The sequence below is a fragment of the Salmo salar genome, chromosome ssa14 (genome assembly GCF_905237065.1).
Source record: "Salmo salar chromosome ssa14, Ssal_v3.1, whole genome shotgun sequence".
In the NCBI taxonomy this organism is placed as follows: Eukaryota; Metazoa; Chordata; class Actinopteri; order Salmoniformes; family Salmonidae; genus Salmo; species Salmo salar.
In genome coordinates, this window is record NC_059455.1 from 345,989 (window position 1) to 418,077 (window position 72,089).

Genomic DNA, 72,089 nt, shown 5'->3' on the forward strand with positions numbered 1-72,089 from the left:
TTTTTTGTGAAAATGGTTTTACATTTTTTTTTAGGCCTGTCCAGAATGTCGCTAGTTCGGCATGACCGGTGTCACTGTTTTTGTGTCACGAAAATGTAAAAAAAAAAGTGCAATTTTTGGTGAAAATGGTTATAAAATGTTTTTTTAGGCCTGTCCAGAATGTCGCTAGTTTGGCATGACCTGGGTCACTGTTTTTGTCTCACGAAAATTAAGCAAAAAAAATCTGAGCTTTTTTTTGTGAAAATGGTTCTAAAAAAATTTTTTAGGCCTGTCCAGAATGTCGCTTTTTCGGCATGATCGGAGTCATCGTTTTTAGGGACAAAATAGATATCTGCAATTTTTTGTGAAAATGGTTTTAAATTTTTTTTTAGGTTGTCCAGAATGTCGATAGTTCGGCATGACCGGGGTGACTGTTTTTGTGTCACGAAAATGAAAAAAAAATATCTGCAATTTTTTGGGAAAATGGTTCTAAAATGTTTTTTAGGCCTGTCCAGAATGTCGCTAGTTCGGCATGATCGGAGTCATCGTTTTTGGTGACACAAATAGAAATCTGCAATTTTTTGTGAAAATGGTTTTAAAATGTTTTTTTTAGGCCTGTCCAGAATGTCGCTTTTTCGGCATGATCGGAGTCATCGTTTTTAGGGACAAAATAGAAATCTTCAATTTTTTGTGAAAATGGTTTTACTTTTTTTTTAGGCCTGTCCGATCATGCCGAACTAGCGACATTCTGTCTAGAATGCCTGTCCAGAATGTCGCTTTTTCGGCATGATCGAAGTCATCGTTTTTAGGGACAAAATAGAAATCTGCAATTTTTTGTGAAAATGGTTTTCCTTTTTTTATTTAGGCCTGTCCAGAATGTCGCTAGTTCGGCATGACCTGGGTCACTGTTTTTGTGTCACGAAAATGAAGGAAAAAAAATTGGAGCTTTTTTGTGAAATTGGTTTTAAAATGTTTTTTTAGGCCTGTCCAGAATGTCGATAGTTCGGCATGACGGGGGTCACTGATTTTGTGTCAAAAAATGAACAAAAAAAAAATCTGAGCTTTTTTGGTGAAAATGGTTCTAAAATGTTTTTTTTTAGGCCTGTCCAAAATGTCGCTAGTTCGGCATGATCGGAGTCATCGTTTTTGGTGACAAAAATAGAAATCTGCATTTTCTTGTGAAAATGGTTTTAAAATGTTTTTTTTAGGTCTGTCCAGAATGTCGCTAGTTCGGCATGATCGGAGTCATCGTTTTTAGGGACAAAATAGAAATCTGCATTTTTTTGTGAAAATGGTTTTACATTTTTTTTTTTGGCCTGTCCAGAATGTCGCTTTTTCGGCATGATCGGAGTCGTCGTTTTTAGGGACAAAATAGAAATCTGCGATTTTTTGTGAAAATGGTTTTAAAATGTTTTTTTAGGCCTGTCCAGAATGTCGCTAGTTCGGCATGACCTGGCTCACTGTTTTTGTGTCACGAAAATGAAGAAAAAAAAATCTGAGCTTTTTTTGTGAAAATGGTTCTAAACAATTTTTTTAGGCCTGTCCAGAATGTCGCTTTTTTGGCATGATCGGAGTCATCGTTTTTAGGGACAAAATAGAAATCTGCAATTTTTTGTGAAAATGGTTTTAAAATGTTTTTTTTAGGCCTGTCCAGAATGTCGCTAGTTGGGCATGACCGGGGTCACTATTTTTGTGTCACGAAAATGAAAAAAAAATATCTGCAATTTTTTGTGAAAATGGTTTTAAAATGTTTTTTTAGGCCTGTCCAGAATGTCGATAGTTCGGCATGACCGGGGTGACTGTTTTTGTGTCACGAAAATGAAAAAAAAATATCTGCAATTTTTTGTGAAAATGGTTTTAAAATGGTTTTTTTAGGCCTGTCCAGAATGTCGCTAGTTGGGCATGACCGGGGTCACTGTTTTTGTGTCACGAAAATGAAAAAAAAATATCTGCAATTTTTTGTGAAAATGGTTTTAAAATGTTTTTTTAGGCCTGTCAAGAATGTCGCTAGTTCGGCATGATCGGAGTCATCGTTTTTGGTGACAAAAATAGAAATCTGCAATTTTTTGTGAAAATGGTTTTAAAATGTTTTTTTTAGGCCTGTCCAGAATGTCGCTAGTTGGGCATGACTGGGGTCACTGTTTTTCTGTCACGAAAATGAAGAAAAAAAAATCTGAGCTTTTTTTGTGAAAATGGTTCTAAAAATAATTTTTTAGGCCTGTCCAGAATGTCGCTTTTTCGGCATGATCGGAGTCATCGTTTTTAGGGACAAAATAGAAATCTGCAATTTTTTGTGAAAATGGTTTTAAAATGTTTTTTTAGGCCTGTCCAGAATGTCGATAGTTCAGGATGACCGGGGTGACTGTTTTTGTGTCACGAAAATGAAAAAAAAATATCTGCAATTTTTTGTGAAAATGGTTTTAAAATGTTGTTTTAGGCCTGTCCAGAATGTCGATAGTTCGGCATGACCGGGGTCACTGTTTTTGTGTCAAAAAATGAAAAACAAAATCTGCAATTTTTTGTGAAAATGGTTCTAAAATGTTTTTTTAGGCCTGTCCAGAATGTCGATAGTTCGGCATGACCGGGGTCACTGTTTTTGTGTCAAAAAATGAAAAACAAAATCTGCAATTTTTTGTGAAAATGGTCCTAAAATGTTTTTTTTTTAGGCCTGTCCAAAATGTCGCTAGTTCGGCATGATCGGAGTCATCGTTTTTAGGGACAAAATAGAAATCTGCAATTTTTTGTGAAAATGGTTTTAAAATGTTTTTTTAGGCCTGTCCAGAATGTCGATAGTTCGGCATGACCTGGTCACGGTTTTTGTTTCAAAAAATGAAAAAAAAGGAACTTTTTTTGTAAAAATGGTTCTTTAAATATTTTTTTTAGGCCTGTCCAGAATGTCGCTAGTTCGGCATGACCGGGGTCACTGTTTTTGTGTCACGAAAATGTGACAACAGTGTCAACAGTGTTCCTATCATCTGGATTAAGCAGTACAGCAAAAATGGTACTTACAGAGTGCATGAAACATGATTTAGACCTTGTTTATGAAAAACTGTTTATTTCTGTATTTCATGATTGCAACTTGCTGAAAAGTGACAACCGTGTTCCTATCATCGCGATTTAACAGTACAGCTAATTTGGTACTTACAAAGTGACTCAAACCTGATTTAGATCTTGTTTATGAAAATCTGTTTATTTCTGTATTTCATGATTGTAACTTGCTGAAAAGTGTCAACAGTGTTCCTTTCATCAAGTTTAAACAGTACAGCAAAATGGTACTTACAGAGTGACTCAAAGATGATTTAGATCTTGTTTATGAAAATCTGTTTATTTCTGTATTTCATGATTGCAACTTGCTGAAAAGTGTCAACAGTGTTCTTTTCATCAAGTTTAAACAGTACGCAATATGGTACTTACAGAGTGCATCAAACATAATTTAGACCTTGTTTATAAAAAACTGCTAATTTCTGTATTTCATCATTTCAACTTGCTAAAAAGTGTCAACAGTGTTCCTATCATCTGGATGAAGCAGTACTGCAAAAATGGGACTTACAGAGTGACTCAAACATGTTTTAGACCTTGTTTATTAAAAACTGTTTATTTCTGTATTTCATGATTGCAACTTGCTGAAAATTGTCAACATTGTTCCTATCATCGAGTTTAAACAGTACAGCAAAATGGAACTTACAGAGTGACTCAAACATGTGTTAGTCCTTGTTTATAAAAAACTGATAATTTCTGTATTTCATCATTTAAACTTGCTGAAAAGTGTCAACAGTGTTCCTTTCAACGCATTTTAACAGTACAGCAAAATCGTACTTACAGAGTGACTCAAACATGATTTTGATCTTGTTTATGAAAATCTTTTTATTTCTGTATTTCATGATGGCAACTTGCTGAAAAGTGTCAACAGTGTTCCTTTCATCAAGTTTAAACAGTGCAGCAATATGGTACTTACACAGTGCATCAAACATGATTTAGACCTTGTTCATGAAAATCTATTTATTTCTGTATTTCATGAATGCAACTTGCTGAAAAGTGTCAACAATGTTCATTTCATCTGGATAAAGCAGTACTACAAAAATGGGACTTACAGAGTGACTCAAACATGTTTTAGACCTTGTTTATAAAAAACGGTTTATTTCTGTATTTCATGATTGCAACTTGCTGAAAATTGTCAACAGAGTTCCTTTCATCGAGTTTAAACAGTACAGCAAAATGGTACTTACAAAGTGACTCAAACATGATTTAGACCTTGTTTTTAAAAAACTGCTAATTTCTGTATTTCATGATTTCAACTTGCTAAAAAGTGTCAACAGTGTTCCTATCATCTGGATTAAGCAGTACAGCAAAAATGGTACTTACAGAGTGCATGAAACATGATTCAGACCTTGTTTATGAAAAACTGTTTATTTCTGTATTTCATGATTGCAACTTGCTGAAAAGTGTCAACAGTGTTCCTTTCAATGCGTTTTAACAGTACAGCAAAATCGTACTTACAGAGTGACTCAAACATGATTTTGATCTTGTTTATGAAAATCTGTTTATTTCTGTATTTCATGATTGCAACTTGCTGAAAAGTGTCAACAGTGTTCCTTTCATCAAGTTTAAAGAGTACAGCAATATGGTACTTACACAGTGCATCAAACATGATTTAGACCTTGTTCATGAAAATCTATTTATTTCTGTATTTCATGAATGCTACTTGCTGAAAAGTGTCAACAATGTTCATTTCATCTGGATGAAGCAGTACTGCTAAAATGGGACTTACAGAGTGACTCAAACATGTTTTAGACCTTGTTTATAAAAAAACAGCTATTTTCTGTACTTCATGATTGCAACTTGCTGAAAATTGTCAACAGAGTTCCTTTCATCGAGTTTAAACAGTACAGCAAAATGGAACGTACAGAGTGACTCAAACATGTTTTTGTCCTTGTTTATAAAAAACTGCTAATTTCTGTATTTCATCATTTCAACTTGCTAAATAGTGTCAACAGCGTTCCTATCATCTGGATTAAGCAGTACAGCAAAAATGGTACTTACAGAGTGCATGAAACATGATTTAGACCTTGTTTATGAAAAACTGTTTATTTCTGTATTTCATGATTGCAACTTGCTGAAAAGTGTCAACAGTGTTCCTTTCATCGCGTTTAAACAGTACAGCAAAATGGTACTTACAGAGTGACTCAAACATGATTTAGATCTTGTTTATGAAAATCTGTTTATTTCTGTATTTCATGATTGCAACTTGCTGAAAAGTGTCAACAGTGTTCCTTTCATCAAGTTTAAACAGTACAGCAATATGGTACTTACAGAGTGGATCAAACATAATTTAGACCTTGTTTATAAAAAACTGCTAATTTCTGTATTTCATCATTTCAACTTGCTAAAAAGTGTCAACAGTGTTCCTATCATCTGGATTAAGCAGTACAGCAAAAATGGTACTTACAGAGTGCATGAAACATGATTTAGACCTTTTTTATGAAAAACGGTTTATTTCTGTATTTCATAACTGCAACTTGCTGAAAAGTGTCAACAGTGTTCCTTTCATCGCGTTTAAACAGTACAGCAAAATGGTACATGATTTAGATCTTGTTTATGAAAATCTGTTTATTTCTGTATTTCATGATTGCAACTTGCTGAAAAGTGTCAACAGTGTTCCTTTCATCAAGTTTAAACAGTACAGCAATATGGTACTTACACAGTGCATCAAACATGATTTAGACCTTGTTTATGAAAATCTATTTATTTCTGTATTTCATGAATGCAACTTGCTGAAAAGTGTCAACAATGTTCATTTCATCTGGATGAAGCAGTACTGCAAAAATGGGACTTACAGAGTGACTCAAACATGTTTTAGACCTTGTTTATAAAAAACTGTTTATTTCTGTATTTCATGATTGCAACTTGCTGAAAATTGTCAACATTGTTCCTATCATCGAGTTTAAACAGTATAGCAAAATGGAACTTACAGAGTGACTCAAACATGTGTTAGTCCTTGTTTATAAAAAACTGATAATTTCTGTATTTCATCATTTAAACTTGCTGAAAAGTGTCAACAGTGTTCCTTTCATCAAGTTTAAACAGTGCAGCAATATGGTACTTACACAGTGCATGAAACATGATTTAGACCTTGTTTATGAAAAACTGTTTATTTCTGTATTTCATGATTGCAACTTGCTGAAAAGTGTCAACAGTGTTCCTTTCATCGCGTTTAAACAGTACAGCAAAATGGTACTTACAGAGTGACTCAAACATGATTTAGATCTTGTTTATGAAAATCTGTTTATTTCTGTATTTCATGATTGCAACTTGCTAAAAAGTGTCAACAGTGTTCCTATCATCTGGATTAAGCAGTACAGCAAAAATGGTACTTACAGAGTGCATGAAACATGATTTAGACCTTTTTTATGAAAAACTGTTTATTTCTGTATTTCATAACTGCAACTTGCTGAAAAGTGTCAACAGTGTTCCTTTCATCGCGTTTAAACAGTACAGCAAAATGGTACTTACAGAGTGACTCAAACATGATTTAGATCTTGTTTATGAAAATCTGTTTATTTCTGTATTTCATGATTGCAACTTGCTGAAAAGTGTCAACAGTGTTCCTTTCATCAAGTTTAAAGAGTACAGCAATATGGTACTTACACAGTGCATCAAACATGATTTAGACCTTGTTTATGAAAATCTATTTATTTCTGTATTTCATGAATGCAACTTGCTGAAAAGTGTCAACAATGTTCATTTCATCTGAATGAAGCAGTACTGCAAAAATGGGACTTACAGAGTGACTCAAACATGTTTTAGACCTTGTTTATAAAAAACTGTTTATTTCTGTATTTCATGATTGCAACTTGCTGAAAATTGTCAACATTGTTCCTATCATCGAGTTTAAACAGTACAGCAAAATGGAACTTACAGAGTGACTCAAACATGTGTTAGTCCTTGTTTATAAAAAACTGATAATTTCTGTATTTCATCATTTAAACTTGCTGAAAAGTGTCAACAGTGTTCCTTTCAACGCATTTTAACAGTACAGCAAAATCGTACTTACAGAGTGACTCAAACATGATTTTAATCTTGTTTATGAAAATCTTTTTATTTCTGTATTTCATGATGGCAACTTGCTGAAAAGTGTCAACAGTGTTCCTTTCATCAAGTTTAAACAGTGCAGCAATATGGTACTTACACAGTGCATCAAACATGATTTAGACCTTGTTCATGAAAATCTATTTATTTCTGTATTTCATGAATGCAACTTGCTGAAAAGTGTCAACAATGTTCATTTCATCTGGATGAAGCAGTACTACAAAAATGGGACTTACAGAGTGACTCAAACATGTTTTAGACCTTGTTTATAAAAAACGGTTTATTTCTGTATTTCATGATTGCAACTTGCTGAAAATTGTCAACAGAGTTCCTTTCATCGAGTTTAAACAGTACAGCAAAATGGTACTTACAAAGTGACTCAAACATGATTTAGACCTTGTTTTTAAAAAACTGCTAATTTCTGTATTTCATGATTTCAACTTGCTAAAAAGTGTCAACAGTGTTCCTATCATCTGGATTAAGCAGTACAGCAAAAATGGTACTTACAGAGTGCATGAAACATGATTCAGACCTTGTTTATGAAAAACTGTTTATTTCTGTATTTCATGATTGCAACTTGCTGAAAAGTGTCAACAGTGTTCCTTTCAATGCGTTTTAACAGTACAGCAAAATCGTACTTACAGAGTGACTCAAACATGATTTTGATCTTGTTTATGAAAATCTGTTTATTTCTGTATTTCATGATTGCAACTTGCTGAAAAGTGTCAACAGTGTTCCTTTCATCAAGTTTAAACAGTACAGCAATATGGTACTTACACAGTGCATCAAACATGATTTAGACCTTGTTCATGAAAATCTATTTATTTCTGTATTTCATGAATGCAACTTGCTGAAAAGTGTCAACAATGTTCATTTCATCTGGATGAAGCAGTACTGCAAAAATGGGACTTACAGAGTGACTCAAACATGTTTTAGACCTTGTTTATAAAAAAACAGCTATTTTCTGTACTTCATGATTGCAACTTGCTGAAAATTGTCAACAGAGTTCCTTTCATCGAGTTTAAACAGTACAGCAAAATGGAACGTACAGAGTGACTCAAACATGTTTTTGTCCTTGTTTATATAAAACTGCTAATTTCTGTATTTCATCATTTCAACTTGCTAAATAGTGTCAACAGCGTTCCTATCATCTGGATTAAGCAGTACAGCAAAAATGGTACTTACAGAGTGCATGAAACATGATTTAGACCTTGTTTATGAAAAACTGTTTATTTCTGTATTTCATGATTGCAACTTGCTGAAAAGTGTCAACAGTGTTCCTTTCATCGCGTTTAAACAGTACAGCAAAATGGAACTTACAGAGTGCATGAAACATGATTTAGACCTTTTTTATGAAAAACTGTTTATTTCTGTATTTCATGATTGCAACTTGCTGAAAAGTGTCAATAGTGTTCCTTTCATCGAGTTTAAACAGTACAGCAAAATGGTACTTACAGAGTGACTCAAACATGATTTAGACCTTGTTTTTAAAAAACTGCTAATTTCTGTATTTCATGATTGCAACTTGCTAAAAAGTGTCAACAGTGTTCCTATCACCTGGATTAAGCAGTACAGCAAAAATGGTACTTACAGAGTGCATGAAACATGATTCAGACCTTGTTTATGAAAAACTGTTTATTTCTGTATTTCATGATTGCAACTTGCTGAAAAGTGTCAACAGTGTTCCTTTCAATGCGTTTTAACAGTACAGCAAAATCGTACTTACAGAGTGACTCAAACATGATTTTGATCTTGTTTATGAAAATCTGTTTATTTCTGTATTTCATGATTGCAACTTGCTGAAAAGTGTCAACAGTGTTCCTTTCATCAAGTTTAAACAGTACAGCAATATGGTACTTACACAGTGCATCAAACATGATTTAGACCTTGTTCATGAAAATCTATTTATTTCTGTATTTCATGAATGCAACTTGCTGAAAAGTGTCAACAATGTTCATTTCATCTGGATGAAGCAGTACTGCAAAAATGGGACTTACAGAGTGACTCAAACATGTTTTAGACCTTGTTTATAAAAAAACAGCTATTTTCTGTACTTCATGATTGCAACTTGCTGAAAATTGTCAACAGAGTTCATTTCATCGAGTTTAAACAGTACAGCAAAATGGAACGTACAGAGTGACTCAAACATGTTTTTGTCCTTGTTTATAAAAAACTGCTAATTTCTGTATTTCATCATTTCAACTTGCTAAATAGTGTCAACAGCGTTCCTATCATCTGGATTAAGCAGTACAGCAAAAATGGTACTTACAGAGTGCATGAAACATGATTTAGACCTTGTTTATGAAAAACTGTTTATTTCTGTATTTCATGATTGCAACTTGCTGAAAAGTGTCAACAGTGTTCCTTTCATCGCGTTTAAACAGTACAGCAAAATGGTACTTACAGAGTGACTCAAACATGTTTTTGTCCTTGTTTATATAAAACTGCTAATTTCTGTATTTCATCATTTCAACTTGCTAAATAGTGTCAACAGCGTTCCTATCATCTGGATTAAGCAGTACAGCAAAAATGGTACTTACAGAGTGCATGAAACATGATTTAGACCTTGTTTATGAAAAACGGTTTATTTCTGTATTTCATGATTGCAACTTGCTGAAAAGTGTCAACAGTGTTCCTTTCATCGCGTTTAAACAGTACAGCAAAATGGAACTTACAGAGTGCATGAAACATGATTTAGACCTTTTTTATGAAAAACTGTTTATTTCTGTATTTCATGATTGCAACTTGCTGAAAAGTGTCAATAGTGTTCCTTTCATCGAGTTTAAACAGTACAGCAAAATGGTACTTACAAAGTGACTCAAACATGATTTAGACCTTGTTTTTAAAAAACTGCTAATTTCTGTATTTCATGATTTCAACTTGCTAAAAAGTGTCAACAGTGTTCCTATCACCTGGATTAAGCAGTACAGCAAAAATGGTACTTACAGAGTGCATGAAACATGATTCAGACCTTGTTTATGAAAAACTGTTTATTTCTGTATTTCATGATTGCAACTTGCTGAAAAGTGTCAACAGTGTTCCTTTCAATGCGTTTTAACAGTACAGCAAAATCGTACTTACAGAGTGACTCAAACATGATTTTGATCTTGTTTATGAAAATCTGTTTATTTCTGTATTTCATGATTGCAACTTGCTGAAAAGTGTCAACAGTGTTCCTTTCATCAAGTTTAAACAGTACAGCAATATGGTACTTACACAGTGCATCAAACATGATTTAGACCTTGTTCATGAAAATCTATTTATTTCTGTATTTCATGAATGCAACTTGCTGAAAAGTGTCAACAATGTTCATTTCATCTGGATGAAGCAGTACTGCAAAAATGGGACTTACAGAGTGACTCAAACATGTTTTAGACCTTGTTTATAAAAAAACAGCTATTTTCTGTACTTCATGATTGCAACTTGCTGAAAATTGTCAACAGAGTTCATTTCATCGAGTTTAAACAGTACAGCAAAATGGAACGTACAGAGTGACTCAAACATGTTTTTGTCCTTGTTTATAAAAAACTGCTAATTTCTGTATTTCATCATTTCAACTTGCTAAATAGTGTCAACAGCGTTCCTATCATCTGGATTAAGCAGTACAGCAAAAATGGTACTTACAGAGTGCATGAAACATGATTTAGACCTTGTTTATGAAAAACTGTTTATTTCTGTATTTCATGATTGCAACTTGCTGAAAAGTGTCAACAGTGTTCCTTTCATCGCGTTTAAACAGTACAGCAAAATGGTACTTACAGAGTGACTCAAACATGATTTAGATCTTGTTTATGAAAATCTGTTTATTTCTGTATTTCATGATTGCAACTTGCTGAAAAGTGTCAACAGTGTTCCTTTCATCAAGTTTAAACAGTACAGCAATATGGTACTTACAGAGTGGATCAAACATAATTTAGACCTTGTTTATAAAAAACTGCTAATTTCTGTATTTCATCATTTCAACTTGCTAAAAAGTGTCAACAGTGTTCCTATCATCTGGATTAAGCAGTACAGCAAAAATGGTACTTACAGAGTGCATGAAACATGATTTAGACCTTTTTTATGAAAAACTGTTTATTTCTGTATTTCATAACTGCAACTTGCTGAAAAGTGTCAACAGTGTTCCTTTCATCGCGTTTAAACAGTACAGCAAAATGGTACTTACAGAGTGACTCAAACATGATTTAGATCTTGTTTATGAAAATCTGTTTATTTCTGTATTTCATGATTGCAACTTGCTGAAAAGTGTCAACAGTGTTCCTTTCATCAAGTTTAAAGAGTACAGCAATATGGTACTTACACAGTGCATCAAACATGATTTAGACCTTGTTTATGAAATTCTATTTATTTCTGTATTTCATGAATGCAACTTGCTGAAAAGTGTCAACAATGTTCATTTCATCTGAATGAAGCAGTACTGCAAAAATGGGACTTACAGAGTGACTCAAACATGTTTTAGACCTTGTTTATAAAAAACGGTTTATTTCTGTATTTCATGATTGCAACTTGCTGAAAATTGTCAACATTGTTCCTATCATCGAGTTTAAACAGTACAGCAAAATCGTACTTACAGAGTGACTCAAACATGATTTTGATCTTGTTTATGAAAATCTTTTTATTTCTGTATTTCATGATGGCAACTTGCTGAAAAGTGTCAACAGTGTTCCTTTCATCAAGTTTAAACAGTGCAGCAATATGGTACTTACACAGTGCATGAAACATGATTTAGACCTTGTTTATGAAAAACTGTTTATTTCTGTATTTCATGATTGCAACTTGCTGAAAAGTGTCAACAGTGTTCCTTTCATCGCGTTTAAACAGTACAGCAAAATGGTACTTACAGAGTGACTCAAACATGATTTAGATCTTGTTTATGAAAATCTGTTTATTTCTGTATTTCATGATTGCAACTTGCTGAAAAGTGTCAACAGTGTTCCTTTCATCAAGTTTAAACAGTACAGCAATATGGTACTTACACAGTGCATGAAACATGATTTAGACCTTGTTTATGAAAATCTATTTATTTCTGTATTTCATGAATGCAACTTGCTGAAAAGTGTCAACAATGTTCATTTCATCTGAATGAAGCAGTACTGCAAAAATGGGACTTACAGAGTGACTCAAACATGTTTTAGACCTTGTTTATAAAAAACTGTTTATTTCTGTATTTCATGATTGCAACTTGCTGAAAATTGTCAACATTGTTCCTATCATCGAGTTTAAACAGTACAGCAAAATGGAACTTACAGAGTGACTCAAACATGTGTTAGTCCTTGTTTATAAAAAACTGATAATTTCTGTATTTCATCATTTAAACTTGCTGAAAAGTGTCAACAGTGTTCCTTTCAACGCATTTTAACAGTACAGCAAAATCGTACTTACAGAGTGACTCAAACATGATTTTGATCTTGTTTATGAAAATCTTTTTATTTCTGTATTTCATGATGGCAACTTGCTGAAAAGTGTCAACAGTGTTCCTTTCATCAAGTTTAAACAGTGCAGCAATATGGTACTTACACAGTGCATCAAACATGATTTAGACCTTGTTCATGAAAATCTATTTATTTCTGTATTTCATGAATGCAACTTGCTGAAAAGTGTCAACAATGTTCATTTCATCTGGATGAAGCAGTACTGCAAAAATGGGACTTACAGAGTGACTCAAACATGTTTTAGACCTTGTTTATAAAAAAACAGCTATTTTCTGTACTTCATGATTGCAACTTGCTGAAAATTGTCAACAGAGTTCCTTTCATCGAGTTTAAACAGTACAGCAAAATGGAACGTACAGAGTGACTCAAACATGTTTTTGTCCTTGTTTATAAAAAACTGCTAATTTCTGTATTTCATCATTTCAACTTGCTAAAAAGTGTCAACAGTGTTCCTATCATCTGGATTAAGCAGTACAGCAAAAATGGTACTTACAGAGTGCATGAAACATGATTTAGACCTTTTTTATGAAAAACTGTTTATTTCTGTATTTCATAACTGCAACTTGCTGAAAAGTGTCAACAGTGTTCCTTTCATCGCGTTTAAACAGTACAGCAAAATGGTACTTACAGAGTGACTCAAACATGATTTAGATCTTGTTTATGAAAATCTGTTTATTTCTGTATTTCATGATTGCAACTTGCTGAAAAGTGTCAACAGTGTTCCTTTCATCAAGTTTAAAGAGTACAGCAATATGGTACTTACACAGTGCATCAAACATGATTTAGACCTTGTTTATGAAAATCTATTTATTTCTGTATTTCATGAATGCAACTTGCTGAAAAGTGTCAACAATGTTCATTTCATCTGGATGAAGCAGTACTGCAAAAATGGGACTTACAGAGTGACTCAAACATGTTTTAGACCTTGTTTATAAAAAACTGTTTATTTCTGTATTTCATGATTGCAACTTGCTGAAAATTGTCAACATTGTTCCTATCATCGAGTTTAAACAGTACAGCAAAATGGAACTTACAGAGTGACTCAAACATGTGTTAGTCCTTGTTTATAAAAAACTGCTAATTTCTGTATTTCATCATTTAAACTTGCTGAAAAGTGTCAACAGTGTTCCTTTCAACGCATTTTAACAGTACAGCAAAATCGTACTTACAGAGTGACTCAAACATGATTTTGATCTTGTTTATGAAAATCTTTTTATTTCTGTATTTCATGATGGCAACTTGCTGAAAAGTGTCAACAGTGTTCCTTTCATCAAGTTTAAACAGTGCAGCAATATGGTACTTACACAGTGCATCAAACATGATTTAGACCTTGTTCATGAAAATCTATTTATTTCTGTATTTCATGAATGCAACTTGCTGAAAAGTGTCAACAATGTTCATTTCATCTGGATGAAGCAGTACTACAAAAATGGGACTTACAGAGTGACTCAAACATGTTTTAGACCTTGTTTATAAAAAACGGTTTATTTCTGTATTTCATGATTGCAACTTGCTGAAAATTGTCAACAGAGTTCCTTTCATCGAGTTTAAACAGTACAGCAAAATGGAACTTACAGAGTGACTCAAACATGTGTTAGTCCTTGTTTATAAAAAACTGCTAATTTCTGTATTTCATCATTTCAACTTGCTAAAAAGTGTCAACAGTGTTCCTATCATCTGGATTAAGCAGTACAGCAAAAATGGTACTTACAGAGTGCATGAAACATGATTTAGACCTTGTTTATGAAAAACTGTTTATTTCTGTATTTCATGATTGCAACTTGCTGAAAAGTGTCAACAATGTTCCTATCATCTGGATGAAGCAGTACTGCAAAAATGGGACTTACAGAGTGACTCAAACATGTTTTAGACCTTGTTTATTAAAAACCTGCTATTTTCTGTACTTCATGATTGCAACTTGCTGAAAAGTGTCAACAGAGTTCCTTTCATCGAGTTTAAACAGTACAGCAAAATGGAACTTACAGAGTGCATGAAACATGATTTAGACCTTTTTTATGAAAAACTGTTTATTTCTGTATTTCATGATTGCAACTTGCTGAAAAGTGTCAATAGTGTTCCTTTCATCGAGTTTAACCTGTTGGGTCTAGGGGGCAGCATTTGCACGTCTGGATAAAAAAAATGTACCCGATTTAATCTGGTTACTAATCCTACCCAGTAACTAGAATATGCATATACTTATTATATATGGATAGAAAACACTCTAAAGTTTCCAAAACTGTTTGAATGGTGTCTGTGAGTATAACAGAACTCATTTGGCAGGCAAAACCCTGAGACATTTTCTGACAGGAAGTGGATACCTGATGTGTTGTATTGACTTTAAACCTCTCCCATTGAAAAACACAGGGGTTTAGGAATATTTTGGCACTTCCTATTGCTTCCACTAGATGTCACCAGCCTTTACAAAGTGTTTTGAGTCTTCTGGAGGGAGATCTGACCGAACAAGAGCCATGGAACGGTGATGTCCCATTAGACACCTGGCGCGCTACTTCATGTTGGGTACCCTCGTTCCAATACGTTATAAAAGGCTATGCATTCGTCCACCTTGAATATTATTCATGTTCTGGTTAAAAAAGGCCCTAATGATTTATGCTATACAACGTTTGACATGTTTGAACGAACGGAAATATATTTTTTCCCCTCGTTCATGACGAGAAGTCCGGCTGGCTTACATCATGTGCTAACGAGACGGAGATTTTTGGACATAAATGATGAGCTTTTTTGAACAAAACTACATTCGTTATGGACCTGTGATACCTGGAAGTGACATCTGATGAAGAGAATCAAAGGTAATGGATTATTTACATAGTATTTTCGATTTTAGATCTCCCCAACATGACGTCTAGTCTGTATCGCAACGCGTATTTTTCTGGGCACAGTGCTCAGATTATTGCAAAGTGTGATTTCCCAGTAAGGTTATTTTTAAATCTGGCAAGTTGATTGCGTTCAAAAGATGTAAATCTATAATTCTTTAAATGACAATATAATATTTTACCAATGTTTTCTAATTTTAATTATTTAATTTGTGACGCTGACTTGACTGCCGGTTATTGGAGGGAAACGATTTCCTCAACATCAATGCCATAGTAAAACGCTGTTTTTGTATATAAATATGAACTTGATAGAACTAAAAATGCATGCATTGTCTAACATAATGTCCTAGGAGTGTCATCTGATGGAGATTGTAAAAGGTTAGTGTATCATTTTAGCTGGTTTTATGGTTTTGGTGACCCTGTCTTTGACTTGACAAAACATTACACACAACTCTTGTAAATGTACTGTCCTAACATACTCTAAATTTATGCTTTCGCCGTAAAACCTTTTTGAAATCGTAAAACGTGGTTAGATTAAGGAGATGTTTATCTTTCAAATGGTGTAACATAGTTGTATTTTTGAAAAATTTGAATTTTGACATTTATTTGGATTCAAATTTGCCGCTCTTGAAATGCACCTGCTGTTGATGGAGTGCACCACAGGTGGCACGCTAGCGTCCCACCTAGCCCCAAGAGGTTTTAAACAGTACAGCAAAATGGTACTTACAAAGTGACTCAAACATGATTTAGACCTTGTTTTTAAAAAACTGCTAATTTCTGTATTTCATGATTTCAACTTGCTAAAAAGTGTGAACAGTGTTCCTATCATCTGGATTAAGCAGTACAGCAAAAATGGTACTTACAGAGTGCATGAAACATGATTCAGACCTTGTTTATGAAAAACTGTTTATTTCTGTATTTCATGATTGCAACTTGCTGAAAAGTGTCAACCGTGTTCCTATCATCGCGATTTAACAGTACAGCTAATTTGGTACTTACAAAGTGACTCAAACCTGATTTAGACCTTGTTTATGAAAATCTGTTTATTTCTGTATTTCATGATTGCAATTTGCTGAAAAGTGTCAACAGTGTTCCTTTCAACGCGTTTTAACAGTACAGCAAAATCGTACTTACAGAGTGACTCAAACATGATTTTGATCTTGTTTATGAAAATCTGTTTATTTCTGTATTTCATGATTGCAACTTGCTGAAAAGTGTCAACAGTGTTCCTTTCATCAAGTTTAAACAGTACAGCAATATGGTACTTACACAGTGCATCAAACATGATTTAGACCTTGTTTATAAAAAACTGCTAATTTCTGTATTTCATCATTTCAACTTGCTAAAAAGTGTCAACAGTGTTCCTATCATCTGGATTAAGCAGTACAGCAAAAATGGTACTTGCAGAGTGCATGAAACATGATTTAGACCTTTTTTATAAAAAACTGTTTATTTCTGTATTTCATAACTGCAACTTGCTGAAAAGTGTCAACAGTGTTCCTTTCATCGCGTTTAAACAGTACAGCAAAATGGTACTTACAGAGTGACTCAAACATGATTTAGATCTTGTTTATGAAAATCTGTTTATTTCTGTATTTCATGATTGCAACTTGCTGAAAAGTGTCAACAGTGTTCCTTTCATCAAGTTTAAACAGTACAGCAAAATGGTACTTACAGAGTGACTCAAACATGATTTAGATCTTGTTTATGAAAATCTGTTTATTTCTGTATTTCATGATTGCAACTTGCTGAAAAGTGTCAACAGTGTTCCTTTCATCAAGTTTAAAGAGTACAGCAATATGGTACTTACACAGTGCATCAAACATGATTTAGACCTTGTTTATGAAAATCTATTTATTTCTGTATTTCATGAATGCAACTTGCTGAAAAGTGTCAACAATGTTCATTTCATCTGGATGAAGCAGTACTGCAAAAATGGGACTTACAGAGTGACTCAAACATGTTTTAGACCTTGTTTATAAAAAACTGTTTATTTCTGTATTTCATGATTGCAACTTGCTGAAAATTGTCAACATTGTTCCTATCATCGAGTTTAAACAGTACAGCAAAATGGAACTTACAGAGTAACTCAAACATGTGTTAGTCCTTGTTTATAAAAAACTGCTAATTTCTGTATTTCATCATTTAAACTTGCTGAAAAGTGTCAAAAGTGTTCCTTTCAACGCGTTTTAACAGTACAGCAAAATCGTACTTACAGAGTGACTCAAACATGATTTTGATCTTGTTTATGAAAATCTTTTTATTTCTGTATTTCATGATGGCAACTTGCTGAAAAGTGTCAACAGTGTTCCTTTCATCAAGTTTAAACAGTGCAGCAATATGGTACTTACACAGTGCATCAAACATGATTTAGACCTTGTTCATGAAAATCTATTTATTTCTGTATTTCATGAATGCAACTTGCTGAAAAGTGTCAACAATGTTCATTTCATCTGGATGAAGCAGTACTACAAAAATGGGACTTACAGAGTGACTCAAACATGTTTTAGACCTTGTTTATAAAAAACGGTTTATTTCTGTATTTCATGATTGCAACTTGCTGAAAATTTTCAACAGAGTTCCTTTCATCGAGTTTAAACAGTACAGCAAAATGGAACTTACAGAGTGACTCAAACATGTGTTAGTCCTTGTTTATAAAAAACTGCTAATTTCTGTATTTCATCATTTCAACTTGCTAAAAAGTGTCAACAGTGTTCCTATCATCTGGATTAAGCAGTACAGCAAAAATGGTACTTACAGAGTGCATGAAACATGATTTAGACCTTGTTTATGAAAAACTGTTTATTTCTGTATTTCATGATTGCAACTTGCTGAAAAGTGTCAACCGTGTTCCTATCATCGCGATTTAACAGTACAGCTAATTTGGTACTTACAAAGTGACTCAAACCTGATTTAGCCTCTCTAGGCTAGGCGGGACGAATTCGTCCCACCTACGTAACAGCCACTGCTATCCTGTGGCGCGATTTTCAAAACCTTAAAAATCCTATTACTTCAATTTCTCAAACATATGACTATTTTACAGCCATTTAAAGACAAGACTCTCGTTAATCTAACCACACTGTCCGATTTCAAAAAGGCTTTACAACGAAAGCAAAACATTAGATTATGTCAGCAGAGTACCAAGCCAGAAATAATCAGACACCCATTTTTCAAGCCAGCAAAAAATGTCACCAAAACCCAGAAGACAGCTAAATGCAGCACTCACCTTTGATGATCTTCATCAGATGACAACCCTAGGACATTATGTTATACAATACATGCATGTTTTGTTCAATCAAGTTCATATTTATATCAAAAACCAGCTTTTTACATTAGCATGTGACGTTCAGAACTAGCATACCCCCCGCAAACCTCCGGGGAATTCGCTAACATTTTACTAAATTACTCACGATAAACGTTCACAAAAAGCATAACAATTATTTTAAGAATTATAGATACAGACCTCCTCTATGCACTCGATATGTCCGATTTTAAAATAGCTTTTGGTGAAAGCACATTTTGCAATATTCTAAGTACATAGCCCAGGCATCACGGGCTCGCTATTTAGACACCCGGCAAGTTTAGCACTCACCATAATCATATTTACTATTATAAAAGTTTGATTACCTTTTGTTGTCTTCGTCAGAATACACACCCAGGACTGCTACTTCAATAACAAATGTTGGTTTGGTCCAAAATAATCCATCGTTATATCCGAATAGCGGCGTTTTGTTCGTGCGTTCCAGACACTATCCGAAATAGTAAAGAAGTGTCGCGCGCATGGCGCAATTCGTGACAATAAAATTCTAAGTATTCCATTACCGTACTTCGAAGCATGTCAACCGCTGTTTAAAATCAATTTTTATGACATTTTTCTCGTAGAAAAGCGATAATATTCCGACAGAGAATCTCCTTTTCGTCAAACAGAGGAAAAAATCCCAAAGGCGGGGGCGGTCGGGGTCACGCGCATAAGCCTGTGTCCCTTGATCGGCCACTTGAGAAAGGCGATAATGTGTTTCAGCCTGGGGCTGGAATGACGACATTCTGTTTTTTCCCGGGCTCTGAGCGCCTATTGACGACGTGGGAAGTGTCACGTTAGAGCAGAGATCCTTAGTAAATGATAGAGATGGAAAAGAAGTTCAACAAATGGTCAGACAGGCCACTTCCTGTAAAGGAATCTCTCAGGTTTTGACCTGCCATTTGAGTTCTGTTATACTCACAGACACCATTCAAACAGTTTTAGAAAATTTAGGGTGTTTTCTATCCATATGTAATAAGTATATGCATATTCTAGTTACTGGGTAGGAGTGGTAACCAGATTAAATCGGGTATGTTTTTTATCCAGCCGTGTCAATACTGCCCCCTAGCCCTAACAGGTTAGACCTTGTTTATGAAAATCTGTTTATTTCTGTATTTCATGATTGCAACTTGCTGAAAAGTGTCAACAGTGTTCCTTTCATCGCGTTTAAACAGTACAGCAAAATGGTACTTACAGAGTGACTCAAACATGATTTAGATCTTGTTTATGAAAATCTGTTTATTTCTGTATTTCATGATTGCAACTTGCTGAAAAGTGTCAACAGTGTTCCTTTCATCAAGTTTAAAGAGTACAGCAATATGGTACTTACACAGTGCATCAAACATGATTTAGACCTTGTTTATGAAAATCTATTTATTTCTGTATTTCATGATTGCAACTTGCTGAAAAGTGTCAACAATGTTCATTTCATCTGGATGAAGCAGTACTGCAAAAATGGGACTTACAGAGTGACTCAAACATGTTTTAGACCTTGTTTATAAAAAACTGTTTATTTCTGTATTTCATGATTGCAACTTGCTGAAAATTGACAACATTGTTCCTATCATCGAGTTTAAACAGTACAGCAAAATGGAACTTACAGAGTGACTCAAACGTGTTAGTTCTTTTTTATAAAAAACTGATAATTTCTGTATTTCATCATTTCAACTTGCTGAAAAGTGTCAACAGTGTTCCTTTCAACGCGTTTTAACAGTACAGCAAAATCGTACTTACAGAGTGACTCAAACATGATTTAGATCTTGTTTATGAAAATCTGTTTATTTCTGTATTTCATGATTGCAACTTGCTGAAAAGTGTCAACAGTGTTCCTTTCATCAAGTTTAAACAGTATAGCAATATGGTACTTACACAGTGCATCAAACATGATTTAGACCTCGTTTATGAAAATCTATTTATTTCTGTATTTCATGAATGCAACTTGCTGAAAAGTGTCAACAATGTTCATTTCATCTGGATGAAGCAGTACTGCAAAAATGGTACTTACAGAGTGACTCAAACATGTTTTAGACCTTGTTTATAAAAAACTGTTTATTTCTGTATTTCATGATTGCAACTTGCTGAAAAGTGTCAACAGTGTTCCTTTCATCGCATTTAAACAGTACAGCAAAATGGTACTTACAGAGTGACTCAAACATGATTTAGATCTTGTTTATGAAAATCTGTTTATTTCTGTATTTCATGATTGCAACTTGCTGAAAAGTGTCAATAGTGTTCCTTTCATCGAGTTTAAACAGTACAGCAATATGGTACTTACAGAGTGCATCAAACATAATTTAGACCTTGTTTATAAAAAACTGCTAATTTCTGTATTTCATCATTTCAACTTGCTAAAAAGTGTCAACAGTGTTCCTATCATCTGGATTAAGCAGTTCAGCAAAAATGGTACTTACAGAGTGCATTAAACATGATTTAGACCTTGTTTATGAAAAACGGATAATTTCTGTATTTCATGATTGCAACTTGCTGAAAAGTGTCAACAGTGTTCCTATCATCGCGATTTAACAGTACAGCTAATTTGGTACTTACAAAGTGACTCAAACCTGATTTAGACCTTGTTTATGAAAATCTGTTTATTTCTGTATTTCATGATTGCAACTTGCTGAAAAGTGTCAACAGTGTTCCTTTCATCAAGTTTAAACAGTACAGCAAAATGGTACTTACAGAGTGACTCAAACATGATTTAGATCTTGTTTATGAAAATCTGTTTATTTCTGTATTTCATGATTGCAACTTGCTGAAAAGTGTCAACAGTGTTCCTTTCAACGCGTTTTAACAGTACAGCAAAATCGTACTTACAGAGTGACGCAAACATGATTTTGATCTTGTTTATGAAAATGTGTTTATTTCTGTATTTCATGATTGCAACTTGCTGAAAAGTGTCAACAGTGTTCCTTTCATCAAGTTTAAACAGTACAGCAAAATGGTACTTACAGAGTGACTCAAACATGATTTAGATCTTGTTCATGAAAATCTGTTTATTTCTGTATTTCATGATTGCAACTTGCTGAAAAGTGTCAACAGTGTTCCTTTCAACGTGTTTTAACAGTACAGCAAAATCGTACATACAGAGTGACTCAAACATGATTTTGATCTTGTTTATGAAAATCTGTTTATTTCTGTATTTCATGATTACAACTTGCTGAAAAGTGTCAACAGTGTTCCTTTCATCAAGTTTAAACAGTACAGCAAAATGGTACTTACAGACTGACTCAAACATGATTTAGATCTTGTTCATGAAAATCTGTTTATTTCTGTATTTCATGAATGCAACTTGCTGAAAAGTGTCAACAGTGTTCCTTTCATCAAGTTTAAACAGTACAGCAAAATGGTACTTACACAGTGCATCAAACATGTTTTAGACCTTGTTTATGAAAAACTGTTTATTTCTGTATTTCATGATTGCAACTTGCTGAAAATTGTCAACCGTGTTCCTATCATCGCGATTTAACAGTACAGCTAATTTGGTACTTACAAAGTGACTCAAACCTGATTTAGACTTTGTTTATGAAAATCTGTTTATTTCTGTATTTCATGATTGCAACTTGCTGAAAAGTGTCAACAGTTTTCCTTTCAACGCGTTTGAACAGTACAGCAAAATCGTACTTACAGAGTGACGCAAACATGATTTTGGTCTTGTTTATGAAAATGTGTTTATTTCTGTATTTCATGATAGCAACTTGCTGAAAAGTGTCAACAGTGTTCCTTTCATCAAGTTTAAACAGTACAGCAATATGATACTTACACAGTGCATCAAACATGATTTAGACCTTGTTTATGAAAATCTATTTATTTCTGTATTTCATGAATGCAACTTGCTGAAAAGTGTCAACAATGTTCATTTCATCTGGATGAAGCAGTACTGCAAAAATGGGACTTACAGAGTGACTCAAACATGTTTTAGACCTTGTTTATAAAAAACGGTTTATTTCTGTATTTCGTGATTGCAACTTGCTGAAAATTGTCAACAGAGTTCCTTTCATCGAGTTTAAACAGTACAGCAAAATGGAACTTACAGAGTGACTCAAACATGTGTTAGTCCTTGTTTATAAAAAACTGCTAATTTCTGTATTTCATCATTTCAACTTGCTAAAAAGTGTCAAGTGTTCCTATCATCTGGATTAAGCAGTACAGCAAAAATGGTACTTACAGAGTGCATGAAACATGATTTAGACCTTGTTTATGAAAATCTGTTTATTTCTGTATTTCATAATTGCAACTTGCTGAAAAGTGTCAACAATGTTCCTATCATCTGGATGAAGCAGTACAGCAAAAATGGGACTTACAGACTGACTCAAACATGTTTTAGACCTTGTTTATGAAGAACTGTTTATTTCTGTATTTCATGATTGCAACTTGCTGAAAAGTGTCAACAGTGTTCCTTTCATCGCGTTTAAACAGTACAGCAAAATGGTACTTACAGAGTGACGCAAACATGAATTTGATCTTGTTTATGAAAATGTGTTTATTTCTGTATTTCATGATTGCAACTTGCTGAAAAGTGTCAACAGTGTTCCTTTCATCAAGTTTAAACAGTACAGCAAAATGGTACTTACAGAGTGACTCAAACATGATTTAGATCTTGTTTATGAAAATCTGTTTATTTCTGTATTTCATGATTGCAACTTGCTAAAAAGTGTCAACAGTGTTCCTTTCAACGCGTTTTAACAGTACAGCAAAATCGTACTTACAGAGTGACACAAACATGATTTTGATCTTGTTTATGAAAATCTGTTTATTTCTGTATTTCATGATTGCAACTTGCTGAAAAGTGTCAACAGTGTTCCTTTCATCAAGTTTAACCTGTTAGGGCTAGGGGGCAGTATTGACACGGCTGGATAAAAAAACATACACGATTTAATCTGGTTACCACTCCTACCCAGTAACTAGAATATGCATATACTTATTACATATGGATAGAAAACACCCTAAATTTTCTAAAACTGTTTGAATGGTGTCTGTGAGTATAACATAACTCATTTGGCAGGCAAAACCCTGAGACATTTTCTGACAGGAAGTGGATACCTGATGTGTTGTATTACCTTTAAACCTATCCCATTGAAAAACACAGGGGCTGAGGAATATTTTGGCACTTCCTATTGCTTCCACTAGATGTCACCAGCCTTTACAAAGTGTTTTGAGTCTTCTGGAGGGAGATCTGACCGAACAAGAGCCATGGAACGATGATGGCCCATTAGACACCTGGCGCGCGAGTTCATGTTGGGTACCCTCGTTCCAATACGTTATAAAAGAGTATGCATTCGTCCACCTTGAATATTATTCATGTTCTGGTTAAAAAAGGCCCTAATGATTTATGCGATATAACGTTTGACATGTTTGAACGAACGTAAATATATTTTTTCCCCTCGTTCATGACGAGAAGTCCGGCTGGCTTAGATCATGTGCTAACAAGACGGAGATTTTTGGACATAAATGATGAGCTTTTTTGAACAAAACTACATTCGTTATGGACCTGTGATACCTGGAAGTGACATCTGATGAAGAGAATCAAAGGTAATGGATTATTTACATAGTATTTTCGATTTTAGATCTCCCCAACATGACGTCTAGTCTGTATCGCAACGCGTATTTTTCTGGGCGCAGTGCTCAGATTATTGCAAAGTGTGATTTCCCAGTAAGGTTATTTTTAAATCTGGCAAGTTGATTGCGTTCAAGAGATGTAAATCTATAATTCTTTAAATGACAATATAATATTTTACCAATGTTTTCTAATTTTAATTATTTAATTTGTGACGCTGACTTGACTGCCGGTTATTGGAGGGAAACGATTTCCTCAACATCAATGCCATAGTAAAACGCTGTTTTTGGATATAAATATGAACTTGATAGAACTAAAAATGCATGCATTGTCTAACATAATGTCCTAGGAGTGTCATCTGATGGAGATTGTAAAAGGTTAGTGCATCATTTTAGCTGGTTTTATGGTTTTGGTGACCCTGTCTTTGAATTGACAAAACATTACACACAACTCTTGTAAATGTACTGTCCTAACATACTCTAAATTTATGCTTTCGCCGTAAAACCTTTTTGAAATCGTAAAACGTGGTTAAATTATGGAGATGTTTGTCTTTCAAAGGGTGTAAAATAGTTGTATGTTTGAAAAATTTGAATTTTGACATTTATTTGGATTCAAATTTGCCGCTCTTGAAATGCACCTGCTGTTGATGGAGTGCACCACGGGTGGCACGCTAGCGTCCCACCTAGCCCATAGAGGTTAAAGAGTACAGCAATATGGTACTTACACAGTGCATCAAACATGATTTAGACCTTGTTTATGAAAATCTATTTATTTCTGTATTTCATGAATGCAACTTGCTGAAAAGTGTCAACAATGTTCATTTCATCTGGATGAAGCAGTACTGCAAAAATGGGACTTACAGAGTGACTCAAACATGTTTTAGACCTTGTTTATAAAAAACGGTTTATTTCTGTATTTCATGATTGCAACTTGCTGAAAATTGACAACATTGTTCCTATCATCGAGTTTAAACAGTACAGCAAAATGGAACTTACAGAGTGACTCAAACATGTGTTAGTACTTGTTTATAAAAAACTGATAATTTCTGTATTTCATCATTTCAACTTGCTGAAAAGTGTCAACAGTGTTCCTTTCAACGCGTTTTAACAGTACAGCAAAATCGTACTTACAGAGTGACTCAAACATGATTTTGATCTTGTTCATGAAAATCTGTTTATTTCTGTATTTCATGATTGCAACTTGCTGAAAAATGTCAACAGTGTTCCTTTCATCAAGTTTAAACAGTACAGCAAAATGTTACTTACAGACTGACTCAAACATGATTTAGATCTTGTTTATGAAAATCTGTTTATTTCTGTATTTCATGATTGCAACTTGCTGAAAAGTGTCAACAGTGTTCCTTTCAACGCGTTTTAACAGTACAGCAAAATCGTACTTACAGAGTGACTCAAACATGATTTAGATCTTGTTTATGAAAATCTGTTTATTTCTGTATTTCATGATTGCAACTTGCTGAAAAGTGTCAACAGTGTTCCTTTCATCAAGTTTAAAGAGTACAGCAATATGGTACTTACACAGTGCATCAAACATGATTTAGACCTTATTTATGAAAATCTACTTATTTCTGTATTTCATGAATGCAACTTGCTGAAAAGTGTCAACAATGTTCATTTCATCTGGATGAAGCAGTACTGCAAAAATGGGACTTACAGAGTGACTCAAACATGATTTTGATCTTGTTCATGAAAATCTGTTTATTTCTGTATTTCATGATTGCAACTTGCTGAAAAATGTCAACAGTGTTCCTTTCATCAAGTTTAAACAGTACAGCAAAATGTTACTTACAGACTGACTCAAACATGTTTTAGACCTTGTTTATAAAAAACTGTTTATTTCTGTATTTCATGATTGCAACTTGCTGAAAATTGACAACATTGTTCCTATCATCGAGTTTAAACAGTAGAGCAAAATGGAACTTACAGAGTGACTCAAACGTGTTAGTTCTTTTTTATAAAAAACTGATAATTTCTGTATTTCATCATTTCAACTTGCTGAAAAGTGTCAACAGTGTTCCTTTCAACGCGTTTTAACAATACAGCAAAATCGTACTTACAGAGTGACTCAAACATGATTTAGATCTTGTTTATGAAAATCTGTTTATTTCTGTATTTCATGATTGCAACTTGCTGAAAAGTGACAACAGTGTTCCTATCATCAAGTTTAAACAGTAGAGCAAAATGGTACTTACAGAGTGAATCAAACATAATTTAGACCTTGTTTATAAAAAACTGATTATTTCTGTATTTCATGATTGCAACTTGCTAAAAAGTGTCAACAGTGTTCCTATCATCGGGATTTAGCAGTACAGCTAATTTGGTACTTACAGAGTGACTCAAACATGATTTAGACCTTGTTTATGAAAATCTGTTTATTTCTGTATTTCATGATTGCAACTTGCTGAAAAGTGTCAACAGTGTTCCTTTCATCAAGTTTAAACAGTACAGCAAAATGGTACTTACAGAGTGACTCAAACATGATTTAGATCTTGTTTATGAAAATCTGTTTATTTCTGTATTTCATGATTGCAACTTGCTGAAAAGTGTCAACAGTGTTCCTTTCAACGCGTTTAAACAGGACAGCAAAATGGTACTTACAGAGTGACTCAAACATGATTTAGATCTTGTTTATGAAAATCTGTTCATTTCTGTATTTCATGATTGCAACTTGCTGAAAAGTGTCAACAGTGTTCCTTTCATCAAGTTTAAACAGTACAGCAATATGGTACTTACAGAGTGCATCAAACATAATTTAGACCTTGTTTATAAAAAACTGCTAATTTCTGTATTTCATCATTTCAACTTGCCAAAAAGTGTCAACAGTGTTCCTATCATCTGGATTAAGCAGTACAGCAAAAAATGGTACTTACAGAGTGCATGAAACATGATTTAGACCTTGTTTATGAAAAACTGTTTATTTCTGTATTTCATGAATGCAACTTGCTGAAAAGTGTCAACAATGTTCATTTCATCTGGATGAAGCAGTACTGCAAAAATGGGACTTACAGAGTGACTCAAACATGTTTTAGACCTTGTTTATAAAAAACTGTTTATTTCTGTATTTCATGATTGCAACTTGCTGAAAATTGACAACATTGTTCCTATCATCGAGTTTAAACAGTAGAGCAAAATGGAACTTACAGAGTGACTCAAACATGTGTTAGTCCTTGTTTATAAAAAACTGCTAATTTCTGTATTTCATCATTTCAACTTGCTGAAAAGTGTCAACAGTGTTCCTATCATCTGGATTAAGCAGTACAGCAAAAATGGTACTTACAGAGTGCATGAAACATGATTTAGACCTTGTTTATGAAAAACTGTTTATTTCTGTATTTCATGATTGCAACTTGCTGAAAAGTGTCAACCGTGTTCCTATCATCGCGATTTAACAGTATAGCTAATTTGGTACTTACAAAGTGACTCAAAACTGATTTAGACCATGTTTATGAAAATCTATTGATTTCTGTATTTCATGATTGCAACTTGCTGAAAAGTGTCAACAGTGTTCCTTTCAACGCGTTTTAACAGTACAGCAAAATCGTACTTACAGAGTGACGCAAACATGATTTTGGTCTTGTTTATGAAATGTGTTTATTTCTGTATTTCATGATTGCAACTTGCTGAAAAGTGTCAACAGTGTTCCTTTCATCAAGTTTAAACAGTACAGCAATATGATACTTACACAGTGCATCAAACATGATTTAGACCTTGTTTATGAAAATCTATTTATTTCTGTATTTCATGAATGCAACTTGCTGAAAAGTGTCAACAATGTTCCTATCATCTGGATTAAGCAATACAGCAAAAATGGTACTTACAGAGTGCATGAAACATGATTTAGACCTTTTTTATGAAAAACTGTTTATTTCTGTATTTCATGATTGCAACTTGCTGAAAAGTGTCAATACTGTTCCTTTCATCGAGTTTAAACAGTACAGCAAAATGGTACTTACAAAGTGACTGAAACATGATTTAGACCTTGTTTATAAAAAACTGCTAATTTCTGTATTTCATCATTTCAACTTGCTAAAAAGTGTCAACAGTGTTCCTATCATCTGGATTAAGCATTACAGCAAAAATGGTATTTACAGAGTGCATGAAACATGATTCAGACCTTGTTTATAAAAAACTGTTTATTTCTGTATTTGATGATTGCAACTTGCTGAAAAGTGTCAACAGTGTTCCTTTCATCGCGTTTAAACAGTACAGCAAAATGGTACTTACAGAGTGACTCAAACATGATTTAGATCTTGTTTATGAAAATCTGTTTATTTCTGTATTTCATGATTGCAACTTGCTGAAAAGTGTCAATAGTGTTCCTTTCATCGAGTTTAAACAGTACAGCAAAATGGTACTTACAAAGTGACTCAAACATGATTTAGACCTTGTTTATAAAAAACTGCTAATTTCTGTATTTCATAATTTCAACGTGCTAAAAAGTGTCAACAGTGTTCCTATCATCTGGATTAAGCATTACAGCAAAAATGGTACTTACAGAGTGCATGAAACATGATTTAGACCTTGTTTATGAAAAACTGTTTATTTCTGTATTTCATGATTGCAACTTGCTGAAAAGTGTCAACAGTGTTCCTATCATCGCGTTTAAACAGTACAGCAACATGGTACTTACAGAGTGACTCAAACATGATTTAGATCTTGTTTATGAAAATCTGTTTATTTCTGTATTTCATGATTGCGACTTGCTGAAAAGTGTCAACAGTGTTCCTTTCATCAAGTTTAAACACTGCAGCAAAATGGTACTTACAGAGTGACTCAAACATGATTTAGATCTTGTTTATGAAAATCTGTTTATTTCTGTATTTCATGATTGCAACTTGCTGAAAAGTGGTAACAGTGTTCCTTTCATCAAGTTTAAAGAGTACAGCAATATGGTACTTACACAGTGCATCAAACATGATTTAGACCCTGTTCATGAAAATCTATTTATTTCTGTATTTCATGAATGCAACTTGCTGAAAAGTGTCAACAATGTTAATTTCATCTGGATGAAGCAGTACTGCAAAAATGGTACTTACAGAGTGACTCAAACATGTTTTAGACCTTGTTTAAAAAAAACTGTTTATTTCTGTATTTCATGATTGCAACTTGCTGAAAAGTGTCAACCGTGTTCCCATCATCGCGATTTAACAGTACAGCTTATTTGGTACTTACAAAGTGACTCAAACCTGATTTAGACCTTGTTTATTAAAATCTGTTTATTTCTGTATTTCATGATTGCAACTTGCTGAAAAGTGTCAACAGTGTTCCTTTCATCAAGTTTAAACAGTAGAGCAAAATGGAACTTACAGAGTGACTCAAACATGTGTTAGTCCTTGTTTATAAAAAACTGCTAATTTCTGTATTTCATCATTTCAACTTGCTGAAAAGTGTCAACAGTGTTCCTATCATCTGGATTAAGCAGTACAGCAAAAATGGTACTTACAGAGTGCATGAAACATGATTTAGACCTTGTTTATGAAAAACTGTTTATTTCTGTATTTCATGATTGCAACTTGCTGAAAAGTGTCAACCGTGTTCCTATCATCGCGATTTAACAGTATAGCTAATTTGGTACTTACAAAGTGACTCAAAACTGATTTAGACCATGTTTATGAAAATCTATTGATTTCTGTATTTCATGATTGCAACTTGCTGAAAAGTGTCAACAGTGTTCCTTTCAACGCGTTTTAACAGTACAGCAAAATCGTACTTACAGAGTGACGCAAACATGATTTTGGTCTTGTTTATGAAATGTGTTTATTTCTGTATTTCATGATTGCAACTTGCTGAAAAGTGTCAACAGTGTTCCTTTCATCAAGTTTAAACAGTACAGCAATATGATACTTACACAGTGCATCAAACATGATTTAGACCTTGTTTATGAAAATCTATTTATTTCTGTATTTCATGAATGCAACTTGCTGAAAAGTGTCAACAATGTTCCTATCATCTGGATTAAGCAATACAGCAAAAATGGTACTTACAGAGTGCATGAAACATGATTTAGACCTTTTTTATGAAAAACTGTTTATTTCTGTATTTCATGATTGCAACTTGCTGAAAAGTGTCAATACTGTTCCTTTCATCGAGTTTAAACAGTACAGCAAAATGGTACTTACAAAGTGACTGAAACATGATTTAGACCTTGTTTATAAAAAACTGCTAATTTCTGTATTTCATCATTTCAACTTGCTAAAAAGTGTCAACAGTGTTCCTATCATCTGGATTAAGCATTACAGCAAAAATGGTATTTACAGAGTGCATGAAACATGATTCAGACCTTGTTTATAAAAAACTGTTTATTTCTGTATTTCATGATTGCAACTTGCTGAAAAGTGTCAACAGTGTTCCTTTCATCGCGTTTAAACAGTACAGCAAAATGGTACTTACAGAGTGACTCAAACATGATTTAGATCTTGTTTATGAAAATCTGTTTATTTCTGTATTTCATGATTGCAACTTGCTGAAAAGTGTCAATAGTGTTCCTTTCATCGAGTGTAAACAGTACAGCAAAATGGTACTTACAAAGTGACTCAAACATGATTTAGACCTTGTTTATAAAAAACTGCTAATTTCTGTATTTCATAATTTCAACGTGCTAAAAAGTGTCAACAGTGTTCCTATCATCTGGATTAAGCATTACAGCAAAAATGGTACTTACAGAGTGCATGAAACATGATTTAGACCTTGTTTATGAAAAACTGTTTATTTCTGTATTTCATGATTGCAACTTGCTGAAAAGTGTCAACAGTGTTCCTATCATCGCGTTTAAACAGTACAGCAACATGGTACTTACAGAGTGACTCAAACATGATTTAGATCTTGTTTATGAAAATCTGTTTATTTCTGTATTTCATGATTGCGACTTGCTGAAAAGTGTCAACAGTGTTCCTTTCATCAAGTTTAAACACTGCAGCAAAATGGTACTTACAGAGTGACTCAAACATGATTTAGATCTTGTTTATGAAAATCTGTTTATTTCTGTATTTCATGATTGCAACTTGCTGAAAAGTGGTAACAGTGTTCCTTTCATCAAGTTTAAAGAGTACAGCAATATGGTACTTACACAGTGCATCAAACATGATTTAGACCCTGTTCATGAAAATCTATTTATTTCTGTATTTCATGAATGCAACTTGCTGAAAAGTGTCAACAATGTTAATTTCATCTGGATGAAGCAGTACTGCAAAAATGGTACTTACAGAGTGACTCAAACATGTTTTAGACCTTGTTTAAAAAAAACTGTTTATTTCTGTATTTCATGATTGCAACTTGCTGAAAAGTGTCAACCGTGTTCCTATCATCGCGATTTAACAGTACAGCTTATTTGGTACTTACAAAGTGACTCAAACCTGATTTAGACCTTGTTTATTAAAATCTGTTTATTTCTGTATTTCATGATTGCAACTTGCTGAAAAGTGTCAACAGTGTTCCTTTCATCAAGTTTAAACAGTACAGCAAAATGGTACTTACAGAGTGACTCAAACATGATTTAGATCTTGTTTATGAAAATCTGTTTATTTCTGTATTTCATGATTGCAACTTGCTGAAAAGTGTCAACAGTGTTCCTTTCATCAAGTTTAAAGAGTACAGCAATATGGTACTTACACAGTGCATCAAACATGATTTAGACCTTGTTTATGAAAATCTATTTATTTCTGTATTTCATGAATGCAACTTGCTGAAAAGTGTCAACAATGTTCATTTCATCTGGATGAAGCAGTACTGCAAAAATGGGACTTACAGAGTGACTCAAACATGTTTTAGACCTTGTTTATAAAAAACTGTTTATTTCTGTATTTCATGATTGCAACTTGCTGAAAATTGACAACATTGTTCCTATCATCGAGTTTAAACAGTAGATCAAAATGGAACTTACAGAGTGACTCAAACGTGTTAGTTCTTGTTTATAAAAAACAGATAATTTCTGTATTTCATCATTTCAACTTGCTGAAAAGTGTCAACAGTGTTCCTTTCAACGCGTTTTAACAGAACAGCAAAATCGTACTTACAGAGTGACTCAAACATGATTTTGATCTTGTTTATGAAAATCTGTTTATTTCTGTACTTCATGATTGCAACTTGCTGAAATGTGTCAACAGTGTTCCTTTCATCCAGTTTAAACAGTACAGCAATATGGTACTTACACAGTGCATCAAACATGATTTAGACCTTGTTCATGAAAATCTATTTATTTCTGTATTTCATGAATGCAACTTGCAGAAAAGTGTCAACAATGTTCATTTCATCTGGATGAAGCAGTACTGCAAAAATGGGACTTACAGAGTGAGTCAAACATGTTTTAGACCTTGTTTATAAAAAAACGGTTTATTTCTGTATTTCATGATTGCAACTTGCTGAAAATTGTCAACAGAGTTCCTTTCATCGAGTTTAAACAGTACAGCAAAATGGAACTTACAGAGTGACTCAAACATGTGTTAGTCCTTGTTTATAAAAAACTGCTAATTTCTGTATTTCATCATTTCATCTTGCTAAAAAGTGTCAACAGTGTTCCTATCATCTGGATTAAGCAGTACAGCAAAAATGGTACTTACAGAGTGCATGAAACATGATTTAGACCTTGTTTATGAAAAACTGTTTATTTCTGTATTTCATGATTGCAACTTGCTGAAAAGTGTCAACAGTGTTCCTTTCATCGCGTTTAAACAGTACAGCAACATGGTACTTACAGAGTGACTCAAACATGATTTAGATCTTGTTTATGAAAATCTGTTTATTTCTGTATTTCATCATTTCAACTTGCTAAAAAGTGTCAACAGTGTTCCTATCATCTGGATTAAGCAGTACAGCAAAAATGGTACTTACAGAGTGCATGAAACATGATTTAGACCTTGTTTATGAAAAACTGTTTATTTCTGTATTTCATGATTGCAACTTGCTGAAAAGTGTCAACCGTGTTCCTATCATCGCGATTTAACAGTACAGCTAATTTGGTACTTACAAAGTGACTCAAACCTGATTTAGACCTTGTTTATGAAAATCTGTTTATTTCTGTATTTCATGATTGCAACTTGCTGAAAAGTGTCAACAGTGTTCCTTTCATCAAGTTTAAACAGTACAGCAAAATGGTACTTACAGAGTGACGCAAACATGATTTAGATCTTGTTTATGAAAATGTGTTTATTTCTGTATTTCATGATTGCAACTTGCTGAAAAGTGTCAACAGTGTTCCTTTCATCGCGTTTAAACAGTACAGCAAAATGGTACTTACAGAGTGACTCAAACATGATTTAGATCTTGTTTATGAAAATCTGTTTATTTCTGTATTTCATGATTGCAACTTGCTGAAAAGTGTCAATAGTGTTCCTTTCATCGAGTGTAAACAGTACAGCAAAATGGTACTTACAAAGTGACTCAAACATGATTTAGACCTTGTTTATAAAAAACTGCTAATTTCTGTATTTCATAATTTCAACGTGCTAAAAAGTGTCAACAGTGTTCCTATCATCTGGATTAAGCATTACAGCAAAAATGGTACTTACAGAGTGCATGAAACATGATTTAGACCTTGTTTATGAAAAACTGTTTATTTCTGTATTTCATGATTGCAACTTGCTGAAAAGTGTCAACAGTGTTCCTATCATCGCGTTTAAACAGTACAGCAACATGGTACTTACAGAGTGACTCAAACATGATTTAGATCTTGTTTATGAAAATCTGTTTATTTCTGTATTTCATGATTGCGACTTGCTGAAAAGTGTCAACAGTGTTCCTTTCATCAAGTTTAAACACTGCAGCAAAATGGTACTTACAGAGTGACTCAAACATGATTTAGATCTTGTTTATGAAAATCTGTTTATTTCTGTATTTCATGATTGCAACTTGCTGAAAAGTGGTAACAGTGTTCCTTTCATCAAGTTTAAAGAGTACAGCAATATGGTACTTACACAGTGCATCAAACATGATTTAGACCCTGTTCATGAAAATCTATTTATTTCTGTATTTCATGAATGCAACTTGCTGAAAAGTGTCAACAATGTTAATTTCATCTGGATGAAGCAGTACTGCAAAAATGGTACTTACAGAGTGACTCAAACATGTTTTAGACCTTGTTTAAAAAAAACTGTTTATTTCTGTATTTCATGATTGCAACTTGCTGAAAAGTGTCAACCGTGTTCCTATCATCGCGATTTAACAGTACAGCTTATTTGGTACTTACAAAGTGACTCAAACCTGATTTAGACCTTGTTTATTAAAATCTGTTTATTTCTGTATTTCATGATTGCAACTTGCTGAAAAGTGTCAACAGTGTTCCTTTCATCAAGTTTAAACAGTACAGCAAAATGGTACTTACAGAGTGACTCAAACATGATTTAGATCTTGTTTATGAAAATCTGTTTATTTCTGTATTTCATGATTGCAACTTGCTGAAAAGTGTCAACAGTGTTCCTTTCATCAAGTTTAAAGAGTACAGCAATATGGTACTTACACAGTGCATCAAACATGATTTAGACCTTGTTTATGAAAATCTATTTATTTCTGTATTTCATGAATGCAACTTGCTGAAAAGTGTCAACAATGTTCATTTCATCTGGATGAAGCAGTACTGCAAAAATGGGACTTACAGAGTGACTCAAACATGTTTTAGACCTTGTTTATAAAAAACTGTTTATTTCTGTATTTCATGATTGCAACTTGCTGAAAATTGACAACATTGTTCCTATCATCGAGTTTAAACAGTAGATCAAAATGGAACTTACAGAGTGACTCAAACGTGTTAGTTCTTGTTTATAAAAAACAGATAATTTCTGTATTTCATCATTTCAACTTGCTGAAAAGTGTCAACAGTGTTCCTTTCAACGCGTTTTAACAGAACAGCAAAATCGTACTTACAGAGTGACTCAAACATGATTTTGATCTTGTTTATGAAAATCTGTTTATTTCTGTACTTCATGATTGCAACTTGCTGAAATGTGTCAACAGTGTTCCTTTCATCCAGTTTAAACAGTACAGCAATATGGTACTTACACAGTGCATCAAACATGATTTAGACCTTGTTCATGAAAATCTATTTATTTCTGTATTTCATGAATGCAACTTGCAGAAAAGTGTCAACAATGTTCATTTCATCTGGATGAAGCAGTACTGCAAAAATGGGACTTACAGAGTGAGTCAAACATGTTTTAGACCTTGTTTATAAAAAAACGGTTTATTTCTGTATTTCATGATTGCAACTTGCTGAAAATTGTCAACAGAGTTCCTTTCATCGAGTTTAAACAGTACAGCAAAATGGAACTTACAGAGTGACTCAAACATGTGTTAGTCCTTGTTTATAAAAAACTGCTAATTTCTGTATTTCATCATTTCATCTTGCTAAAAAGTGTCAACAGTGTTCCTATCATCTGGATTAAGCAGTACAGCAAAAATGGTACTTACAGAGTGCATGAAACATGATTTAGACCTTGTTTATGAAAAACTGTTTATTTCTGTATTTCATGATTGCAACTTGCTGAAAAGTGTCAACAGTGTTCCTTTCATCGCGTTTAAACAGTACAGCAACATGGTACTTACAGAGTGACTCAAACATGATTTAGATCTTGTTTATGAAAATCTGTTTATTTCTGTATTTCATCATTTCAACTTGCTAAAAAGTGTCAACAGTGTTCCTATCATCTGGATTAAGCAGTACAGCAAAAATGGTACTTACAGAGTGCATGAAACATGATTTAGACCTTGTTTATGAAAAACTGTTTATTTCTGTATTTCATGATTGCAACTTGCTGAAAAGTGTCAACCGTGTTCCTATCATCGCGATTTAACAGTACAGCTAATTTGGTACTTACAAAGTGACTCAAACCTGATTTAGACCTTGTTTATGAAAATCTGTTTATTTCTGTATTTCATGATTGCAACTTGCTGAAAAGTGTCAACAGTGTTCCTTTCATCAAGTTTAAACAGTACAGCAAAATGGTACTTACAGAGTGACGCAAACATGATTTAGATCTTGTTTATGAAAATGTGTTTATTTCTGTATTTCATGATTGCAACTTGCTGAAAAGTGTCAACAGTGTTCCTTTCATCAAGTTTAAACAGTACAGCAATATGGTACTTACACAGTGCATCAAACATGATTTAGACCTTGTTTATGAAAATCTATTTATTTCTGTATTTCATGAATGCAACTTGCTGAAAAGTGTCAACAATGTTCATTTCATCTGGATGAAGCAGTACTGCAAAAATGGGACTTACAGAGTGACTCAAACATGTTTTAGACCTTGTTTATAAAAAACTGTTTATTTCTGTATTTCATGATTGCAACTTGCTGAAAATTGTTAACAGAGTTCCTTTCATCGAGTTTAAACAGTACAGCAAAATGGAACTTACAGAGTGACTCAAACATGTGTAAGTCCTTGTTTATAAAAAACTGCTAATTTCTGTATTTCATCATTTCAACTTGCTAAAAAGTGTCAAGTGTTCCTATCATCTGGATTAAGCAGTAAAGCAAAAATGGTACTTACAGAGTGCATGAAACATGATTTAGACCTTGTTTATGAAAAACTGTTTATTTCTGTATTTCATGATTGCAACTTGCTGAAAAGTGCCAACAATGTTCCTATCATCTGGATGAAGCAGTACTGCAAAAATGGGACTTACAGTGACTCAAACATGTTTTAGACCTTGTTTATAAAAAAAAACTGCTATTTTCTGTACTTCATGATTGCAACTTGCTGAAAATTGTCAACAGAGTTCCTTTCATCGAGTTTAAACAGTACAGCAAAATGGAACTGACTCAAACATGTTTTTGTCCTAATTTATAAAAAACTGCTAATTTCTGTATTTCATCATTTCAACTTGCTGAAAAGTGTCAACAGTGTTCCTTTCATCGCGTTTAAACAGTACAGCAAAATGGTACTTACAGAGTGACTCAAACATGATTTAGATCATGTTTATGAAAATCTATTTATTTCTGTATTTCATGAATGCAACTTGCTGAAAAGTGTCAACAATGTTAATTTCATCTGGATGAAGCAGTACTGCAAAAATGGGACTTACAGAGTGACTCAAACATGATTTAGACCTTGTTTATGAAAAACTGTTTATTTCTGTATTTCATGATTGCAACTTGCTGAAAAGTGTCAACCATGTTCCTATCATCGCGATTTAACAGTACAGCTAATTTGGTACTTACAAAGTGACTCAAACCTGATTTAGACCTTGTTTATGAAAATCTGTTTATTTCTGTATTTCATGATTGCAACTTGCTGAAAAGTGTCAACAGTGTTCCTTTCATCAAGTTTAAACAGTACAGCAAAATGGTACTTACAGAGTGACTCAAACATGATTTAGATCTTGTTTATGAAAATCTGTTTATTTCTGTATTTCATGATTGCAACTTGCTGAAAAGTGTCAACAGTGTTCCTTTCAATGCGTTTTAACAGTACAGCAAAATCGTACTTACAGAGTGACGCAAACATGATTTTGGTCTTGTTTATGAAAATGTGTTTATTTCTGTATTTCATGATTGCAACTTGCTGAAAAGTGTCAACAGTGTTCCTTTCATCAAGTTTAAACAGTACAGCAATATGGTACTTACACAGTGCATCAAACATGATTTAGACCTTAAGAATTGACTGAATAACAGATGGTTGAGTTGCGTGATTTTCACTATCTGCTGGTTGGCCATATGACAATAGCTCTAGGCTGTTTTTAACAACTTCCGGTTGTCACAGGAAGCTCTTGCTCCACACACCTTGTCTTTGGGGTAGACATAAACAGAATCCTGAATATGAAGTCTCTACCTTAAGAATTGACTGAATAACAGATGGTTGAGTTGCGTGATTTTCACTATGTGCGTTTTATATGACAATAGCTCTAGGCTGTTTTTAACCACTTCCGGTTGTCACAGGAAGCTCTTGCTCCACACACGTTGTCTTTGGGGTAGACATAAACAGAATCCTGAATATGAAGTCTCTACCTTAAGAATTGACTTAACCTCTATGGGCTAGGTGGGACGCTAGCGTGCCCCCCGTGGTGCACTCCATCAACAGCAGGTGCATTTCAAGAGCGGCAAATTTGAATCCAAATAAATGTCAAAATTCAAATTTTTCAAACATACAACTATTTTACACCCTTTGAAAGATAAACATCTCCTTAATCTAACCACGTTTTACGATTTCAAAAAGGTTTTACGCCGAAAGCATAAATTTAGAGTATGTTAGGACAGTACATTTACAAGAGTTGTGTGTAATGTTTTGTCAAGTCAAAGACAGGGTCACCAAAACCATAAAACCAGCTAAAATGATGCACTAACCTTTTACAATCTCCATCAGATGACACTCCTAGGACATTATGTTAGACAATGCATGCATTTTTAGTTCTATCAAGTTCATATTTATATCCAAAAACAGCGTTTTACTATGGCATTGATGTTGAGGAAATCGTTTCCCTCCAATAACCGGCAGTCAAGTCAGCGTCACAAATTAAATAATTAAAATTAGAAAACATTGGTAAAATATTATATTGTCATTTAAAGAATTATAGATTTACATCTCTTGAACGCAATCAACTTGCCAGATTTAAAAATAACCTTACTGGGAAATCACACTTTGCAATAATCTGAGCACTGCGCCCAGAAAAATACGGCGTTGCGATACAGACTAGACGTCATGTTGGGGAGATCTAAAATCGAAAATACTATGTAAATAATCCATTACCTTTGATTCTCTTCATCAGATGTCACTTCCAGGTATCACAGGTCCATAACGAATGTAGTTTTGTTCAAAAAAGCTCATCATTTATGTCCAAAAATCTCCGTCTTGTTAGCACATGATCTAAGCCAGCCGGACTTCTCGTCATGAACGAGGGGAAAAAATATATTTCCGTTCGTTCAAACATGTCAAACGTTGTATAGCATAAATCATTAGGGCCTTTTTTAACCAGAACATGAATAATATTCAAGGTGGACGAATGCATACTCTTTTATAACGTATTGGAACGAGGGTACCCAACATGAACTCGCGCGCCAGGTGTCTAATGGGACATCATCGTTCCATGGCTCTTGTTCGGTCAGATCTCCCTCCAGAAGACTCAAAACACTTTGTAAAGGCTGGTGACATCTAGTGGAAGCAATAGGAAGTGCCAAAATATTCCTCAGCCCCTGTGTTTTTCAATGGGATAGGTTTAAAGTCAATACAACACATCAGGTATCCACTTCCTGTCAGAAAATGTCTCAGGGTTCTGCCTGCCAAATGAGTTCTGTTATACTCACAGACACCATTCAAACAGTTTTAGAAACTTTAGAGTGTTTTCTATCCATATATAATAAGTATATGCATATTCTAGTTACTGGGTAGGATTAGTAACCAGATTAAATCGGGTACATTTTTTTATCCAGACGTGCAAATGCTGCCCCCAGCCCTAACAGGTTAATAACAGATGGTTGAGTTGCGTGATTTTCACTATCTGCTTGTTGGCCATATGACAATTGCTCTAGGCTGTTTTTAACAACTTCCGGTGGCTCCAGGAACCTTAGAATCGACACAGGTAGACCTCACAGTAGCCTGATGGATTGTTATAGAAGACAGGTTCATAAGGCATTCATAACCCACATAGGCTTCAGGTTGAATTTTGGAGAATAGTCTATGTGTTCCGATGGGGAGAGAAGTCATTGCACACAGTTTGATCTAAAAACCTTCTTTTCACTGTGAAGGTTTAATGCCACAGGGTCAAGGTTAGGCTTGCACAGATCGGGAGGACCTCAGGAATGCTCCTGGTTCCTCTCCATCGCTCGTTGTGTTGATTTCATCATGTCAACTTTGGTGATATTTTTTGCTGTTGAATCATATTGCAAATATGCGGATGTGCATTTGCAATATGATTCAATGGGCATTTAGCATCACGTATTTGGCATGCTCAAAAATACCGCAGAAATGCATAATTGACTGTCCCGATGAACTGGGGATGGCCGTGCAGTGACTATGGTTCCTCTCCATGGCTTGATGGTGACATGAGAGAAGTGGGACAGTCATTTTTTTGCGATTTTTTGAAAAATGTCCAAAATGACTAGGGGCGCCCCATACTGGATGGGCACTGATGGAAGGTGCTCTCTACCCAACCATGGACCCCTTGCACCCCCCTAAAGGCATTTAAAACCATTCTAAAAAATGTATCCTGGTAACCCATTTTGGGTCACCATGTGCACTGATGCGCATTTGCAATATGTTTCAATGGATCTCAACATCATGAATTTGGCATTCTCAAAAACACCGCAGAAATGCAAAATCGACTGTCCCGATGAACTGGGGATGGCCGTGCAGTGACTGTGGTTCCTCTCCATGGCTTGATGGTGACATGAGAGAAGTGGGACTGTCGTTTATTAGCAATTTTTTGAAAATGTCCAAAATGACTAGGGGCGCCCCATACTGGATGGGCACTGATGGAAGGTGCTCCCTACCCAACCGTGGACCCCTTGCACCCCCCTAAAGGCATTTAAAACCATTCTAAAAAATTAATCCTGGTAACCCATTTCGGGTCACCATGTGCACTGATGCGCATTTGCAATATGTTTCAATGGATCTCAACATCATGAATTTGGCATGCTCAAAAACACTGCAGAAATGCAAAATCGACTGTCCCGATGAACTGGGGATGGCCGTGCAGTGACTGTGGTTCCTCTACATGGCTTGATGGTGACATGACAGAAGTGGGACTGTCGTTTTTTAGTGATTTTTTAAAAAATGTCCAAAATGAAAAATGTCCAAAATGTCCATACTGGATGGGCACTGATGGAAGGTGCTCCCTACCCAACCGTGGACCCCTTGCACCCCCCTAAAGGCATTTAAAACCATTCTAAAAAATGTATCCTGGTAACCCATTTCGAGTCACCATGTGCACGGATGCGCATTTGCAATATGTTTCAATGGATCTCAACATCACGAATTTGGCATGCTCAAAAACACTGCAGAAATGCAAAATTGACTGTCCCGATGAACTGGGGATGGCCGTGCAGTGACTGTGGTTCCTCTCCATGGCTTGATGGTGACATGAGAGAAGTGGGACTGTTGTTTTTTAGCGATTTTTTTGAAAAATGTCCAAAATGACAAGGGGCGCCCCATATTGGATGGGCATTGATGGAAGGTGCTCCCTACCCAACCGTGGACCCCGTGCACCCCCCTAAAGGCAATTAAAACCCTTCTAAAAAATGTATCCTGGTAAACCATTTCGGGTCACCATGTGCACGGATGCGCATTTGCAAAATGTTTCAATGGGCCTCAACATCACGAATTTGGCATGCTCAAAAACCCTGCAGAAATGCATAATTGACTGTCCCAATGAACTGGGGATGGCCGTGCAGTGACTGTGGTTCCTCTCTATCGCTCATTGTGTTGATTTCATCATGTCAACTTTGGTGATATTTTTTGCTGTTGAATCATATTGCAAATGCGCGTTACGTTTGCAATATTGCGCGTTACGTTTGCAATATGATTCAATGGGCATTTAGCATCACGAATTTAGGCATGCTCAAAAATACTGCAGAAATGCATAATTGACTGGCCCGATGAACTCGGGATGGCCGGGCAGTGACTGTGGTTCCTCTCCATTGCTCGTCACCCAGCAGTCAGCGTCCATCAGTCAATTAGATGTCATTCTGACACCAAACTGATACCATCTGACACCAAATCCACTTTTTCCAACTCGTATAGAAGCCAACTATCACATATGTCAGAGAAGGCCCATAATTCACAGTGCTTTCAATTTTAACCATAAAAAAACATAAAACACATAGTTACGTTATAGCTGCGGGTCCAGCTCTGACAATATGTGTAGACCTATGTGAGGCGACCCCGAATCCCAAGTTTCGGCTCGATAGGTCATTCGGTGCCCGAGCAATGGCCTTAATTGGTGCTGAAAATCCACTTTTTCAGGGCGTTACTACGGGGTCCCTGAATGAGCTATCGGACAGAGACATTGGGGTCCATCTCTATGGGCCGAGGCGGTTTCAATGCACCTAGTCTTGCGACTCTGGGACATTTCTACATGTCGCCATGTCCGTGATATTCAAAATGAATTGAACATATTGCAAATGCACGAGGCGGTTTCTCGGTCTGAGAACCATCTAGAGCCACATAAATCACCGTGCACTATTGACTTGAGCTCTAGAACAGGTTTCAAACATTTCGGAGCTCTAGGTCTGACCGTTCTTGAATCGTTTGAACGAAAATAACTATTGAAGGCGGTATAAGCCTCTAAGCCCCACACTATGTCCCTATGGCCAAATTGTGTGTGTGTGTTTTAGTTTTTTTTGCAAAAAGAATAGACACACGTTGTCTTTGGGGTAGGCATAGACAGAATCCTGAATATGAAGTCTCTACCTTAAGAATTGACTGAATGACAGATGGTTGAGTTGCGTGATTTTCACAATGTGCAGGTTAAATGACAATAGCTCTTGGCTGTTTTTAACAACTTCCGGTTGTCACAGGAATCTCTTACTCAACCCACGTTGTCTTTGGGGTAGACATAAACAGAATCCTGAATATGAAGTCTCTACCTTAAGAATTGACTGAATGACAGATGGTTGAGTTGCGTGATTTTCACTATGTGCGTTTTATATGACAATAGCTCTAGGCTGTTTTTAACAACTTCCGGTTGCTCCAGGAACCTTAGAATCGACACAGGTAGACCTCACAGTAGCCTGATGGATTGTTATAGAAAACAGGTTCATAAGGCATTCATAACCCACATAGACTTCAGGTTGAATTTAGGAGAATTGTCAATGTATTCCTATGGGGAGAGAAGTCATTGCACATTGTTTGATCTAAACACCTTTTTACTGTGAAGGGTTAATGCCACAGGGTCAAGGTTAGGCTTGCACAGATCGGGAGGACCTCAGGAACGCTCCTGAGGTTGAATTGTGCTTCTAACCCTAACGGTTCTCTCACTGTCACCCAAAAGCACTTGACATATTGGTGCAGGCATCATTTTGGGCCTAGTTTTCTCACGGTCACTGCGCTCAGACCGAGCGAGCTACGGTCAAGCGGGGCGTCTCATTGAACTCGGCACAGCCTAGAGATAATAGTAATGCCATTGCAGGCTCTTTGTGTCTTTAAGCACCGCACTGTGTCACTCCGTCCTTGCTGTGTGTGTGTGTGAGAGAGCTTTTCTTTGACATCTGATGGGATATATGACTGAATTACAGTTCATGAGGGTTGCCTAGTCACATATGAAGTTGTGGAAAGATCTGACCTTTTTAACCCTTCAAAACAGCCCCTATGACACCATTTTCAGGCACTTCTGGTTGACACAGGAATCTGAACGTTAGGCTCTTATAGAATATTGAGTTTTAGGTCTTTATGTTAAGAACTGACTTATTTACAGAGGGTTGAACAAGTGTGTGTTGTTTCAGAAAATCACAGAAATCTCGCAGAGCTCCGAAACCCACCTTAAAGGACTCATCTGAACACGCTGCAACTGGATATGTAACTTTTTTGAAAAAAAAACCTCCTATTGTTGAATATCACCAATGTGTCATTGTACAATTTCTCTGAAATGAACATTGGTAAATGCATGGTTCCTTTTTTCCTGACACCGTAGGCTCATGTAGTTTGATGTGAAGCGGTCAAATCAGCACTCTATTTTCCTGTTTGACTTTCAATCCCAGAAAAATAGCCTTAACCTCTTGGGGCTAGGTGGGACGCTAGCGTGCCACCTGTGGTGCACTCCATCAACAGCAGGTGCATTTCAAGAGCGGCAAATTTGAATCCAAATAAATGTCAAAATTCAAATTTTTCAAAAATACAACTATGTTACACCATTTGAAAGATAAACATCTCCTTAATCTAACCACGTTTTACGATTTCAAAAAGGTTTTACGGCGAAAGCATAAATTTAGAGTATGTTAGGACAGTACATTTACAAGAGTTGTGTGTAATGTTTTGTCAAGTCAAAGACAGGGTCACCAAAACCATAAAACCAGCTAAAATGATACACTAACCTTTTACAATCTCCATCAGATGACACTCCTAGGACATTATGTTAGACAATGCATGCATTTTTAGTTCTATCAAGTTCATATTTATATACAAAAACAGCGTTTTACTATGGCATTGATGTTGAGGAAATCGTTTCCCTCCAATAACCGGCAGTCAAGTCAGCGTCAGAAATTAAATAATTAAAATTAGAAAACATTGGTAAAATATTATATTGTCATTTAAAGAATTATAGATTTACATCTTTTGAACGCAATCAACTTGCCAGATTTAAAAATAACCTTACTGGGAAATCACACTTTGCAATAATCTGAGCACTGTGCCCAGAAAAATACGCGTTGCGATACAGACTAGACGTCATGTTGGGGAGATCTAAAATCGAAAATACTATGTAAATAATCCATTACCTTTGATTCTCTTCATCAGATGTCACTTCCAGGTATCACAGGTCCATAACGAATGTAGTTTTGTTCAAAAAAGCTCATCATTTATGTCCAAAAATCTCCGTCTCGTTAGCACATGATGTAAGCCAGCCGGACTTCTCGTCATGAACGAGGGGAAAAAATATATTTCCGTTCGTTCAAACATGTCAAACGTTGTATAGCATAAATCATTAGGGCCTTTTTTAACCAGAACATGAATAATATTCAAGGTGGACGAATGCATAGCCTTTTATAACGTATTGGAACGAGGGTACCCAACATGAAGTAGCGCCAGGTGTCTAATGGGACATCACCGTTCCATGGCTCTTGTTCGGTCAGATCTCCCTCCAGAAGACTCAAAACACTTTGTAAAGGCTGGTGACATCTAGTGGAAGCAATAGGAAGTGCCAAAATATTCCTAAACCCCTGTGTTTTTCAATGGGAGAGGTTTAAAGTCAATACAACACATCAGGTATCCACTTCCTGTCAGAAAATGTCTCAGGGTTTTGCCTGCCAAATGAGTTCTGTTATACTCACAGACACCATTCAAACAGTTTTGGAAACTTTAGAGTGTTTTCTATCCATATATAATAAGTATATGCATATTCTAGTTACTGGGTAGGATTAGTAACCAGATTAAATCGGGTACATTTTTTTTATCCAGACGTGCAAATGCTGCCCCCTAGACCCAACAGGTTAACTCGAAAAGCGTCGAGGCCTCGACTCCATCCTGTTCGGGGCCAACTGCCCATAATGCCAAACCCACGCAGACCGAGTTTCGTCTTCGAATTCTTTTCCATTTAGGAGAAAAAGCCGTGTCGTGATTGGTGATATATGTTACATTTGCAATATGATTCCGTTCGTCCTCCCGTGGAATAATCCGGGACTGCAAAGAAATGACCAAATTTTGAAAATTTTATTTAACGGAAACGGAAGGTTCGAGAGACTCCGTTCGATGACTTCCTGGAAGATCCGGCCCCTGTGAGCGGCCCGACGCCGTCCGCGGATTTATCGGACGTAGTCGGACGTCTAGTAAGGGAGCGTACATTTGCAACATGCACTTTCTCACTAACCACACAGCTGGCGCATGAGAGTTCCAGGTCCAGAATGTAATTAGTTCAGCATGACCGGAGTCACTGTTTTTGTGTCAAGAAAATGAAGAAAAAAAAAATCTGCGCTTTTTTGTGAAAATGGTTCTAAAATGTTTTTTTTTAGGCCTGTCCAGAATGTCGCTAGTTCGGCATGACGGGAGTCATCGTTTTTAGGGACAAAAATAGAAATCTGCAATTTTTTGTGAAAATGGTTTTAAAATGTTTTTTTTTTTAGGCCTGTCCAGAATGTCGCCAGTTCGGCATGACCGGGGTCACTGTTTTTGTGTCACGAAAATGAAAAAAAAAAAAACAGCAATTTTTTGTGAAAATGGTTTTAAGTAACTGTAAGGGGTCAGACTTGACCCCGTCGACCATGACGGCCTGAGTTCTATCTTTAAGATAGTCATAAAACCATTGGCAGGCATCAGTGCCCACTCCTATAGATGACAGCATACTCAAAAGGATAGTATGGTCTACAGTGTCAAAAGCTTTTGACAAATCTACAAACAACGCAGCACAGTGCTTTCTATCATCTAAGGCATTTGCAATATCATTTACAACAAGCATAGTGGCCGATGGGGTACTGTGTTTAGATCTAAAACCAGATTGATTGGTGCTAAGAATACTGTTAGCAGAAAGAAAAGACTCTAACTGTTTGTTGACTATAAATTCTAGGATCTTTGCCAGACAAGGGAGCCTAGAGATGGGTCGATAGTTAACCAAATCACTACCGTCACCTCCCTTATGTAACGGCAGAACAAAAGCTGCTTTCCACACCTTAGGGATATTTCCTGTGCTTAATGTTAGATTAAAAATGTGTGTCACTGAACCAGCAATTATAGGTGCAGCACACTTAAGTAAGAACGGGTCTAAATTGTCAAGGATTTCTTAGTATCAATGGCACACAGGGCAGCTAGAACCTCTGCTTCGGTTATTTTCTGGAAACTAAAAACAGGGTTACCATTTTTCAGAATAACGGTTGAAAAGCAAGACGAAAAATCAACTAACTGGCCAGTACCACAATGGCCACTTTTCCTTTCAAATAAAACGACCAAGCCACATGACAGGATACCATCACAACCCCAAACCCAACCCTACGCATACAGACAGCCTGGCCTATACGAACCCCCAAATGAGGAGACAACCCACCACATGGAGGTGGTGGAGAAGGCACTTAAAAATCATGCATTCCCTACTGGTATGATGAGACAGGTTCATCGTGTCACCAACTTTATTAAACCATCTTCACCCACAGACTACACCACAATAAAATTATCACAGAACACACACCAGTGGATGCAAAACAACATGTACATACTACAGACACATTACCAGTCAGTCACCCACACCATTACACAACAAATAAACACACCCAACACTTTGGCACTGACAATCGCAATAGGCTGGGCACATAAGAGGTACAAACAAACTGACACCCACCACCATCACTAGAGTGGAAACCACCTTGGAACTCCCTCAGGCCTCTTCCTCTCCCCAACTAACAACTATACGGACAAACACAATACGAGACCAACCACATACACTTCCAGCAATAGAACACACCCCACTACAAATTTCCCCACCAACGATACCAACTCCAACCCCAGTGCCCCCTCTCTCCTCAACAGAGGAATTTCCACCTTTATCAAAGCCTCGCCCCCTGCCAAAAAGACAACCATCATACCTACGGACACTATCACTGGGAAAACAACCGACCCTGAGTGAAACCTATAACCTTTGCATACAGACTCTTTCAAAAACACATCTCCACTCCCTACCCTTAACATCCACTTTCACTGATTATTCCCTTTCCAATCAAAAAGGAGAGGTAAGAATAGCAACCCCTACAACTGAAGAGGAGAAATGGAAAAGTCCAGTGGGTCCCCCTACTCCCAAAGCAGCCACTCCTATCATAGCCCAGGTTCACTACACAGTCAACAGTCAAACAGAAACTAGTACACCTACAGTCACACCCATTAAACAAAACACTAACTGCAAAAGAGTACAGGGTAATGTATCAATACTATTAAGAGACATAATTACATCTGCTCCTCTTTCACCCATAGAAGGCGCCAGGCAAGGAAAGGGCAATTCAAGGGGAGTATGATGATGATTAACCTCTTTGGGCTAGGTGGCACCAAATCGTCCCACCTACGTAACAGCCAGTTGAATCCTGTGGCGCGATTTTCAAATACCTTAGAAATGCTATAACTTCAATTTCTCAAACATATGACTATTTTACAGCTATTTAAAGACAAGACTGTCGTTAATCTAACCACACTGTCCGATTTCAAAAAGGCTTTACAACAAAAGCAAAACATTAGATTATGTCAGCAGAGTACCCAGCCAGAAATAATCAGACACCCATTTTTCAAGCTAGCATATAATGTCACATAAACCCAAACCACAGCTAAATGCAGCACTAACCTTTGATGATCTTCATCAGATGACAACCCTAGGACATTATGTTATACAATACATGCATGTTTTGCTCAATCAAGTTCATATTTATATCAAAAAACAGCTTTTTACATTAGCATGTGACGTTCAGAACTAGCATACCCCCCGCAAACTTCTGGGGAATTTACTAACAATTTACTAAATTACTCACGATAAACGTTCACAAAAAGAATAACAATTATTTTAAGAATTATAGATACAGAACTCCTCTATACACTCGATATGTTCGATTTTAAAATAGCTTTTTGGTGAAAGCACATTTTGCAATATTCTAAGTACATAGCCCAGCCATCACGGGCTAGCTATTTAGACACCCAGCAAGTTTAGCCTTCACCAAAATCAGATTTACTATAACAAAAATGTTATTACCTTTGGTGTTCTTCGTCAGAATGCACTCCCAGGTCTGCTACTTCAATAACAAATGTTGGTTTGGTCCAAAATAATCCATCGTTATATCCAAACAGCGGCGTTTTGTTCGTGCTTTCTAGACACTATCCGAAATGGTAAATCAGGGCTACGAGCATGGCGCATTTCGTGACAAAAAATGTCTAAATAATCCATTACCGTACTTCGAAGCATGTCAACCGCTGTTTAAAATCAATTTTTATGCCATTTTTCTCATAAAAAAGCGATAATATTCCGACCCGGAATCTGCGTTTAGGTAAACAGACGAAAGAAAATAAAGCATTCGGTCGACTCGGGCACGCGCCTAAGCCCATAGTACTCTGATCGGCCACTTGCCAAACGCGATAAAGTGTTTCAGCCAGAGCCTGCCTCGATATCGTTCAGCTTTTTCCCGGGCTCTGAGAGCCTATGGGAGCCGTAGGAAGTGTCACGTTATTGCAAAGATCCTCAGTCTTCAATAAAAAGAGCCAAGATGAAACACAACTTGTCAGACAGGCCACTTCCTGCATGGAATCTTCTCAGGTTTTGGCCTGCCATATCATTTCTGTTATACTCACAGACACCATTCAAACAGTTTTAGAAACTTTAGGGTGTTTTCTATCCAAAGCCAATAATTATATGCATATTCTAGTTACTGGGCAGGAGTAGTAACCAGATTAAATCGGGTACGTTTTTTATCCGGCCGTGTCAATACTGCCCCCTAGCCCTAACAGGTTAAATCGGGTATGTTTTTTTTATCTGGCCGTGTAAATACTGCCCCCTATCCCCAACAGGTTAATCGTATCGCATATCAAGCATGACTGAGTACAAAATTCACCAAATTTAAATTAAAAACGTTACTTTTCCCATTTAAACCAAAACGAAACAACCTCCTCCACTCAACACCATTAAAATACATTTTCTATAAACCATTTTAACTTTTAAATCTGACAAAACATGTTTCTCCCCATTACTTTCATAATATAAAACCGGTAAACCCCTAGCTCTCTCAACCACCTCTGTATTTATTAAAAGCACCCATTCCTCAGGAATACACCCTAAAATTCTCTTATACCTATTTTCTACTGTAGTTTTGCTTATTTAATCATCCACTTCAATAACATTGTCATAAATAGCTTGTACAGGAAGAAACCCCGGAATGACCTCATAAAATGTCCCCAATCTGTCTCATTCCAGCCCTCATAAAATATTTACAAAACAACATCTTATTATTATACTGTATCTTTGGATTTAAAAAAATTGGCTGATTTAAAATATTTTCTAAAATGGTACAGTCATAATAAATATTTGGTAAAAACTCCCCCCAAGCCTCAAACACTTCTCTATAAAACAAAGGTATATTACCTAACATTTCCATTTTCATACACATCAATAAACCATTGTCCCCCATCCTCCCAACCTCCTGCAAATACTCCTTAAAAAATATTTTCCATCCATAATCTAATTCACCATATAAATATTTCCGTACCATTTTGACTCTAATTGCTGTTTTCCTCACATTTAAATCCACCAACTTCAAACCCCCCTCCTCATAACCGGCAATCAAAGTTTTAAAAGAAATTTTCGCACCTTTCCCATCCCATAAAAAATCAACTAAAATCTTATTCATTTCAGATAAAACCCATTCTGGTATGTCTAAAACATTCATGACATGAATAAAAATTGACATCAGCAAGGAATTTACTACAATTACTTTCCCTTTTAATTTCAAAGCCCTCCCCCTCCACATATTTACCACCTTCCTAACTTTGTTTATAACTCCACTCCATGTCAGATCCCTAGCTTCCTGTACCTTCACCCCTAAAAACACACCTAAAAATAATAATTTACCACCTTAAAAGGAAAAGTCCCCTCATTAATCTTCCCAACATACATTATTACTGACTTCTCCATATTAACTTTTGCTCCTGAGGCTTGCTCATATACTTTAAAACCCTCCATCACCCTTTTAACATTTCCCTCATCTCTAACTGTTATTGTGGTATCGTCTGCGTATTGATGAATTAAACTAAAACCTCCTTGCGGAGTCTCTACACAATTTATAAAATGATATTTTTTAAGGTATGCCGCTAAGGGTTCTACCGATAAAACAAACAATAACGCTGATAAAGGGCACCCCTGTCTCACTGATCTCTCAAGAATAAAATAATCTGTTAAAACCCCATTACATTTTACCCTACTTTTTGCCTTTCAATATAATAATTTTATCCATCCTATTATTCTATTACCAAACCCATATTTTTCCAGTACCCTAAACATAAAATCATGTTCCACCCTGTCAAAAGCTTTATTAAAATCTATACTTAAAACAATTCCCCCTATCTTATCGCTATTCATTTTATTTATCACATCTCTAAGTGTAGTAATGGTATCAGCTATATCTCTTCCAGGCACACTATAATTTTGTGTAGGTGCTATAATATCATTTAAAACCATCTTCATCCTATTTGCCAGTATCTTAGCTAAAATCTTATAATCTGTGTTTAATAAACTAATTGGCCTATAATTTTCCAGTTTCAATTTGCTCCCCTTATTTTTATATAAAATCGATATCAGCCCTGTCACCATGGAGTCTGAAACAGTATTATTATCTTCCATATATTGATACACTTCCAATAAAATAGGAGCTAAAAAACGTTCATATATTTTATAAAACTCTGCAATTAGTCCATCTACTCCGGGACTTTTATTTATTTGTAAACCCTTAATTGCATCTTTCACTTCATCCACTGTTATCTTCCTATCACATATTTACTTATCCTCAACACCAATTTGCACATCCACACTACCTAAAATCTCCTTTACACACCCCTCATCCATTACATTTACATTTAAGTCATTTAGCAGACGCTCTTATCCAGAGTGACTTACAAATTGGTGCATTCACCTTATGATATCCAGTGGAACAACCACTTTACAATAGTGCATCTAAATCTTTTAAGGGGGGGGTTAGAAGGATTACTTTATCCTATCCTAGGTATTCCTTAAAGAGGTGGGGTTTCAGGTGTCTCCGGAAGGTGGGGATTGACTCCGCTCTCCTGGCGTCGTGAGGGAGCTTGTTCCACCATTGGGTTGCCAGAGCAGCGAACAGTTTTGACTGGGCTGAGCGGGAACTGTGCTTCCTCAGAGGTAGGGGGGCCAGCAGGCCAGAGGTGGATGAACGCAGTGACCTTGTTTGAGTGTAGGGCCTGATCAGAGCCTGAAGGTATGGAGGTGCCGTTCCCTTCACAGCTCCGTAGGCAATCACCATGGTCTTGTAGCGGATGCGAGCTTCAACTGGAAGCCAGTGGAGAGAGCGGAGGAGCGGGGTGACGTGAGAGAACTTGGGAAGGTTGAACACCAGATGGGCTGCGGCATTCTGGATGAGTTGTAGGGGTTTAACCTGTTAGGGCTAGGGGGCAGTATTGACACGGCTGGATAAAAAACATACCCGATTTAATCTGGTTACCACTCCTACCCAGTAACTAGAATATGCATATACTTATTACATATGGATAGAAAACACCCTAAAGTTTCTAAAACTGTTTGAATGGTGTCTGTGAGTATAACAGAACTCAAATGGCAGGTCAAAACCTGAGAGATTCCTTTACAGGAAGTGGCCTGTCTGACCATTTCTTGAACTTCTTTTCCATCTCTATCTTTTACTAAGGATCTCTGCTCTAACGTGACACTTCCCACGTCGTCCATAGGCGCTTAGAGCCCGGGAAAAAACAGAATGTCGTCATTCCAGCCCCAGGCTGAAACACATTATCGCCTTTCTCAAGTGGCCGATCAAGGGACTCTGGGCTTATGCGCGTGACCCGACCGCCCCCGCCTTTGTGAGTTTTTCCTCTGTTTGCCGAAAAGGAGATTCCCTGTCGGAATATTATCGCTTTTCTACGAGAAAAATGGCGTAAAAATTGATTTTAAACAGCGGTTGACATGCTTCGAAGTACGGTAATGGAATATTTAGAATTTTATTGTCACGAATTGCGCCATGCGCGCGACACTTCTTTACCATTTCGGATAGTGTCTGGAACGCACGAACAAAATGCCGCTATTCGGATATAACGATGGATTATTTTGGACCAAACCAACATTTGTTATTGAAGTAGCAGTCCTGGGTGTGCATTCTGACGAAGACAACAAAAGGTAATCAAACTTTTATAATAGTAAATATGATTATGGTGAGTGCTAAACTTGCCGGGTGTCTAAATAGCGAGCCCGTGATGCCTGGGCTATGTACTTAGAATATTGCAAAATGTGCTTTCACCAAAAAGCTATTTTAAAGTCGGACATATCGAGTGCATAATTTCATTATCCTCTACCTGTTATCCAGTTTCTTTCCTCTTCCACCCTTTCTCTCCCCCCCTCCCGCTGCTTTCCTCTTCCTGTATCCTCCTCTCATTCTTTCAATCTTTTCCCCATCATCCGTGTCCGATATGTCCTCCAAGTCCATTTCATCCAGCCAACTTGTCTTCTTTACACCCTCTTCCGTTTTGCTCCCCGTGTTCATCGCCGTTTCTGGAATATTCGTTGTGCTCCCCGTGTTCATCGCCGTTTCTGGAATATTCGTTATGCTCCCCGTGTTCGTCGCCGTTTCTGGTATGTTCGTTGTGCTCCCCGTGTTCATCTCCGTCTCATATATAGTCGTCGTTGTGCTCCCCGTGTTCATACCCGTCTCAGTTATTGTCATTAAACTTAAAACCCTCTCCATTTCTTCACCCCCCGAGGTACTTGTTTGTGCTGTGCTTTCCCCTAAAACCTGTGAGTCCCCCGTGCTTCCCCCCAGTCCACTCCCCCCCTCCTCCTGAAAACTCCATCTTCTTATTTCCGAATCCATACTGCTCCCAATTTCGTTCATCTTCTGGTCTTCCTTCTTCTCCCTTCTTCCTTCCTCCGTCTCTCCTCCCTCCACCACGTCCTCTCCTCCATCTTCTTCTCCTTCTTGCGACAATACAACTGCTTCCTCGAATAGTACTTGACTCCCCTCTTCAGTCATAACTTCTCCACAGTTGCACTCCGCCAATCTCTTTCTGCATCTTCCACAAACATTCCTTTCCTTCTCTCCGACACATTCTCTCGCATAATGGCCTTGATTGCCGCACTTGAAACACTTGAATTCAGGGCAGTCTTTAACTATGTGCCCGGGTTGTATGCACAATCGACAAACTCTGACCTGTTTGTCATGAATAACCCTGAAGTATTCAGCTCCCTCCAGCGTCTCAATTTTTGTGGAATATGGCAATGATTTAACTTTTTCCGTAAATTTAACTTTGCAAAACCGTGTTCCGTCAACCACCTCCGTTCCAGGCCAAACTCTCCTCCTTATCTCCGAGACGGCCGTTACTCCCCAGCTACTCAGCTTGTCCAGTATTACTTTGTCTTCGATGTATACCGGAAGATTCATGAAAGACACCACCAATTCATTGACATTCACATCTCTCGCCAGAATCCTGGTGTCCCTTATCCGTAAACCATCCATTAGACGTTCTTTACCTTTTCCGTTTCTCATCGTAATTTCATATTTCTTATCTCCTTTCATTCGGCATCCCACCACCTCTCCACACGTCTCCTTAATTGCTCGTAGTAATTCCATCGTCGTCACCTTTTCTTCTCCCACCAACTCAATTGCCACCGTGTATTCTTTGCCATATTTCATTCCTTCTTTATTTTCGTTTTCCTTCCGTTGCGCATTTTCGTTGTCCTTGTCCATTCCGTTTGTCGTTGCCATGTTGTCCGTCATTGTAAATCAAAAATGAAAGCAAAAAAACCTCCCCCAAGCAGCAAAACTGCAGGGGGGGAAAACTAACCAAACGTAAAACTATTCAAATGAAAAAACAATAAATTATATTGCGAAATCCCAAAAAATAAACAAAAATAGCTCTCGAGCAAACACTCTCAAGCAAACACTCACAGCTCAATTACTCGCACCTGTCGTCACTTCTCCAATCAGGATTAGTGCCCCCAGGCTGGTATGGCCGTAAGCAGGAAACAATCTCTTGGTACAACATATCAATTAAAAGTGAGTCTGATAATATAAACAGACATTGCATTTTCACCAATTAGATAAGCACCTTGAACTTTGTGTCACTGAATAAGTAGAAGAAATTACAAACACTGTAGCCATCACCTTTTAGCACAGGTAGTTGGATAAAATACAAACAAACCTTGCTCACATTTCAAAGCGAGGGCACATATTTCAGCTATGTGGCAAAAAAACGGACAAAGGGTTTTAATTCCACCATGGAAAACACACGGCCATCAGACACCAGTCCAGTTCCACTCACCAGCTTTATTTCCTTTCATCATTTGAACAGGGCAAGGGAGCACAAAGCACACACAAGCTGCATTCAGTAACAATATTCTTATGTGTCTTATAAATACAAGGCAGATGCTAACTGACAACACAAGGAAATTTGATCCTATTAATCTACTACATTCAATGAAAAAGTGCATAGTTTTCCACCCCTATATGACAAATGTCACATTCTCTCTTAATATTACTGTTGATTTGATGTAGAACCACATTAGTAAAAATCCTATTATGTTTTATTTTAAAATCATTTTCTTCACATTCTATGGAATTCCATTTTACATTAACATTCTTCCATATTGATTTCACATCCAAATCTACAAAGACCTCCGACCACACTTTCTCCGAAGCAGGAACATTTATCTCTTTTAAAATACATTTACTATAGACTGTTTTAACTTTCAAGCCTGACAAATCATGTTTCACTCCATTATTTTCATAAAATAAATCCGGTAAACCCCTGGCTCTCTTAACCACCTCTGTATTTATTAAAACCACCCACTCCTCCGAAATACACCCCAAAATTCTCTTATACATATTTTCTACTGTAGTTTTGCTTATTTCATCATCTACCTCAATAACATTGTCATAAATAGCTTGTACCGGTAGAAACCCCAGAATGACCTCATATAAAATATCACCAATCTGTCTCATCCCAGCTCTCATAAAATATGTACAATACAACATTGCATTCTTATACTTGATCTTTGGATTGAAAAAGATTGGCTGATTTAAAATATTTTCAAAAATTGTACAGTCATAATAAATATTTGGTAAAAACTCCCCCCAAGCCTCAAACACTTCTCTATAAAACAAAGGTATATTACCTAACATTTCCGTTTTCATACACATCAATAAACCATTGTCCCCCATCCTCCCAACCTCCTGCAAATACTCATTAAAAAATCTTTTCCATCCATAATCTAAATCACCATATAAATATTTCCGTACCATTTTGACTCTAATTGCTGTTTTCCTCACATTTAAATCCACCAACTTCAAACCCCCCTCCTCATAACCTGCAATCAAAGTTTTAAAAGATATTTTCGCACCTTTCCCATCCCATAAAAAATGTATGACAATCTTATTCATTTCAGATAAAACCCATTCTGGCATATCTAAAACATTCATTACATGAATAAAAATTGACATTAACAATGAATTTACTACAATCACTTTCCCTTTTAATTTCAAAGCCCTCCCCCTCCACATATTTACCACCTTCCTAACTGTAACGCTTGATGTAGTGGGTGTGGAGTCAGGCGCAGGAAACAAGAGTGTTTGCTATCGGGCTTTAATAAATCCACCGTCAAAAAGAGTATACACCCAAGAACAACAACAGGGTGTAATCAAAAAACACAAGGATCCAAAAACATGTTCCACTTACACAAAACACAGTGAACGACAGAAATAAGCCCGCACACAGAACAGGTGGGGAAATGGGCTTAAATACCCAACTAATCAATAATAGAACACAGGTGAAACCAATAAAGACAAAACCAACAGAAAAGGGAAAAAGGGATCGGTGGCAGCTAGTAGGCCTGGTGACGACGACCGCCGAGCGCGACCCGAACAGGGAGAGGAGTCACCATCGGCAGGAGTCGTGACAGTACCCCCCACCGACGCGCGGCTCCCGCAGTGTGCCGACACCGGCCTCGGAGACGACCCGGAGGGCGAGGCGGAGGGTGATCCGGGCGGAGGCGATGGAAATCCCTCAACAGTGCTGGATCCAGTATGTCCCCCGCCGGCACCCAGCACCTCTCCTCCGGACCGTACCCCTCCCAGTCCACGAGGTACTGCAGGCCCCTCACCCGGCATCTTGAGTCCAGAATGGCACGTACTGTATATGCCGGGGACCCCTCGATGTCCAGAGAGGGTGGAGGGACCTCCGGCACCTCACTGTCTTGTAAGGGACCAGCTACCACCGGCCTGAGGAGAGACACATGAAACGAGGGGTTAATACGATAATACGAAGGGAGTTGTAATCGGTAACACACCTCGTTTATCCTCCTCAGGACTTTGAAGGGCCCTACACGCTGCGGACCCAGCTTCCGGCAGGGCAGGCGAAGGGGCAGGTTTTGGGTCGAGAGCCAGACCCTGTCCCCTGGTTGGAATACGGGGGCCTCACTGCGGTGGCGGTCAGCGCTCCTTTTCTGTCGTCCCCCTGCTTGTTTAAGGGCCTCCTGGACAGCCCTCCAGGTCTCCTTGGAGCGCTGCACACAATCCTCCACCGCAGGAGCCTCGGTCTGGCTCTGATGCCACGGTGCCAGGACCGGCTGGCAGCCTAACACACACTGAAATGGTGAAATGTTAGTGGAGGAGTGGCGGAGTGAGTCTTGGGCCAGTTCGGCCCAAGGTATGTACCTGGACCACTCCCCTGGCCGGTCCTGGCAGTACGACCGCAGAAACCTACCCACCTCCTGGTTCACTCTCTCCACCTGCCCATTGCTCTCAGGGTGATAACCGGAGGTCAAGCTGACCGAGACCCCCAGGCGCTCCATAAATGCCCTCCAAACACGGGACGTGAACTGGGGACCCCGATCAGAAACGATGTCCTCCGGCACCCCGTAGTGCCGGAAGACATGGGTGAATAGAGCTTCCGCAGTCTGTAGGGCCGTAGGGAGACCGGGCAACGGGAGGAGACGGCAGGACTTAGAGAACTGATCCACAACTACCAGGACTGTGGTATTCCCCTGAGACGGGGGAAGATCGGTGAGAAAGTCCACCGACAGGTGAGACCACGGCCTCTGTGGAACGGGGAGGGGTTGTATCTTCCCTCTAGGAAGGTGCCTAGGCACCTTACTCTGGGCACACACCGAACAGGAAGAGACATAGAACCTCACGTCCTTAGCCAAGGTGGGCCACCAGTACTTCCCCCTAAGGCCTAGCACTGTCCTCGCCACCCCAGGATGACCCGACGAGGGTAACGTATGAGCCCATCTAATCAATTGATCACGGACACCAAGCGGAACGTACTTACGGCCTGCTGGACAGTTGGAAGGCGCAGGCTCCAACTGTAGCGCCCACTCGATGTCCGCGTCCACCTCCCATACCACCGGTGCGACCAGCTTAGAGGCTGGAAGGATGGGAGTAGGATCGATGGGCCGATCCTCAGTGTCATAAAGACGGGACAGCACGTCGGCCTTAGTGTTCATGGAACCTGGTCTATATGAAATAGTGAACTGGAACCGGGTGAAGAACATGGCCCACCGTGCCTGACGCGGGTTCAGTCTCCTAGCTGCCCGGATATACTCCAGGTTCCGGTGGTCAGTCCAGATGAGAAAAGGGTGTCTAGCCCCCTCAAGCCAGTGTCTCCACACGGTCAGAGCCCTGACCACAGCCAACAGCTCCCGGTTCCCCACATCATAGTTACGCTCCGCCGGACTGAGCTTCCTAGAAAATAAAGCACAGGGGCGGAGTTTCGGTGGCGTACCCGAGCACTGAGATAGCACAGCACCCACCCCAGCCTCGGACGCGTCCACCTCCACTATGAATGGTAAGGAAGGGTCCGGGTGCGCCAACACAGGCGCATCAGTGAACAGTGCCTTCAACTGGGTGAAAGCCCTGTCCGCCTCTGTCGACCATCGCAAACGCACCGGCCCCCCCTTCAGCAGTGAGGTAATGGGAGCCGCCACTTGGCCAAAACCCCACATAAACCTCCGGTAGTAATTGGCAAAACCCAAAAACCGCTGCACTTCCTTCACCGTGGCTGGAGTCGGCCAATTACGCACAGCCTTAATGCGGTCACACTCCATCACCACCCCCGAGGTGGAAATGCGATAACCCAGGAAGGAGACGGCTCATTTGGAGAACTCCCACTTCTCAGCCTTGACATATAGGTCATGCTCCAGCAATCTCCCAAGCACCCTGCGCACCAGGGACACATGCTCGGCGCGGGTGGCGGAGTAAATCAGGATGTCGTCGATATACACTATCACGCCCTGCCCATGCAGGTCCTTGAGAATCTCATCCACAAAGGATTGAAAGACGGCTGGAGCATTCTTCAACCCATATGGCATGACGAGGTACTCATAGTGGCCCGATGTGGTACTGAATGCGGTTTTCCACTCGTCTCCCTCCCGAATACGCACCAGATTATACACGCTCCTGAGATCCAGTTTCGTGAAAAAACGCACTCCGTGAAATGATTCCACCGCCGTAGCAATGAGAGGTAGTGTGTAACTGCACCCCACTGTGATGGAATTGAGACCTCTATAATCAATGCACGGACGCAGACCTCCCCCCTTTTTCTTCACGAAAAAGAAACTCGAGGAGACAGGTGAGATGGAGGGCCGAATGAACCCCTGTCTCAGAGATTCCGTAACATATGTCTCCATAGCCAACGTCTCCTCCTGGGACAATGGGTACACGTGACTCTTGGGAAGCGCAGCGTTTACCTGGAGGTTTATCACACAATCCCCCTGTTGATGGGGTGGTAATTTAGTCGCCTTCTTCTTACAGAAGGCGAGAGCCAAATCGGCATACTCAGGGGGAATGCGCACAGTGGAAACCTGGTCTGGACTCTCCACCGACGTGGCACCGATGGAAACTCCCAGACACCTACCTGAACACTCCTCTGACCACCCCTGGAGAACACCCTGTTTCCACAAAATCTTGGCATTGTGACTGGCCAGCCAAGGCACCCCCAGCACCACTGGAAATGCAGGTGAAGCGATAAGGAAGAAACTAATTCGCTCCTTATGATTCCCCTGTGTTACCATGTCCAGTGGCACCGTGGTCTCCCTGACCAGCCCTGACCCTAATGGCCGGCTATCTAAGGAGTGCATGGGGAAGGGGGAATCTAACGGTACTAGTGGAACTCCCAACTTGAGGGCGAGTCCGCGATCCATAAAGTTCCCCGCTGCGCCTGAATCGACTAGCGCCTTATGCTGGGAACAGGGGGAAAAAAAAAATCAAGAAAAAAAATTAAAACAAACATATGACCAACAGAGGGTTCTGGGTGAGTTTGGTGCTGACTCACTTGGGGTGAACGAGGAGTGTTCTGCCTGTCTTCTCGACTCCCAGAGGGACCCCCCCAGCACCGGTCCACCGTGTGTCCTCGGCGACCACAATTGGTGCAGGAGGTATAAGTCAATCTGAATCAGAAACCCCTGACACCCCGCTGCTGCTCCATCATACTCCCTCGGGAGCGCAAGACGTAATGCGCCAGAACCAGACGTAGGAGGGAGCGGAGTAGGTGAACCCATCTGGTGAGTCGGAGGCGAAGAGAGGAGACCACTCCTCTCCCATCGGTCCATCCTCTCCATTATTTGGTCCATCGCTGACCCGATTCGATGGAGTACGGTGGTGTGGTGGAGGACCCGTTCTTCCATAGAGGGGAGAGGGGTGGCGGCTGCTCCTGCTGACTCCATACTTAATGATGCGGGCTTCTGTAACGCTTGATGTAGTGGGTGTGGAGTCAGGCGCAGGAAACAAGAGTGTTTGCTATCGGGCTTTAATAAATGCACCGTCAAAAAGAGTATACACCCAAGAACAACAATAGGGTGTAATCAAAAAAACACAAGGATCCAAAAACACGTTCCACTTACACAAAACACAGTGAACGACAGAAATAAGCCCGCACACAGAACAGGTGGGGAAACGGGCTTAAATACCCAACTAATCAATAATAGAACACAGGTGAAACCAATAAAGACAAAACCAACAGAAAAGGGAAAAAGGGATCGGTGGCAGCTAGTAGGCCGGTGACGACGACCGCCGAGCGCCACCCGAACAGGGAGAGGAGTCACCATCGGCAGGAGTCGTGACACTAACTTTGTTTATTACTCCACTCCATGTCAGATCCCTAGCTTCCATTTCCTTCACCCCTAAAAACACTCCTAACACCTTAAAATAATAATTTACCACCTTAAAAGGAAAAATCCACTCATTAATCTTCCCAAAATACATGACTACTGACTTCTCCATATTAACCTTTGCGCCTGAGGCTTGCTCATATACTTTAAAACACTCCATCACCCTTTTAACACTTCCCTCATCTCTAACTGTTATTGTGATATCGTCTGCGTATTAATGAATTAAACTAAAACCTCCTTGCGGAGTCTCTACACAATTTATAAAATTATATTTTTTAAGGTATGCTGCTAAGGGTTCTACCGATAAAACAAACAATAACGCTGATAAAGGGCACCCCTGTCTCACTGATCTCTCAAGAATAAAAGAATCTGTTAAAACCCCATTACATTTTACCCTACTTTTTGCCTTTCTATATAATAATTTAATCCAACCTATTATTCTATTACCAAACCCATATTTTTCCATTACCCTAAACATAAAATCATGTTCCACCCTATCAAAAGCTTTATTTAAATCTATACTTAAAACAATTCCCCCTATCTTATCGCTATTCATTTTATTTATCACATCTCTTATTGTAGTAATGGTATCAGCTATATAATTCTGTGTAGGTGCTATAATATCATTTAAAACCATCTTCATCCTATTTGCCAGTATCTTAGCTAAAATCTTATAAACCAAGTTTAATAAACTTATTGGCCTATAACTTTCCAGTTTCAATTTGCTCCCCTTATTTTTATATAAAATCGTTATCAACCCTGTCACCATAGATCCTGAAACACTATTATTATCTTCCATATATTGATACACTTCCAATAAAATAGGAGCTAAAAAACATTCATATATTTTATAAAACTCTGCAATTAGTCCATCTACTCCAGGACTTTTATTTATTTGTAAACCCTTAATCGCATCTTTAACTTCATCCACTGTTATCTTCCCATCACATATTTGCTTGTCCTCAACACCAATTTGCACATCCACACTACCTAAAATCTCCTTTACACACCCCTCATCCACCTCCCCTTTCTTAAATAAATCCTTATAAAAATTCTGTACTGTTTCTAGTATCTCAACATAATCATTTACCACTTCACCCTTTACATTTTCAATCTCACTAATATATGTTCTCATCTGTTTAGTCTTCTCTAAACCAAGAAAAAATGAAGAAAATGTCTCCCCCTCCAAAACATACTTTGCCCTACTTCTAATAATTGCACCCTTACACTTATCTATTTCATATTTGCTCAATTGTGCCTTTAATTCCAAAAACCTTTCAATATTATAATTAGGCTCAATTTCACATTTCCTAATTTCTTCATTCAATTTTGCTCTTAAATCATTTTCTTCTCTTGTCATCCTACTCCTCTTCTTCCTTGCATATCTAATACTAAATACTTTTATTTTTTCCTTAACATTTTCCCACCACTGGCACTTGTCATTCCCTTTTTGCTTATCCTCCATTTCACATTCTATCAAAGATTTAAGTTGTTCCCCATATTCCTCATCACCTAAATACCCTGCATTCATACACCATATTCCACCCCCTTTCCTGTCCGTATCTAAACCCACCGAAAATGTTAAACCAGCATGATCACTAAAAGTTGTAAAAATATACTTAATATCCTTCATAAAATTCCTTAACTCTTCTTTAACTAAAACCAGATCTATCCGTGTCTGTTTCAACTCCCCTAAAACCACCTGGCTTGTAGAAAATTCTCTCTTATTTGGATTTTCGTCCCTCCATATATCAATCAAACCTTTTTCAAACATAATCTTCCTTAAAACTCAATTGCCACCATGTATTCTTTGCCATATTTCATTCCTCCTTTATCTTCATTTTCCTTCCGTTGCGCATTTTCGTTGTCCTTGTCCATTCCGTTTGTCGTTGCCATGTTGTCCGTCATAGTAAATCAAAAATGAAAGCAAAAAACTCTCCCCCAAGCAGCAAAACTGCAGGGGGGAAAAACTAACCAAACTTAAACTTATTTAAATTCAAAAACAAATATAGTACGTCAAAAAACAAGAAAATCAAACAAAAAGCTCTCAAGCAAACACTCACTCACAGCTCAAACACTCGCACCTGTCGTCACTTTCCAATCAGGAATAGCGCCCCCAGGCTGGTATGGCCGTAAGAAAGAAAACAACTCTTGCTACAACATATAAAGTCAAAGTGAGTCTGATAGACATTGCATTTTCACCAATTAGATAAGCAGCTTGAACTTTGGGTCACTGAAAAAGTAGAAGAAATTACAAACACTGTAGCCATCACTTTTTAGAACAGGTAGTTGGATAAAATACAAACAAACCTTGCTCACATTTCAAAGCGAGGGCACATATTTCAGCCTTGTGGCAAAAAACGGACAAAGGGTTTTAATTCCACCATGGAAAACACACGGCCATCAGACACCAGTCCAGTTCCACTCACCAGCTTTATTTCCTTTCATCATTTGAACAGGGCAAGGCAGCACAAAGCACACACAAGCTGCATTCAGCAACAATATTCTTATTTGTCTTATGAATACAAGGCAGATGTCAGAAGCTAAGCAGGGTCGGGCCTGGTTAGTACTTGGATGGGAGGCTTGCTTTGGAATACCCGGTGCCGATAAGTATTTTGTCCACGAGGGTGTGCTCTTGCATTATTTCATCAGCACCACTGCCTTGTAGTAAGCATTTAATGATGAATTTACTAAATGCAGCTTCTATGGGCTAGTCTTTCCTGCCTTTTTAATAGGATCAAAGTTCCTTGTGTTGTCAGTTAGCATCTGCCTTGTATTTATAAGACACATAAGAATATTGTTACTGAATGCAGCTTGTGTGTGCTTTGTGCTCCCTTGCCCTGTTCAAATGATGAAAGGAAATAAAGCTGGTGAGTGGAACTGGACTGGTGTCTGATGGCCGTGGTGGAATTAAAACCCTTTGTCCGTTTTTTTGCCACAAGGCTAAAATATGTGCCCTCGCTTTGAAATGTGAGCAAGGTTTGTTAGTATTTTATCCAACTACCTGTGCTAAAAACGTATCAAGAGAACATCCCTGGTCATTCCTACTGCATCTGATCTGGCAGACTTACTAAACACAAATGCTTTGTTTGTAAATTATGTCTGAGTGTTGGAGTGTGCCCTTGGCTATCTTTCAATAAAAAAAAAACATTTAAAAAATGGTGCCGTCAGGTTTAATATAAGGAATTTTAAATTATTTATAATTTTACTTTTGTTACTTAAGTACATTTTAGCAACTCCATTTACTTTTGATACTTAAGTATTTTTAAAACCAAACTTTTTGACTTTTACTCGAGTAGTATTTTACTGGGTGACTTTTACTTTTACTTGAGTCATTTTCTATTAAGGCATCTTTACTTTTTGCAAGTATGGCTTGTTTGGTGTCTGCTGTGAAGGAATACCACAACAAGTCAACTACTTGATTGATGAAGGCACGTCCTCCAGCAAAGGAAGAAGCGCAGTCATCACCTACATGCACCGTTTCTTCACCAATTATGGAGTTGGGTAAACACGTGTGGACCTGAATTGCCAAAACAAGAACACGTTTGTGCTCTGGTATTGTGCCTGGCAGACCATCACAGTCTCCACCACAGTCTGGACCTTAATTTCCTGATCACAGGCCATACCAAGTTTACCCCCGACTAGTGCTTCGGGCATCAAGCAGTGCATCAGCAAGACCAGAGTGAACACTTTGTCTGAGATTGCTGGTGCTGTGAAGGACAGCAGAATGGTACAGTGCTGGTGGACAGCTATGGCTGGCAACAACAGCTAGACAAATGTATATTTTTGGGAAGATCAGGCAGTTTTGCAACGAAGAGGCTATGGACATCCAATGCCCTGCACCAAGGGCAGGACAGAAACAGGCTCTCCGAATACTTGTTCATGCATGGTTCGGACGGACCAGTTCATTACTGGGATCGAGTTCCCAGTCATCAGCACTATCTGCAGTTCCTCTATGGACATTCACATGACTCTCTCCTAACATACATTTTTTTTATCCTGCTGCTTAGCCACTTTACCCGATTGTATGCATATAACTACCTCATCTATCACCAGTATCACTGATATTGGTATTGTTCATGTTCATACTGTATATTATTTTGTTCTTTCTTTACTGGCATTGACATGTTCTTTTTTCTTTATATTTACACTTTTTTGATATTGCTACTATGCAAGTAACCATTTCGTGGTACCGTTTGCACCTTCTGTAGAGACCCATCCACTTAGCAAGATGTGGCTGGGGGTTATAGCATTTCTTTCACATGACCTATCAATTTGGACAAGTGTGTCGGGTAAGCATCATCTAATATTTATAAAATATTTTTATCTGGACACTTTCGGTTTCCCTGGAAAAAAATGTTTGTAGGCTACTACTTTTAGTCTTAATCTTTAACACAATACATGACCTTTAGCACATGATCTCACATGTGAATCCTTAAAGAGCTGGGTGGGGCTAAGGCTTAAGAGGGTGTGAACAATGCTGAATGGGTGTAGACAAAAAGAGCTCTCGAAAATCAAGGCGGTCGGTCACATTTATGGTTGGATTAGAATCGCCAGTATAATCATTGGCCAGTGCGAAGAATGAAGTAAAACCACAAGTCCTAATCCCCATCTCCATCCCTGGCTAATTTAGGAAAGGGACGATTTTAGCTATCTAGCTACACTCTGAAAATAAAAGGTGCCATCTAGAACCTAAAACGGTTCTTCGGCTGTCCCCATAGGAGAACCCTTTTGGGTTACACTTAAAACACTTTCCACAGAGGGTTCTACATAGAATCCAAATGAGTTGTACCTGGAACCAAAAAGGGTTCTTCTATGGGGACAACCGAAGAAGACTTTTGGAACACTTTCTCTAAGAGTGTAGCCACGGCAAGACAACGACACAACTTCTAAATGTGATGTGATTGGTCTGAAGCCAAATCCAAACTGGCTTTCATTGAGACTTTTTTTTTTTTGGTGAGCCAGGACCATTTACAGCTGAGCTTACTCAGTTTAGCGCAACGCTAATTACTTTCCCCCAAAAAATGTGACCCACCACCTGGATTCAATCCAAAGCAGGAAAATTTGAAATCGTTTTTTTTTTTACATTGGATAAAATTAGAGCTAGAAATTGTATATTATACAATGCAGTTGAGTAATAATGGGAAAGTAATTCTGCCTTGAAAGTTGATAAACTTGTAACCCCACTGCGAAAATGTCCCATTAATGTTTTGGTACACTTACTGGAGAGCTCTTCTTTGTCTACACCGATTCAGCATCGTTCACACCCTCTACCCCTTACCCATCTCTTTAAGGATTCACATGCGAGGCCATGTGGTAAACAGAATGAGAAGTGTAGTAAACAACCAAAGATTTCAAGACTAAAAGTGGTGAAAGTAGTAGCCTACAATAAGGAAAAACTCCAGGTAAAAATACACTTTATCTAGTCCTTGGCCTATATCCTAATCTGACTTTGGTGCAGGTCATGTTGTACTTCACATTACCATATCTGGTAAAGACATACTATATTAAATAAATTCTAAGTTTATTTGTCACATGCACAGGATACAGAAGGTGTAAACGGTACAGTGAAATCTCTTGTCTTATCCGGTGTCCTGTGTGTATTTAAATATGCTCTCTCTAATTCTCTCTTTCTCTCTTTCTGTCTTTCTCTCGGAGGACCTGAGCCCTAGGACCATGCCTCAGGACTACCTGGTATGATGACTCTTTGCTGTCCCCAGTCCACCTGGCCGTGCTGCTGCTCCAGTTTCAACTGTTCTGCCTGCGGCTATGGAACCCTGACCTGTTCACCGGACGTGCTTGTTGCACCCTCGACAACTACTATGATTATTATTATTTGACCATGCTGGTCATTTATGAACATTTTAACATCTTGACCATGTTCTGTTATAATATCCACCCTGCACAGCCAGAAGAGGACTGGCCACCCCTCATAGCCTGGTTCCTCTCTAGGTTTCTTCCTAGGTTTTTGGCCTTTCTAGGGAGTTTTTCCTAGGGAGTTTTTCCTAGCCACCGTGCTTCTTTCACATGCTTTGCTTGCTGTTTGGGGTTTTAGGCTGGGTTTCTGTACAGCACTTTGAGAATATCAGCTGATGTACGAAGGGCTATATAAAAATAAATTTGATTGATTTGAAATGGTTACTGGCATAGTAGCAATATAAAAAATATATAGTGGAGTCTTTTGTTTAGACATTTATCTCGCTAGCTAAACAACGAACCCTGATCCCAACTGATACTACCATGCACCAGCTCTGACACTCGTCAGATATGGCAGGGCTTGCAAACTATTACGGACTACAAAGAGAAACCCACCCGCGAGGTGCCAAGTGACTCGAGCCTACCAGATGGGCTAAATGCCTTTTATGCTCGCTTTGAGGTAAGCAACATTGAACCATGCATGAGAGCACCAGCTGTTCTGGACGACTATGTGATCACGCTCTCCGTAGCGATGTGAGCAAGACCTTTAAACAGGTCAACATTCACAAGGCCGCGGGGCCAGATGGATTACTAGGATGTGTACTCAGAGCATGCACGGACCAAATGGCATGTGTCTTCACTAACATTTTCAACCTCTCCCTGGCCAAGTGTATAATACCTACAAGTTTCAAGCAGACCACCATAGTGCCTGTGCGCAAGAAAGCGAAGGTAACCTGCCTAGATGACTGCCGCCCCGTAGCACTCACGTCGGTAGCCAAGAAGTGCTTTGAAAGGCTGATCATGGCTCACATCAACACCATCATCCCGGAAACCCTAGACCTACTCCAAATTGCAAACCGCCCCAACAGATGATGCAATCTCAATCGCACTCCACACTGCCCTTTCCCACCGGGACAAAAGGAACGCCTATGTGAGAATGCTGTTCATTGACTACAGCTCAGCGTTCAACACCATAGTGCCCACAAAGCTCATCACTAAGCTAAGGACCCTGGGACTAAACACCTCCCTCTGCAACTGGAGGTTGGACTTCCTGATGGGCCGCCCCCATGTGGTAAGGGTAGGCAACAACGCATTTGCCACGCTGATCCTCAACACTGGGCCCCTGAGGGGTGCTCCAACACTGTTATTAAGTTTGCTTATGACAACGGTGGTAGGCCTTGATCATCGACAACAATGAGACAGCCTATGGGGAGGAGGTCAGAGACCTGGCCGTGTGGTGCCAGGACAACCTCTCCCTCAACGTGATCAAGACAAAGGAGATGATTGTGGACTACAGGAAAAGGAGGACCGAGCACGCCCCCATTCTCATCAACAGGGCTGTAGTGGAGCAGGTTGAGAGCTTCAAGTTCCTTGGTGTCCACATCACCAATAAACTAACATGGTCCAAGCACACCAAGACAGTCGTGAAGAGGGCACAACAAAACCTGTTCACCCTCAGGAGACTGCTCGGCCTCTGACTGCAAGGCACTACAGAGGGTAGCGCGTACGGCCAAATACATCACTGGGGCAAAGCTTCCTGCCATACAGGACCTCTATACCAGGCGGTGTCCGAGGAAGGCCCTAAAAATTGTCAAAGACTTGAGCCACCCAAGTCATTGACTGTTCTCTCTGCTACCGCATGTCAAGCCGTATCGGAGCGTCGCGTCTAGGTCCAAGAGGCTTCTAAACAGCTTCTACCCCCAAGCCATAAGACTCCTGAACAGCTAATCAAATGGCTACCCAGACTATTTGCATGCCCCCCCCCCCCTTTTTTTACACTGCTGCTACTCTGTTATTATCTATGCATAGTCAATTAATAACTACCTACGTGTACATATTACCTCAATTACTCGACTAACCGGTGCCGCCACACATTGACTCTGTACCGGTACCCCCTGTATATAGCCTCGCTATTGTTATTTTACTGCTGCTCTTTTATTATTTGCTACTTTTATTTCTTATTTTTTTCTTCTAATTATTATTTTTTTAACTGCATTGTTGGTTAGGGCTTGTAAGTAAGCATTTCACTGTAAGGTCTACAACCGTTGTATTCAGCACATGTGACAAATACAATTTGATTGTGAAGGCTTTCAACACTGTTGACCATTCATTACTAATTTGTAGACTGTAATAGGCCTGGTTAGGCCTGCAATTGGTTTGAAAACTATCTGACAGAGCGGACATAATGTGTTTCTTCTGATGGCGTTGTCAAGTTTCCTTAATATTACTAAAGTTGTCCCCCAAGGGTAGATTTTTTTCTATATAAACAATATTGGTTTGTCAGTCAGAAATTATAACCTCCACTTGTATGCAGACAATACTGTTGTGTATTCTTTTGCCCCTTCTGTTGACAAGACTCTCTCAGAACTACAATCTGTGTCACAGTATCCACAGAAGGTGGCGCCCCTCCTTGGTCGGGCGGCGCTCGGCGGTCGTCGTCGCCGGCCTACTAGCTGCCACCGATCTATGTTTCTGTGTTTTTTTGGTTTTGTGTCTAGGTCCGCACCTGTTCCTGGTCTGTCATTAGTCTGTGTGTGTGTGTGTGGGGGGGTATTTAGTGTGTCCTTTGTGTTCAGGAATTTGTGCGGGATTGTTTGTATGTCTAAGAGGGCAGACGTTAGTTAGCGCTGCCTTAGTTTCAGCGTGTTACATTTTCTGTATTGTATTTGCCGGGCTGCGCCCCATGCATTATCGTTTTGGAGCGATTCTCTTCTTTGGGTATTTTTAATGGTGGAAATAAACTTCTGCACTACCGGACCTCAGTCTCCTGCTCGTGACTCTGCCCCTTTCCTGCTCCTAAGAAAACGTGACAGAATCCCGCACCTCTACGATGGAGTCAGCAGGAGCAGAAGCGCCATCCATGGCTGAGCAGGTGTCGCAACACGCCAGCCTCCTCCACCGCCTGGGCTCGGCTATGGACCAGGTGCTAGCCCGGTTGGAGAGCTGGGAGAGAGGTGCTTCCCCAGCCAGACCAGCTCCGGTTCCTCATCCTGCGCCCCTACCGACACCCACTGAAGCGGGCTCAAGTGGAATCCGGATTATGCCTCCCAAGGAATTCGATGGGACGGCCGCGGGGTGTAAGGGGTTTTTGCTCCAGTAAGAACTATACCTGGCGACCGCCCGCCCCTCTCCCTCTGACGAAGAGAAAGTGAGCGTCCTCGTCTCGTGTCTCACGGGTAGAGCCCTGGAATGGGCCAACGCGGTCTGGGATGGCCCAGACTCGGCTCGGGGCGACTACCCGGAGTTCACCCGTCGCTTCCGGGCGGTATTCAGTCATCATTTCTAAAATTATCTGCCGAAATTATTGCAACCCGTTACTAGCCTGTTCAACCTCTTTCGTGTCGTCTGAGATTCCCATAGATTGGAAAGCAGCTGCTGTCATCCCCCTCTTCAAAGGAGGGGACACTCTTGACCCAAACTGCTACAGACCTATATACATCCTGCCCTGCCTTTCCAAGGTCTTCGAAAGCCAAGTCAACAAACAGATTACCGACCATTTCGAATCCCACCGCACCCTCTCCGCTATGCAATCTGGTTTCAGAGCTGGTCATGGGTGCACCTCAGCCACGCTCAAGGTCCTAAACTACATCGTAACCGCCATCGATAAGAAACAATACTGTGCTGCCGTATTCATTGACCTGGCCAAAGCTTTTGACTCTGTTAATCACCACATCCTCAATCGGCAGACTCAGTAGCCTTGGTTTCTCAAACGATTGCGTCGCCTGGTTCACCAACTACTTCTCTGATAGAGTTCAGTGTGTCAAATCAGAGGGCCTGTTGTCCGGACCTCTGGCAGTCTATGGGGGTACCACAGGGTTCAATTCTTGGGCCAACTCTTTTCTCTGTATACATCAATGATGTCGCTCTTGCTGCTGGTGAATCTCTGATCCACCTCTACGCAGACGACACCATTCTGTATACTTCTGGCCCTTCTTTGGACACTGTGTTAACCTGTTAGGGCTAGGGGGCAGCATTGACACGGCTGGATAAAAAACATACCCGATTTAATCTGGTTACCACTCCTACTCAGTAACTAGAATATGCATATACTTATTACATATGGATAGAAAACACCCTAAATTTTCTAAAACTGTTTGAATGGTGTCTGTGAGTATAACAGAACTCAAATGGCAGGTCAAAACCTGAGAGATTCCTTTACAGGAAGTGGCCTGTCTGACCATTTCTGGAACTTCTTTGCCATCTCTATCATTTACTAAGGATCTCTGCTCTAACGTGACACTTCCCACGTCGTCCATAGGCTCTCATAGCCCGGGAAAAAGAGAATGTCGTCATTCCAGCCCCAGGCTGAAACACATTATCGCCTTTCTCAAGTGGCCCATCAAGAGACACTAGCTTATGCGCGTGACCCCGACCGCCCCCGCCTTTGGGATTTTTTTCCTCTGTTTGCCGAAAAGGAGATTCCCTGTCGGAATTTTACCGCTTTTCTACGAGAAAAATGACGTAAAAATTGATTTTAAACAGCGGTTGACATGCTTCGACGTACGGCAATTGAATACTTTGAATTTTATTGTCAGGAATTGCGCCAAGCGCGCGACACTTCTTTACTATTTCGGATAGTGTCTGGAACGCATCGAACAAAAACGCCGCTATTCGGATATAACGATGGATTATTTTGGACCAAACCAACATTTGTTATTGAAGTAGACGTCCTGGGTGTGCATTCTGACGAAGACAACAAAAGGTAATGACATTTTTATAATAGTAAATATGATTATGGTGAGTGCTAAACTTGCCGGATGTCTAAATAAGCGAGCCCGTGATGCCTGGGCTATATACTTAGAATATTGCAAAATGTGCTTTCACCAAAAAGCTATTTTAAAATCGGACATATCGAGTGCATAGAGGAGGTCTGTATCTATAATTCTTAAAATAATTGTTATGCTTTTTGTGAACGTTTATCGTGAGTAATTTAGTAAAATGTTAGCGAATTCCCCGTAAGTTTGCGGGGGTATGCTAGTTCTGAACGTCACATGCTAATGTAAAAAGCTGGTTTTTGATATAAATATGAACTTGATTGAACAAAACATGCATGTATTGTATAACATAATGTCCTAGGGTTGTCATCTGATGAAGATCATCAAAGGTGAGTGCTGCATTTAGCTGTCTTCTGGGTTTTGGTGACATTATATGCTGGCTTGAAAAATGGGTGTCTGATTATTTCTGGCTTGGTACTCTGCTGACATAATCTAATGTTTTGCTTTCGTTGTAAAGCCTTTTTGAAATCGGACAGTGTGGTTAGATTAACGAGAGTCTTATCTTTAAATGGCTGTAAAATAGTCATATGTTTGAGAAATTGAAGTAATAGGATTTTGAAGATTTTGAAAATCGCGCCACAGGCTGGCAGTGGATGTTACGTAGGTGGGACGAATTCGTCCCGCCGGTCCCATAGAGGTTAACAACCCTCCAGACGAGCTTCAATGCCATACAACTCTCCTTCCGTGGTCTCCAACTGCTCCTAAATACAAGTAAAACTAAATGCATGCTCTTCAACCGATCGCTGCCTGCACCTGCCCGCCT